Genomic DNA, 72,089 nt, shown 5'->3' with positions numbered 1-72,089 from the left:
ATTGCTGTTTTCCCGCCAAACTAGCGAGTTTTTCTAAAATTGATAGGACTAAAGATTCTTATATTAAGCTGTTTAACATCATCATCATCTAAAATTTCCTCGACTATCAGATAGCAGTTACTCAGCTAAAGGCACCAAAGGGAAATGAAGATATGCGCAGGAAAGCGAGATTAAAAATGCGCCACCTACCCGCGATCTCAATATATGGTTATATGGTTGATAAGACTAATAAATTTCAGTTACTAATAAATTTCAGTTTTTATCTGTTGCAATTGGAGTCGATAATGGGAGGGACTCTATCGATATGTTAGGTCGATGGGGCGATAGCTGTAGCAGCGGGATGAATCTGGCGGGCGATTAATCCGGGTTCGCTCTTAGATTACATTAAATGGCACTCATGTGTCCAATGACCCAATTTTGGGAGAGGCCATGTAATATGGCGGGGGAGGAACGATGATGATCAGCAGATATTAGTATAGTCGCAGCCATATTGTCCAACCAGGCAGATGCAGCTGGAAGTTCTAAAATAAAATTTTTGTGCTTAAAACTAAATAAAAGTGAGTGATAGGAAAGTTTACATGTTAGGTCGTTATTTATTAATAATAATTTATAAAGGCAGCCGGGGTCCCAACACAAAAGGACCCCGGAATATTTACTTTGCAATTTCACGGATTTCTGCGCGATTTCGCCATACATACCAGCCACGACTTGGGCTGCCAGCAACCGGTGTCCATTCGACCCGCATAGAGGTCCAGCCATAATCGCCTTTCCCAGTCGGAGCCGACGACATCCAGCATTTCGCAGTGAGTCCGTTCCGGAATACCACGTCCACCTCGTCTCGGGAACTTCCAGCCGTCGCATCGCGGCGTTGAGAAGTACCGACATACTGTCGGGCGGCCGAACCTTGGACTGCACTTACGCAACTCACAGTAGTGCGCCAGCTTTCTTTTGTTGAGACCCGTATCGCTGCTGGCCCCGGAGAGAGGTCCTCAGCCCGGGCTATTATCGACCTCCAGGCCCGGCCCAGTAGCGGCTGAAATTTAGGAAAAATTAAATATGTCGGATCTTAAATTATGGTAGTCAGTGTAAAAGCATTAAATCAAATGCATGTACCAAGTGGCAATTCTCGTCTCTGCACTCTAACGGTTGTTTGTTAGTACGCTTTGTTCCGTCTATTCGCCAGATGGTCAGTATAGTTCGATGCGAACATGAGAAAGAAAGTTGTGTGAGGTTAGAGGTTTGAGAGAGAGATGCGCACTACGATTGTTGTGCGTGTATTCTTGAGCCACTGCGAGAGACAGAGATACAGGTATGCTCGTTGCAGCATTTTCGGGAGAGCATTTTCCGGTATGCAAGAAGGCTGGCGCGCATTCTCAAATCGGCTGTGGTGTGCTCAAGGATATTCGCCGTATACAATCTGCGCAAAAATATGCAAAAAATCATATCCGTAACCCGACATCAGAAGTGGGATCGGTGCCAACTCCTGCATTTTCTGAAGATCAGTGGCGTACTATTATGGAACTGCAGAATCGCAATTTTGTTGAAATGTGTAAAGCTATGCAAGCGTCTGTGCGTCCACAAAATCAAGTGGTTTTGCCAAAATTTAACCCAGATTTAACTGAAGCCGATGCGACTCAATGGTGTGCAACGGCAAGCATTATTATGGACGAACAGCAGATTGATGGCAGCGCACTTATAATGATGTTGAGTAGTTGCATGCAGGGCAGTGCTTCAGCGTGACTTGCACAGATCTGCTATCCCGGCATTAATTGGGAGCAGCTTAAAGAACTAATTATTCAGCGTTTCGAGATTAAGGAAACGCCGGCAGCTATGTTCCTGAATCTGCTGAACAGCCGTCCAGCCGACAACGAGTGCCCTGCAGTGTACGCAAGCCGTATGGTGACGTCATTGACCACAAAATGGCGCAATATGAACGCCGAGGAAATAGCTGTATCCACGGTACTTGCGCATATGGCCAATTTTGACAACCGTTTGCAGCGTATGGTGTTTTCGTCAAATGTACAAGCTAGAAGTCAACTCCAGATGGAACTGAGAGCATTTACATTTGACAAAAAGCGGAGTGCTGGAAGTACTGATGGTAATAGCGGCGACTGCAAGCGAGCCAAAATCGTGTGCCACTTATGCAAGAAACCAGGACATAAAATGGTGGAATGTAAATTAAAGCGGTCTGGATCGGAGAATAAACAGCATCGTGACTTGCAGAATGTGTCATGTTACCGGTGTGGACAACTTGGGCATCTTGCGAATCGGTGCACGAACAATGCAGCTAAATCTGGAGCAGTTACTGAGAAGAAATGTAATCAATGTTTTGTGGCTGAGCCAAAAGGAGTTATGACACACCAGGGTGAGATCTTTCCTATTTGCTTTGACTCTGAAGCAGAATGCTCGCTTATGCGAAGTAGTGTTGCCGATAAATTTAATGGCAAACTTATTAATAATATTGTCATAATATGAGGTATTGGCGACGCTGGCATTTCCAGTAAGCTACAAAAACTATCTAAATGCATTATTAATGGAAATATTGTAGAAATACTGTTTCATGTCATAGCAGATAAGCATCTCACAAATGATATTGTAATTGGTAGGGAAATCCTTAGTCAAGGATACTGTTCGTAACCAAAGTACTCAGCTCAGTCTAGCAAGGTTGCGCAGCACGGGTCAAACGCACGCAACCCCCAACACGACGGAGTTGTAAGTTGTCAGCAAGCAGTGCAGACGACCAATGTAACTTATACGGAACAGCGACCAGGCGCACAGTAGCAGCACAATATAGTGCCGACGCTGCAGTATGGGTCAAGCAGCAAGCAGCATACTGCTGACTTTGCAGCGTAGACAACCAGCTACAGTAGGTCAACACGCTTACAGCTCCAACCCGATGCTTACCTAGCCCAACTCTTCCGGGTCATGATAGTATTTAAGCGCTAACCAACAGTTCAATAAAGTCAGTTACAAATCTAGACACTCACAAGTCTTGTTACTTCTCTCACGTAAAGACTCTTGTCAACTCACCCTAACACAGCTCATCGATCGCCTGTGGTCCGGCACCATACTACCCTAGCTATCTGTGTCGCGACACGAATTGTCCTGTGTTCTCTCTAGTGTCCCCGTGCTAGCGACAGGTGTGTCAGTATCCTCCTTGTCCCGCGGCGTGACCTCAACACACTGTTGAACCCCGGTTACACGAGTATCCGGTACCTCTACTCACACAGTCCATATCGCCCGTGGTCCGGCACCGTGATACCCATAATCACCCGTGTCGCGACGCGATCCGACTGCAATAAAACAGCGTCCCCGTGCCAGCGACGAGCGTCTATACCCCTCCTCGTCCCGCGGAGTGACCCGACCTTGTCCATCGAACTTAGGCAAGAACAGATACGAAATCATCTTGACACCTGATAAATTTGAATTTGTTAAGTCTAAGTCTGTAAGCGTCTGTAAAGTATCTGAGCCATCTGCTTTGTTACTTAATGTTGATACTGAAATGATTGGTAATGACAAGGAAAACTTAATTAAATTACTCAAAGACTATTCAGCTGCATTTATTGATGGAATCCCTTGCACAAAGGTTAATACGGGTGAGATGACTATTAGATTAATTGATTCAAACAAAACTGTGCAGCGGCGTCCATCCATATCGTCTGAGTCCAAGTGAAAAAGAAATTGTACGTGAAAGGATAACAGAATTGTTAAACTGTAACATTATTCGACCTAGTTGCTCTCCCTATGCTAGCCCTACACTCTTGGTTAAAAAGAAGAACGGATCCGATCGACTTTGCGTTGACTATCGTGAACTGAACAGCAATACTGTTTCTGACAGATATCCTGTTCTTGCCTAAGTTCGATGGACAAGGTCGGGTCACTCCGCGGGACGAGGAGGGGTATAGACGCTTGTCGCTGGCACGGGGACGCTGTTTTATTGCAGTCGGATCGCGTCGCGACACGGGTGATTATGGGTATCACGGTGCCGGACCACAGGCGATATGGACTGTGTGAGTAGAGGTACCGGATACTCGTGTAACCGGGAATCAACAGTTTGTTGAGGTCACGCCGCGGGACAAGGAGGATACTGACACACCTGTCGCTAACACGGGGACACTAGAGAGAACACAGGACGATTCGCGTCGCGACACAGATAGCTAGGGTAGTATGGTGCCGGACCACAGGCGATCGCTGAGCTGTGTTAGGGTGAGTTGACAAGAGTCTTTACGTGAGAGAAGTAATAAGACTTGTGAGTGCTTAGATTTGTAACTGACTTTATTGAACTGTTGGTTAGCGCTTAAATACTATTATGACCCGAAAGAGTTGGGCATGCGTTATCTGCTAGGTAAGCATCGGGTTGGAGCTGCAAGCGTGTTGACCTATTTTAGCTGGTTGTCTACGCTGCAATGTCAGCAGCATGCTGCTTGCTGCTTGACCCATACTGCAGCGTCGGCACTATATTGTGCTGCTACTGTGCGCCTGGTCGCTGTTCCGTATAAGTTGCATTGGTCGTCTGTACTGCTTGCTGACAACTTACAACTCCGTCGTGTTGGGGGTTGCGTGCGTTTGGCCCGTGCTGCGCAACCTTGCTAGACGGAGCTGAGTACTTTGGTTACGAACATATCCCTTACCACTTATCAACGACCAGATTGCTAGACTGGCGGGTGCAAAATATTTTACTTGTCTGGATATGGCTAGTGGATACCATCAGATACCCATTCATCCCGATTCTGTTGAATATACCGCGTTTGTTACACCTGATGGGCACTATGAGTATCTGACAATGCCATTTGGCCTCAAGAACGCCCCGTCTGTTTTCCAGCGAGCCATTATAAACGCATTGGGAAATCTTGCATATTCTTATGTAATAGTCTATATGGACGACATAATGTTGGTGTCATCTACCATAGAATTAGGTATGGAAAGATTGAGGATTGTGTTGGATGTATTGACTGCAGCGGGATTCTCTTTTAACATAGCAAAATGTGGATTCTTAAAAACTACTGTACAATACTTGGGGTATGAGGTACGAGCTGGAGAGTTAGGGCCTAATCCGCGAAAAATTCTTGCGTTAAATTCCTTGCCACCACCGCAAACAGTTCGTAGCGTAAGACAGTTTATAGGATTGGCGTCTTATTTTCGAAAATTCGTGCATCGGTTCTCACAGATTATGAAACCGATATATTCCTTAAAAAGTGTGTTTAATTGGAATAACGAGTTGGAAGATATTAGAAAAAATATTATTGCTATCCTTATAAATGAGCCTGTACTTGTTATTTTTGATCCACAACATCCAATAGAGTTACACACAGATGCAAGCTCTTACGGTTATGGTGCAATGTTAATGCATCGAATCAATGGTAGATCTCATGTAATAGAGTATTTTAGTAAAACTACTTCCCCTGCAGAGTCTAGATACCATTCATACTAATTAGAAACCTTGGCAGTGGTAGAATCCGTTAAACAGTTCCGTCATTATTTAGTTGGTCGTACGTTTGTAGTGTATACTGACTGTAATTCTCTTAAATCATCGCGGACAAAGATTGATCTGACACCAAGAGTGCATCGTTGGTGGGCGTATCTGCAGTCGTTTGATTTCAAAATCGAATATAGAGAAGGAAAGCGCATGGCGCATGTGGATTTTTTATCGAGAAATCACATTCAGGAAGCCACAAAAGTTGAAAAGTCTTTAGTTCCTGAAAAGCGTGTAAACTTGGCAGAAATCTCAAGTGACTGGCTTGCTGCTGAACAGCGCCAGGATTCTGAAATTACTGATATCATTAACAAACTTAACTCTAAAGAGTTGACAGATGATGTTGCACAGACTTATGAGTTGAGAAAAGGTGTCTTGTTTCGTAAAGTCCAGAGAAATGGAAGAACCCGTTGTTTGCCAGAAGTGCCCCATGCATTTCGATGGTCAGTAATAAATCAAGTGCACGAGTCCATCATGCATTTGGGATGGAAAAAGACTCTTGACAAAACTTACCAATATTATTGGTTTGCTAAGATGAATAAATATGTTAGGAAGTTTGTCGATAGCTGCATTACATGTAAAACTGTTAAGGGTTCATCATACAAGCCGAGTTACATCCAATTCCAAAAGTGAATGTGCCATGGCACACGGTGCATATCGACATCACTGGAAAATTAAGTGGGAAGAATGATCTTAAGGAATACGTGATAGTACAAATTGATGCCTTAACAAAATTTGTTTATTTGTTTCATACTTTAAGATTAGATTCTGACAGTTGTATTCAGGCAATGAAATCATCTATTTCTTTGTTTGGAATACCGCAGGGTATAATAGCTGATTAGGGTAGATGTTTTACTAGTGGGAAATTTTCAGAATTTTGTACATCACAGAAGATTAAGCTTCATCTTATAGCTACAGGAGGAAGCCGTGCAAACGGTCAAGTTGAACGTGTGATGAGTACCCTTAAGAGTCTACTGTATGCGGTTGAATCGAGTCACCGATCTTGGCAAGATGCTTTAGGTGAGGTACAACTTGCCTTGAATTGCACAGTTAGTAGTACAACCAAAGCAAGTCCCCTAGAGTTACTTGTCGGCAAGAAGGCTCGTCCTTTAGGTTTGATTCCACCTTATGATACGGAGATGGAGGTAGATAAAGTTAATGCTAGTGAAATATGATTGTTAGTAGTTTGTATTTGTATTTTTATTTAGTTTTATTTTTGGGTTTATTTGGAGCAGCAATGGTGCCGCTCCAACGATCGAAGAGTCTCTGATTTTTACAATATTCTTTAAGTCTAATTAAGGCTAAGTCTCGTAGCTGCGCTGCTCGCAGGCGGCGGCAGAGAGACGGCTATGTACCTATATACTTATGTATAAAGGAATGTACTTATATATATTGCTATGCGCTCTCGAGTGGAGGCGCGAGGGGTATGCATATGCTGTCCGTTCGTTGCAATTATGCCGACGCTAGCACTTTCTGTGTGCGGGCTAAGCCATAGCGATCGGTTCATATTTCGGCCACTTAGGGTTTATGATCGGGACTTTAAAATATGTAAACACTGCAACAAAGTGTTACAGTGCTTACCCTTTAAGTACTTTCGGTACAGTGGGTATTCAATGTATGTGCATACTACATCTCCCTCCTTTTGAAAAATAACGTAATATAATGCAGTTATTTTTATAGTAAAAATTTTTAATTAATACACTTTTTTTTTTATTATTTTTTTTTTGTATTTTGTTATTAGAATCAAAGAAAATGAAATTATTAAGAGAATATGTGTATTTATTTATCTATGTATGTGTGTCTTTGTATGGCCATACTAAGTGCAATTTATGAAATAAAGATTTTTAATCTATCCTTATGAACTGTTTGTTTCTTTTGTTTATTATTTGTTATTACTATGTTATCTCTATCTCCTATTTCCGTTACTATATACGGACTTGTATATTTAGGATCTAACTTATGACCTGTCTCGTTTTTTAATAAAACTTGGTCACCTACTGATTAATCTATATCCCTTGCTTTATGATCGTATAGTAGTTTATTTCTATTCTTATTTGCTTCTAACATAACTCTAGCTCTTTTATAGGCTACTTCTAATCTATACTTACTCTCCTTAGCATAGTCATCTATATTATATAGTGCTTTTACACTATCTATGCTATTAAAATGTTTTGGTAAATTACTTGTTTTACTGAATACTAGCTCATATGGACAATAAGTATGTGCCATAGAGGGGGTCGTGTTGAAACAAAAGACAAAATATTGAAGCCATACGTCCCAATCAGTTTTATCAACCGATATGTAAGATCGAATGTACTCATTGAAAGTTCTATGACTTCTTTCTATTGTTCCAACTGTCTGGTGGTGGTGTGCTGTGGATGTAATATTTTCAATATTTAAATATTTGCACAAATCGTCTATAATTGAATTCTTATATTCTGTTCCCATGTCCGTAATGAACGTCTTCATTGGACCGTACTTCAGGATAAAAGATTCAAATATTAGCGACAGTATTAGCATTTTTATTCGGAACAGGTATGGCAACTAAATACTTAGTTAAATCACATATTAAAGTGACTGCATACTCATTGCCATTTTCTGATTTTGGTAGTGGACCAATAGTGTCCACTATCACTCTGTCGAAAGCATTTATTGGTGTGTCAGTAATTGTTAAAGGGGTCTTTGTGTGTTTAGTTATTTTGGCTTTCTGGCATTTTTGACATTTTCTTACGTACTCAGTTATATCTTTAGACATATTTTTCCAGTAATAGTGTCTTTTTACTTTGGCTAAAGTTTTTGATATGCCAGTATGACCTCCTTGAATTGGATCGTCATGAAATGTAGACAAAATTGCTTCTTTTTCTTTTAAATTTGTTATTTGGGTCACCGGGTTGAGTAGCGCTACTCTTAATGTTTTCAAGATTTTTTTGCCCATTAATTTGAAATTATCTATTGAAGTATGTTCGAAGATATTTTCCCACGGTGCCACTTTGAGTTGGCTGATTTTATGTATACCGGCTTGCATTTCAAGCCTTTGGAAAAATTGATCTAAGTCAATAACTCCATTAGTATATAAATCGCTGACATCATATCTTGCAGTAATTTTTTTGCCTTGTTTAAATAAACATAACGTATTTTTTATCTGCAAGGTCACTACTTTACGTACTTCATCATTGTTTATGACGTCGTATACGTTGGGCTTAGAAGCTTTATTTAAGGATTGCATAGGCAATTCTTGTTCTTGATTTTCCGCGCGGAATTTTTGTCTATTTTGATATCTAGTAGTGACTTTCAATATATTTCCAGTTATATTTTGTAGATCTTTGATGGTTATCCTTGATAACGCATTGGCTACATAATTATCTTTTCCCTTTAAATATTTGACTGTAAAGTCGTATTCTTCTAGTTCGAGCCTCATACGTGTCAGTTTAGAACTGGGATTGATCATTGAGAAAAGGTATGTTAAAGGTCTATGGTCTGTTTTTATTAAGAAATGTTTTCCATATATATATGGTCTAAAATGTAATATCGCCCAATGAATTGCAGCTAATTCCTGCTCAGTAGTACATTTGTTACTTTCACCTTTTGTAAATGCTCTTGATGCGTATGCAATGGGAAGTTGGAGACCATTGTGGTTTTGAGTTAAAACCGCTCCACATGCTTGCTTACTTGCATCTGTTATTATACAGAATTCTTTAGTGAAATCTGGATATTGTAGCAATGTAGGTTCCATAAGTTTTGTTTTTAAATATTGAAATGCATTTTCACACTCATCCGTCCATTTAAAAGGAACATTCTTTTTACATAATCTTGTTATGTGCCGTGAATAGTCGGCGAAATTTTTTATAAAACGTCTATAATAGTTACAGAATGCTACGAAACGTCTAGCACTGTCCGCGTCGTGCGGAACTGGGTAGTTCATAATGACATCGTATTTCTTGTCATCTGGAAGTATTCCTTTATCAGTGCATTTATGACCTAGAAAAGTCACTTCATGCATAAAAAATTAACATTTTTCTGGATGTAACTTTAGGTTGTATTTCCTACATATCTCAAAAACATCTGTTAAGTTCTTAAGCATATGTTTTTCGGAACAACCAATTACAATTAAGTCATCCATATAAAGGAATGCTTGAGAAGGTTCTCTGAAACGAATTAGGAGCTATTTTTAATCCGAAGGGTAATCGCGTGAAGCGATATGAGCCGTTGCTCGTTGAAAAAGACGTTATATCTCTTGAACCTTTTTCTAGTTCAATTTGATGGAATCCTGACATTAAGTCAAGACATGAAAAGTATTTAGCTCGACCTAGTTGATCTAAAATATCATCAATTCTAGGTAATGGGAATTTATCAGAAAGTAATTTTTTATTAATTTGGCGGTAGTCAATTACTAATCGCCATTTCTTTACATTTGACCCGGGGGATGATTTCTTAGGAACAAGTAACAATGGGCTATTATATTCGGATACTGACGGTTCGACAATCTCGTCCGAGATTAATTTTCCTACTTGCTTTTGTATTTCGTTCACCTGACTATGTGGGCTTCGATAGTTCTTTATATAGACTGGTTCATAATCTTTTAATCTCAGTCTTTGTTTATAAAAATTATTTGTGGTTATTGATTCGGTTTCCAATCCGAATATATCGCTATACTGGGTGCATAAGCTAGAAAGCTGTGACTTGAACTGCGTAGGGAAGTTTTTTGAAAGTTGTGATAGTACGGATTTTTTTCTATTGTCTGGATTTGTGTTGACTACATCGTAGTTCGAAAGTGGTTCATATGTTAGGTTATCTGTACTGACTACTTGGTCGGTATTTGTTGTGTTTATTAGCATTATGAAGGCATTATTGGATGTTGCTATGGTATTTGCAACGTAAATACCATACTGAATTTCCTGATTTGGAATTAATACACTGTCTTCTTTTGAATTAAGTTCAATTTTCCGAATAACTTGGGATCTTGCTGGCAGAAGTATTGAATTATTGCCAGCACTATGAGCTATTGGTACATTAATTGGAAATTTTAAATTATTGGGTCTAATTATAAGCCAATCTTCAGATGGCTTGAAGTCTAATTGACAGTTGTATTTTTAATAAAGTCGATGCCTAATATTCCATCGCATGGAATAGGGAAATGTGAATTTACGATATGAAAATCGTGTGGAATTATGTATTTAGTTGTCTGTATCTCTATAGAAACTAAACCTTGGGATTTGGTTATTTCGTTACTTATGCCTTTTATGTCTATGATGTAATCATCTTGGATGTTTTGGAAGTTATCCGAAGTTTCTTTTAAAATGGAAATGTCTGCACCTGTGTCTATTAAAAAGATAAGTTCTTTTCCAGTAGCTACATTGAAAAATGAAACGAATATATTTTGGCTGAGATTAATAGTGTGAACTCTGACTTCTTTTATTGTTGAGTATTTAAAGGGCTTTGGGAGTTTTCCGATGTGTTTTGGTTAGTATTTTGGGTAATTCTGACATTGCTTTGGTTATTGCCATTGTGGCCTCGGTTCGAGTTACTACCACCTCTATAGTTTCCTCTATATTGGCCTCGTCCTCCATTGTTATTTTGGTAATTGTTGTTATAGTTATTGTTGTTGTAGTTATTGTTGTTGTAGTTATTGTGATTACCACGAAATTTACCTCTATAGTTTCCACGGCCGCGATTTGAGCCGCGCTGTGGATAGTTCTTGAAATATAGGACGGTGTTTGACTGTCCAGTTGCTTCAGTGCAACTATTGACAAATTTGGAAACGGCATCGTTCATAGTACTAAAGGTGCCAGTGCAATTTTTAGTCATTGCTTTGACTGCATGCTGCGTGGAATAACTTCTGGCTAGCTCTAAAGATAAACCATCTGTTATATATGCACCTTCTAAGGCTTTCGTCATCTGCTCAATTTCTTGTGTGTATTGGTTAGCAGTTTTATTGCGCTGCTGTAGGTTCATCAGCTTCGCTGATAATACTTCAACAGTTTCGCCTTTGACGTTGCCTCTTAGTCTGGAAATCACTTCAGTAATTGTTGTTTCATTACCGATTAGATTTCTGGCGACACCTTTTAGCTTTGTTTTAATTATGGAAACAGCTAATTCTTCGTGCTCGCCTTTTATTGATTCTATTATTTGTAAAGCATCAATGAAACTTGTTAAATTTTCAGCCTTACCATCAAAAACTGGTATAAGCTTGGATGCTGTATTAATAAAGTCAATATTTGATTGTGCCATTGTGATAGAGTTACTTATTTTGTTTTCTATTACACTTGAAGTATCTGAATCTGTTGAATTGTCCAGATCAGTGTATACCGCCGGAATAGTAAGATTATTTAAATCTTCATCTTCTATTTTGAGGTTTACTTCGGGAAGCTCTTTTGACTCCGATTCGTTCGTTTCTGTTGATTCCGGGTCAGGTGCAGTGTCAACTTCTATTGGAGTGTTTAGAACGGTTGGTACCGATAATTCTAAACTGAACTTTTGTTTAACAAATATTAAATTAGATCGTAGTCGTATCAAAAGTTTCGATACCTGTGACCAATGATTTTGAGTTAATCTTTCCCTGTGATCATGTATTAGCATTCGCGCTTCATTAAAGCACTCTACTAATATTTCAGCATGCTTCCTAACCGTGTTCTTTTGGATAGGTCTATTCTGGGTTAGTGACTTGTGTGATCTGTCAAAATTAGTTTTAATGTTTGCTAATTCCTCGTACAATTTGTTCCATTCCATGCCTTTAGTTTAGCCATACTTTGTAAGAAGAATATATTGAAATATTTTTATATTTTTTTTTTTTTTCATTTTCTTAGATTTGAGGTGTTAACATTTATGTGTAATCACTGTTGTTTGTGCTGTTTTTTTTTTTTTATTTATTTGTTTTGCTGCTTATATTTTATCCAGGTCATTTCCCTGGCTCATATACCTTTTTCTCAGACATTTATTAGCAGCATGTAAATTTTGTAAAAGAAAGTGGTGCACATGATAACAACAATGATTATCAAGAGTATATGTACCCAATATAGATTGATGTTGCTAGATTCTACCTTATTGATGACATTGGCAGTGGAATCCACTGTTTTTATGTCCAAAGTCATTTTGGTGGGTTTTGCATATACTTGTATTTTATGTGTATAAAGTGTTTTATTAAAATTATTATGATCTTCTATTGAAAATTTACTTATCGCATTACTGCGCATTTAAATTAACAAACTTCCTACCTAGTTTTTTGCGCATTTAAATTAACAAACTTCCTACCTAGATTTTTGCATAGCTTTACGGGCTACACGTCTAATCGGGCAGAAAAAGTTCCGCTCAATTTTACAAAATATTATATTATATAAAAAAAATATGCATCTTAGTGCAATCAAAAAATTATGCAACGCAGTGCATGGGTAAAAAAAAATTTGTTTTCAGCTTAGTTGGATTCTTTTTCTTCCTTCTACGTCAGCTGGTCGTCGCCAGTTTGGCTACGCTGACGTTCCTTCGAAGGCGCAGGTGGCGTTCGTGCCTCCCACGCTTAATAACTGCTGCAGCTGTCCTGGGCCTATTGGCTCAGGCGGTACAGGCGCTGGTCTTCGCACTGGTCTTCGGCTTCATGCATGCGGAATTGCATGCCGCAGAGTTGAGAGGTCCGGGGCAGTCGGTCGGGCAGACTTGTGGTTGTTTCGGCAGTGGCTTGGGAATATTTGGTTTCGATATTTGTTTTTTATTTATAACTTGTATTTGATTATCTGAGTGAGTTGTGACTTGTGGTACTCTATTTTGGAGGGTTTCCTTTAAAAATTCAAGCTCGTTGTAAAGTTTTTGCGCTGTCCTCCATGCGGGCGGTGTTGGTTGAGCAAATAGCAGTCATTTTAGGCGGGCTATTCTTTTGTTAATTTTATTCTTCTGACCTCCACGTACCATCACGCACACTCTACTCACTCAGACGGGTTATTTTTTAGTATATCCTCCATGTATAGTAGTATATCCTCCATGTATTATCTTCCTGATCCGCTGCTCCTTGTGACTCTAGTCACGGTCGCCATGAAATATGATTGTTAGTAGTTTGTATTTGTATTTTTATTTAGTTTTATTTTTGGGTTTATTTGGAGCAGCAATGATGCCGCTCCAACGATCGAAGAGTCTCTGATTTTTACAATATTCTTTAAGTCTAATTAAGGCTAAGTCTCGTAGCTGCGCTGCTCGCAGGCGGCGGCAGAGAGACGGCTATGTACCTATATACTTATGTATAAAGGAATGTACTTATATATATTGCTATGCGCTCTCGAGTGGAGGCGCGAGGGGTATGCATATGCTGTCCGTTCGTTGCACTTTCTGTGTGCGGGCTAAGCCATAGCGATCGGTTCATATTTCGGCCACTTAGGGTTTATGATCGGGACTTTAAAATATGTAAACACTGCAACAAAGTGTTACAGTGCTTACCCTTTAAGTACGTTCGGTACAGTGGGTATTCAATGTATGTGCATACTACACTAGAGATAGGGCAATTGAAAATATGAACAATCAAGCTAGTCACGACAAAGTAAGATTCGATAAAAATAAAGCAGCATAAAATTGGAGATTTTGTTTTACTGAAAAATGAAGAACGGAATCAAACTAAATTGGATGTAAAGTTCAAAGAACCATTTTTGGTTAGTGAAGTTCTAGAAGGAGATAGATATATCTTGAAGTCATTGCATAATAAGAGAACTTATAAATATTGTCATGAAGATTTGAGAAAGATGCCAGATGGTTATGTTCCGAGTGAATTGGAGTGCCCGCCCGAGACTTGTTGAAATGGTTATAATATATCCGTGTGAGAGGATATGTACTGTGAAAACAAAATGTTCATATAGAGTATGGAATGGTTGAAATGAAGTTGCAATAGACTTAGATAAGAACATGTTTGTGAATGGCGGATGTGTTTGAGAATTCGAATGGAAATAACCTGGCGGATGCAAAGTTTATGTATGGTTGATATATGACAATATTTGATTGAAATGTATGAGTCAAAGGTATGGTTTTGAGATTTAAGCTATCTGCGTCATTGAGCAAGCACAAGTGAAAGACAAAAGTTGGAACATTTCGTGTGGCGTTCTTGACGGGACTAAGCTCTTAATCAAAAGGAAATCATAGTGACGATAACTAGAGTCGAATTTTGAAATGCTGAGAAGTAAATGGAATGAATTAAATGCTAAAATGAATTTGATTATACATTGAGAATAAGAATTGAAATTGGTTTATAACGTTGTGTAGAATGTAAAATAATGAAAGATTATGAAATAAGAGAAAAATGTTAAGTGTAAGATAATATATCGAATAAATAAATGATGTTCGAAATTGATGAGTAAAAGAAAACACAAGCTATAATCACGGATTTATAAGTCATATTTAAAATATTAAGATTACAGTACACGAGGACGTGTAATTGTCAGAATGGCCGCGTTGGATCTTAAATTATGGTAGTCAGTGTAAAAGCATTAAATCAAATGCATGTACCAAGTGGCAATTCTCGTTTCTGCACTCTAACGGTTGTTTGTTAATACGCTTTGTTCCGTCTATTCGCCAGATGGTCAGTATAGTTCGATGCGAACATGAGAAAGAAAGTTGTGTGAGGTTAGAGGTTTGAGAGAGATGCGCACTACGATTGTTGTGCGTGTATCCTTGAGCCACTGCGAGAGACAGAGATACAGGTATGCTCGTTGCAGCATTTTCGGGAGAGCATTTTCCGGTATGCAAGAAGGCTGGCGCGCATTCTCAAATCGGTTGTGGTGTGCTCAAGGATATTCGCCGTATACAATCTGCGCAAAAATATGGAAAATCATATCCGTAACCCGACAAATACATGTGAACCTTGATTATTGATATTGATATCTACTTCCCTGTTTAATTGTGAATTTATCCAGATTTATACCAAAGAGCCTTATTTGTCCTTGTCGGTTGCCTAGAAAGGTCGCGAGCATTAGTTAAATGGTCTAGTTTACAATGCAGTTACGTACCTTTTGGCCTGTCCCTTCTTTTCCCCAGGAGTTCCTCAGGATTAGGTGACCCGACACGCACGCATCGCGTGTTTTCCTTTTGAGGGCCGTGTTTCCATGCGAGCTCTACAAATAAGTGACCGGTAGAGCACTACTTTTCGCGGCACCTGTAACCTTTTTCCAACAAAACAAATCCTCTGCTTTGACCGCGTAAATATTGAAGGCGGTGGTTAAGTTTCGGTCTTAAAGGCTGAGGAAGGATAGATCGGTTAAAAGGAGCATGAATATAAATGATTGTACTTACCATATTCTTTAAACATTTGTAAAGCCCACAATGTGGGAATAAGATTTCCCAGTTGGGAAGATGGAACCGTCGTAGTCGCGAGAAGGGGGCGCCTGCCGACCGAGAATGGGTGGTGCTCTGCAGCATCTTGAGGGCATCAATGGTTGGGTGGGAGCGCTTGGCTAGGTCATCGATAGCCACCAAATTTAATTCATTTTTCCGTCAATATTTGTGGGCGTTTTCCTTTGCTTACGTTTTTTTTCTTAGTGATGACCGATAGTTTAGTATTGTGAACCAGCGGAGTTGTCGATACTTATGTTGCGAGCTGTGGCATTAGGGGTACTCTGCCCTGGGTTAAGACTGAGCTAGCGGCACTGCCACCGAAAAATAAGCAGTTCTTAACATATTGGCGACCAATTTAAACAAAAAAAATTGTCAAGGCGATGACGTCTCGCCCATTTATGACCCTGACGCCCCCGTCATCCTGAACTGTGGCTTGCAACATACAGGGTGGCTATTGAATTTTGCTTCATTAAGAACCTCAAATAATTTTTTTTTCAGTGTATGGAATTCATTTTTCTTTTATTCATGTTAAAGCTCACTTAATTTTATTAAATATAGCTTATATAGTTTTAAAAATAATGGAATTTAAATGCCCCCCCCCCCCCCCCTCGTTGATGCGTGTGCGGCATCTTACCAAAAAGTTGTTCATAACTGCTTGGAGAGTTGAGACAGGAATAGCCGCAATTGTTTCTCGAATGGATTTCCTTAGTTCATTCAAATTTGTTGGTTTTGCTTTGTAGACTTCCTGTTTGCAATAACCCCACAAGAAAAAGTCAGGTGCAATAAGGTCAGGCGACCTGGGTAGCCAACGGAATCTGGAGTTTCTGGATATCAGCTTATTGGGAAATTTTTGTCGCAATTCTGTCATAACAGGTTGGGCTATGTGAGAGCTGCACCATCTTGCTGAAACCACACAGAGTTGAATGAAATTCTCATTCGGCGTAATTCTGGATAGAAAAACTCTCTCAACATGCTCAAGTAACGGTCTCCAGTAACCGTAACGGTGTGACCGTTTTCTTCGAAGAAGTAGGGCCCGACAATGCAGCGTGATTAAACTGCACACCACACTGTGACACGAAGTGGATGCAATTCCGTCTCATGGAGTATCTGTGGGTTGGAAGTACTCCATATTCGACAATTTTGTTTGTTTATGTTGCCGTTTAAATCGAAGTGGGCCTCGTCAGACATGAAAAGACAGTACAACATGTTTCCATCCTCTTCCACCGTTTGAAGTATCTTCTGGCAAAATTCCAAGCGAATCGGCAAGTTTGCAGCGTTCAGTTTGTTGGCCATTTGAATTTTATATGAGAATAAATCCAAATCTTTGTGCATAATTGACTGTAATGACTGTCTGCTTACACCCATTTGAGCAGATAAGCTTATTGTCGAAACACGTGGATTGTTTTGTATGGCAGCAGCTACAGCAGCGATTGTTTCCTCCGTCCATCTGCTCGAAGGATTGCCGCCAAACGTGCGCCTATACTCTCTTTGAACCGAAACTACGGACTCCAGTGCGTGATAGTGGCGGACAATCCAAATTCTTGTTTCAGTGTCCCAGTTATCCATTTTTGTTAAATGTAAAAGTCAATCTGCAAAATAAAAAAAAGTTAGCCAGATTCATTAAATAGAAAAAAAGTTATTGTTGTTTTGTTTGTTGTTTGTATTTTGTTGTTTGTTTGTTGAATTTTGTTGTTTATTAATTTAAAATGTTTTTTGTTAGGATGTTGGGTTCCTGGGTTTTTCTCCCCGTCCTGGATTTCTAATTTTATGTCAGTTATATAATTAATTGCGTAACCGTGACCCTTGGCAAACCTGCGCTGCACGGTTACCTCGACTGAAAATAATAAAAAGAGGACGGGAAAGAAAAGGCAACAGGAGTCAAACCAGCCGCTGTCCTTAACTGGCGGCTATCACCACGAGTGATAGCTAGTTCACTTTGTCGAACGGCTAGGCGGTGACGGGAGAATAGGGGTTTTGAAAAAAGCGCAGGACGAGTTAGGTCGGAAGCCCACCGGCGAGGGTCAGTTCCATTTCCCCAGGTCCAGAGCTGTGAGGAGAAGAAAAAAAATAGGAGAATTTTAGAGGTGTTTGAAAGTTAGGAGGATTTGTTTTATTGTTATTTATTTTTGATATTAGTTATCATCGTATTTATTTATTTATTTGGTTATTTATCATATTATTTATTATCGTATTAGTAGTTATTAAGAATTTATTTAAAAATTCAGAGGGTTAGGACGTCAGGGACGGCCACCAGCAAAGGTCGATGGGTCCTCCTGGCGACGAAAAGGACGATATCTGGTCCACGGACGTAGAGGGTGCTGCTGAGTTGCCGCGGATATCGCTGGCTGGGGGTTTACCCAGAACGGTGGATCGGATTAGGGATAAACCGGCGGATCTGTTACACCATCGGTCGCCCAGGGTCCTTGATTTCAAGGCGATCAGGCGCAGGAGCAACTTCTGGGTACGGAGCCGAAGAGTCATCAAAAGCTGAACCTGGAACGGGATACACCGGCGGAGTCGGCGTTGAACGCAGCTCTGGCACAAGCGGCCCAAGCCTATCGCGCATCGCAGGAGTTGGGAGTTAGCCGGGCGTTGAGGGAGGAGATCAAGAACGGCTTCATGGACATGATAAAGTTGCTGAACGACGTCCTTGGGCCAACCGAGATCAAACCGCAGCCGCTCCAGGAGGGCGCGAGTTACCAAGCATCGATGGTGCCCACTTCGTCCAGAAGGCTGTGCAAGTGGCCCAGCTGAAATTCATCAGCGGCAGGAGACAGAAGGATGCTACCGAAGGCCGCCGGAATTGCTGCCCAGGCAGCGACATCGATCGCCGGTGAATGACTCTCCGGGGATCGACAGTAGCCTGAGCCAGGAACCGGAGTACCAGTCGACAAGCAGGAGTGATCGCCGTGGCGCATCGAGGACCGAAGGACGGCGGATTTCCGAGACGAGCCGCGGTTGTACGCCAACTCTATATCTATATCAATCTAATAGACATAAGTATTTGTTAAGATACCTACCGGAGGATGAAAGGCTTCGTCGTTATATGGAGGCACGGAACGGGATCTTTGCGGAACATCAGCTGAGCGGCATGCGTATAGTCTCACGGAGAGTCCAGAAAACAAGGGAGCGCTCCAGGATAAGGAGATCCAGACGACGAGAGGTGGTGGCAGCCGTAAAACGCATAGAGGCCCTTCGCCGACGTTGAGACCTTGGGCAAGCAGCTCACAGGCTTGTTGGACACGGGCGCCAGTGTAAGTGTGCTGGGCAAAGGCTGTCGAGAGGTAAGGGAGGAACCCGAATCCTAGAGCTGTTCTGCGGAGGAAAAGTTGGCATTAGACAAGGTCAAAAAGGAGTTCCTTACCTTTGAATTGAATGGCCTCGGAGTCACTAGCATGGAGAGGCATTCCATTGAGCTAATGGAAGGAGCTCGGGTGTTCAAGGATCGTCCGTATCCGATGTCTTCGGCGAAGCGAAAGCTGGTCGAAGATGAAATCGATAAGATGCTGGAGCTGGGTGTCATCGAAGAGAGCAAAAGCCCGCAATCGCACAACAGTAGTATCGAAGCCACGGAAAGACAGGTTCTGTCTGGATGCCCGAAAGTTGAACGCATTGACCATTAAGGATGCATACCCTCTGCCCAGTACTGAAGGAATCCTCTCCAGGATAGATCAGACGCATTACATCTCCAGCGTAGCAGATTGAACTGGATGAGAGAAGCAAGGAGTACACGGCGTTCACGGTTCCAGGCAGGCTGTTGTACCAGTTTCGAATGATGACATTCGGGCTGTGCAATGCGGCACAACGCTTGGTTGGCTCATGGATCGGGTGATACCAGCGGAGCCTCCAACGTCTTCGATAACCTGCTAATCCTCGCTACAGATTTTCAGACGCACTTGAAATACATAGGGTTAAAGAAGTCGAGGTCGCTACGCTAGCCGCACCACTCTCCGAGTCCTTGAAGAAGGCTGGAAGCACAAAGTTTTCCTTAAGTCCCAGCGCCTCACAGGCAGTGAATGACCTGAAGCTGGCCTTGACGAGCGCGCCGGTCCTGGTTCATGCGGATTTCAAGAAACACTTCTACATCCAGTGCGACGCATCCCACGTTGGCGTAGGCGCGGTATTGTTTTAGCGGAACCAGGACGGAGACGATCAGCCTATCGCGTTCTTCTCGGCCAAGATGAACAAACACCATGTTAATTACTTGGTCACGGAAAAGGAGTGTCTGGCGGGCCTCCTAGCCATTCGGAAGTTTAGACCGTATGTGGAAGGGATGCCGTTCACATGCATTACTGATCACGCCAGCCTAAAGTGGTTGATGACGATGAAGGATCTGTCCGGACGACTAGCAAGGTGGTCTCTCCAGCTGCAGGGCTACGATTTCAGCATTGAACATCGCAAAGGCAGCGAGAACGTAATCGCCGACACTCTGTCCCGCATCATCGAGGAAGTCCGGATAGATCCAACGGAGTTACTGGGATTCGAGACGACAGAATTTGCTGCGGAGGATTATACGGAGTTAGTGCAAGACGTGGAGTCCAACAGGGAGCACTTAATTGACCTCAAGGTGGACGGCGGACTAATCTTCAAGCGCATGGGTAATCCGAAATGGATTATGAAATGGAAGGATCCGAATGGAAGCTGTGGATCCCGCAAGGCCTGACGCACAGCTTGATAGAGCGTGCTCATTCGGACCCCAAGGCTGGCCATGGTGGGATGACGAAGGCCTTGGAGACCCTGCGACGACAGTTCTATTGGCCAGGGATGACTATCCAGGTGCGTGAATACGTCCGGGGTTGCGAGGTGTGCAAGGAGTCCAAAGCGCCAAACTTCAGAATGCAGGTCGGAATCGGAAGAAGGGTAGAGACGGAGAGGCCATTCCAGAAACTCTACATCGATTTTCTGGGCAAGTATCCGAGGTCCAAGAGTAGACACGCCTGGATATTCATCGTGGTGGACCACTTCTCCAAGTACACCTTCTTAAAGGCGATGAAGGAGGCGACGGCGTCGAACGTAGTGATGAATTTCCTTGTTAACGGGGTATTTCACAAGCTCGGGGTGCCTGAGACAATACACAACGGCAAACAGCTTGTATCGAAGGCGCTTGAGGATATGGTTGAGGGCTTCAGTATACAACACATGAAGACTCCAGTATATTCACCACAGAGCAATGCCGCTGAGAGGGTAAACAGGAATGTCTTGGCCGCAATCCTCAGCTTCTTGGACGAAGATCACCGGGAATGGGATGCACATCTGCCGCAGATTGAGGTGGCCATCCGAAACACTGTCCACTCAGCCACAGGAGAAGCGCCGTTCTTCACCGTATTCGGCCATCACATGTTCCTCAACGGTTCCAGTTACGAGCTAGCCAGACGACCATGAAATGGCCGGAATGCAGACCAAGGACAAGCTTCGGATAATCCACGCCATGGTGCAAAAGCAACTGGAGGGAGCATACGAGATGAGCCGGCAACGCTTTGATAAGCGAGCCCGTACGTCGCTCGCCAAGCCACGCCAAGAAGTCTTCAGCCGCATCTTCGTGCTGAGTGATTTCAGCAAATCTTTTAACGCCAAGTTTGCTCGCAGTCTGGGATTGTATCACGTCAAGGACATCCAGTTGTGATCTGAAAGAAGGACAAAGAAAGTAAACGAGCATCGCGATCACATCTGCTATACTTCCCGTCATGCGTGGGCCCCGCGTTAGGCGCCGATAGAACTTCAGGATGGTATCAGTGCCGTGTTGAGTCCCATCGTATCTCCAAAGCTACCAGTTATTTTGTCGCTCTGCTGAAACTCCGGATAGCACCTCTCGAAATCTTTGGTTGATGTTGCTATCGATATTTTAGGTCGATAGGGCGATAGCTGCAGCAGCGGGATGAATCTGGCGGGCGATTAATCCCGGTTCGCTCTGAGATTACCTTAAATGGCACTTATGTGTCCAATGACCCAATTTTGGGAGAGGCCATGTAATATGGCGGGGGAGGAACGATAATGATCAGCAGATGTTAGTATAGTCGCAGCTATATTGTCCAGCCAGGCAGATGCAGCTGGAAGTTCTAAGATAAAATTCTTGTGCTTAAAATTAAATAAAAGTGAGTGATAAGAAAGTTTACATGTTAGTTCGTTATTTATAATTAATCATTTATAAAGGCAGCCGGGGACCCAACACAAAGGGACCCGCGATATTTTGTAACGGTGCCTGTAGCGACTGGCGAACCTAGGTTCAGCCTGAAAGCCTACTATATAGGGCCCGCTTAAACCAAAGCTTGACCTAGTGTGGCCACCTGTTTCGGCTATTCGATAGTTCGATATTTTTGTACAGCTGAGCCAGGGTGGTCTTGGAAAGTTCTAGTTTTGACACCTGTCGGTCGTCATATGATATATATTTCCGCCAAAAGCCTCGCTGGTGTAATAGTAATTTAGACAGTTTATTTGTTGTTCTTTGTTGTTTTAAATCAATTTATTTCCTGGCTCTTCACATGCGTGTGTTCTTGGCACAGTTCCGACGAAAAAGTGTTTTTTATCTCATTCGCGTTTCAAGATTGCCACACATTTTTACGTTCTGCGTTGCCAGATCGCATACATAAATTTAGTATTTTATATACTGTACATAGTTTTACAATAAGTACTTAATCTATCTTGTTTATATGTTTATCTTATAATCTAATTTTAAATATTGGTTGTTGTTTAAGATATTAACATAGAATTATCTTACAGTTCGGCCATCCTGACATTTAATCGACTCGATTATATCTCTATCTAAATTTTCCGTTTTCTTAAATTGTATCTTGGATAATTCTTTTGTGTCCTGTTATTTTCAACATTTCTGCAATATTTATTATTGTTTTCAACCTCTGACCTCGTTTCATTGTGTCCTTTTACTTTAATTTGGTTTTGCATTTCAACTTCCTTTCCTTTCTTTTCAATATCATCGTCTAAGTCTTGTTTTTCAATTTCATCGTCTAAGTCTTGCTTTTCAATTTCATCGTCTAAGTCTTGCTTTTCAATTTCATCGTCTAAGTCTTGCTTTTCAATTTCATCGTCTAAGTCTTGCTTTTCAATTTCATCGTCTAAATCTGTCGTTTCGCTTTCTTCTTCTAAATCTTTCGTTTCACTTTCTATCCATAACTTCATATTCGCCGCTTCTCATATTCCTTTATAAGGTATTTGTGATAATTGAAATCCTTCGACATCTGATACTGCATATCTATCGTTTTCTAAAGCCTCATCCACTTTGTACGGACCTTTATATTTCGGTATTACTTTCTTGCATGCCCCTGGTACACTAACAAAATTTTTCAAAACAACGTAGTCACCTTTTTTAAATTTTTTAATAATTCTACCCTTATTTTTAATTTGTTCATTGTATTTTTGACTATTTATTATTTTATTGCTTGCATTGTTTCTTATTTCAATAAGATTTCTTTCTTGATTCCATTCGTCCAACTCTTCTTTTAAGAAGTCGATTACTACTCCTCTTTGACTTACACCAAATAGTAACTCGCTTGCTGTTGTTCCAGTACTTTTATGTGACGTGTTGTTTAAAGCAAACTCTATTTCTGGTAGTACATTGTTTAAAGTTTTCTCTGTTCCTGCACTCGTTAATTTGGCTAACATTGGTCCGAGACACCTATTTATGCGTTCCACTTGCCCATTTGCTTGGGGTGAACCGGTGGCTACTTTTATATGCTTTATATTATGGGTTTTCAGAAATTCTTCAAAGTCTTTTGAAGTGAATGCGGTTCCCCGATCTGAAACTATAACCTTAGGACGACTATAAAAAGTAAAGAAATTTGATAAACATTTTGTTGCACTTTTAGAATCAGTTGATTTAGTTCCATAAAGTTTTACAAATTTTGAAAATCCATCAACCGCTAGTAAAACATGTTTGTTTTGTCCGTTTTTAATTTTTACGGGGCCGAAATGATCTATATGTACTATGTCAAATGGTTTGTCACCCTTTGGTGTACTGTGTAATAAACCTTCGCGTTTCCCACATTTAGATGAAAATGTTATACATTTTAAACAGTTATGTATGTGTTGTTTAATTTTATCAGATAATTTAGGAAACCAATAAGATCTTATTATAGCATTGTATACTTTTTCATAACCTCTGTGCCCCATGTTGTCATGATATAGCGCTAAAATATTTCTTTCCATGTTTGCTGGTACATAAAATAAAATATTACCTTTAAATTTTCGATAAACAAGACCATTTCTCATTTCAAACGCATTACTTTCTTCTTTCTCTAATCTTTGGCGTATTTCATGGATAGCACTGTCTTTGTTTTGGCAAATTGAAAGGTTTTGTTCTAACGTGTTTTCTTCTAATACCAATATATTCGAAATTCTACTCAATGCATCGACATGCTGCATTTTGGTACCATCACGGTGTTCAATATCGTAGTCGAAGTTTTCTAATTCGAGCGCCCATCTAGCAATTCTTGGGTTTATTTCTCTTTTATTTAATGTTAAAGACAATGAATTACAATCTGTAATTATTTTGAATTTCTTTCCCTGTAAGTATATTTTGAACCTTCTTAAAGCATATATTATAGCAAGCGTTTCGAGCTCAAAGCTATGATATCTTGATTCGTAATCTGTCGTTTGTTTTGAGAAGAAAAATATTGGATGCATTTTATTGTCCTCTTTTCTTTGCATTAATATTGCTCCAAACCCAATTGAACTGGCGTCGCAATGTAGTTCTGTTTCATGTTTTGGATCGTATATAGAAAGGATTGGAGCATTTATTAACATGTTCTTCAGGTTTTCGAAACACTGAATTTTATCTTCACCAAACTCGAACTTTGCATCCTTTTTAATGATATTATAAAGTGGTTTTGCTTTAATGGAGAATTCTTTTATAAACTTTCTAAAATAGGAACAGAGTCCTAAAAAGCTGTGAACTTCTTTTGCATTTTTTGGAATCGGGAAGTTTTTTATTGCTTCTATATTTTTGTTATCTGGCTGTATTCCTTTCTTTGATACAATATAGCCAAGATATTCACACTGTTCTTCCATAAACCTACACTTGTCAATCCTAAGTTCCAATTTATTCCTTGTTAATCTTTGAAAAACTTCCGTCAACGTAATTAAATGTTCCTCAACTGACTTTGATGCTATCATTATATCATCTAAGTAAATGGCAACCTTTCCAGCTCTAATCATATCATCAAACACCCTATTTACGAATCTTTGAAATGTGGCTGGCGCGTTTCTCAGACCGAATGGCATTTTAATATATTCGAATTGACCCATGGGCGTTACGAACGACGTATACTTTACAGAATCCTCGTGAACTTCGATTTGATGAAAAGCACTTTTTAAATCTAGCAGTGTAAATATTTCTTTGTTTGTAAGAGTATCTATCAGATCCTCGATCAACGGTAAAGGATAATTATCTTTGGGAGTGTTTTTATTTAATGTTCTGTAGTCAACACATAGTCTAATATTACCTGTCTTTTTTCTAACCAATACAATTGGAGAAGCAAACTCTGACTGACTTGGCCTAATTATTTCGTTCTTTATTAACTCATCTAATATTTCTTGGACTTTTTCTTTTTCTGCGTACGATAATCGGCGGGGCTTATAATGGAAAGGCTTTTCGTTATTAAGAATCAATTTTAAATAGCATTTAGTTTCCGGCTTCTTAGGGATTTCAGTATTTAAATAATATTGCTTAAAGATTTGTTGTAACTTAAAATGATATTTTAAATGTATATTAGTATTGTTAATAATTAATGTATTTTCCTCTTTATCTAAATCAATTCCCATTAGGTTTCGACATTCACGTTCTATTTGGGACAAATTTTCTTCATTTTCGTTCGAGTACAACTCGTTGTACTCACTTACATTTTTTTTGTTGGGTAATTTTTCTTCCTTGTCGTATAGTAGTCTAATTAATTCTTCCATATATTTTTTACTTTCGTCTTTACTTACTTTGCTTTCTAATCTTAATTTACTTTCTTTTATTAACACAAATCTTTCCTTTTCTAAAAAGTCGGTTCCCAATATTGCAGGATATTCCATTGTTTCATTAGGTACAACAAAAAAATCTTTATTAAATTCTTGGTTTTCAAATATGATTTTACATTTAACTATTCCAATGATAATCAGTTTACTTTTATTTATCCCATAGTAGTTTTTAAGAAAACTATAACACTCGATGAATTCGGTTGGTACATGTTCTTCACGTATAAGAGAAATGGGACTTCCCGTGTCGATTAGGGTTTCTAACGAGAGAATAAGATTGTTAATTTGTTTAGTAAATAAATACTCTATTTTTCTTACAAATGAATTTGAATTGTTTGTGCTCTCCAGTGGGTTGATATTCTTGCGTTTCGGACAGTTGATTGAAGTGTGCCCCATCTCAGCGCAGACGAAACAGGATCCAGGTTCCCTCTTGCTTTTGCGACATTCATTGGCCATGTGTCCCTTTGAATTGCAATTATAGCACTTAATTACAATTGCAGATTTATTGGTATCTGCCTGGAGCGTAACTTTGTTGTTGTTGTTGACAAAAATCTGCTTCAATTGAATTTTCTTAAAAGCATCCAATAACTCAGCTGTATTTAAAAATCGTTGCATTTTTGCCTGGTTGCGTAGCGCATAATCCGGTATTCCGTCAATCAAGTGCTCCAGTAGTTCTTCTTGACTTATATTTAATTTATTTGATAATATAAGTTTTTCGTAGAAATATTCTTGAAATGATTCATCACTTTGCCAAATTTTCTTTTCAAACTTACGTTTCATTACAAGTTGAGACTCACGATTATCAAAAATGTTTTCCATTTCATAAAGCAATTCATTTACTGGCATTGTCATCGACTCTGAGCAGCTCTGTAGCCATTTGGAAGCTTTTCCTTTTAAACGATTGGAAATTAATGCACGTACACTGTGATCATCAAGTTGATAAATATTTTGCACAGATATAATTTGCTTTTTAAATAGGTGAATGTCGGTATCACCATCCATAGGGTCAAATTCTGACACTAAATCCTTAAGATGAGTAAACGGGATATTTTTGTTGATTAGTGTATCGGCTGGTTTTTCCTTTTTGGTCATATTTAATATTTCGTTTTCCTTCGTTGAAATTCGTAGTTCCCTTTTTAAAAGTCCCACTTCTCGCATCATTAAATCCCATTTCATGTCTTCGTAGTCCTGCTTAATTTTGGTCAGATTTTGTTCATATGAAATTCCTTTATTTACTTTCGGCTTAGTTGCAGATGTAGTCATCGTAAGTACTTCTTGTACATATTCTTTGTTCTCACTTTCGTATGTCGTCTCGGCTATTAGTTGTTTAAATTTCTCTTGATTATTTCCTTCGTTTCCATTTCGTACATCTTTATTCTCAGTTTTCTTCTCGTTAACATTTATTTTCGCTGCTTCGTTGATCTCGTTTCTTTCGTTGTTCATATATCCATCTTTGTCTTGCATTTCATAACCTTGTTGCATTTCGTTGTCTGGCTTATCGTTGTCTTTCATTTCGTTGTAGTGATTTCCTTGTAATTCATTTTCTTTCGTCTCGCACTCCTTTCCTTTCTCTTTGTTCTCGTCATCCTTACAGCTTGGTGGCGCTAATGATATTACAGTTGCGTCAACTTCTCGAACTTTTCTTTCTTCTTCATTGTCTTTCATTTCATCTTCTTTTTGTTCCTCTATGTTCTCGTTGTCCTTATGGCTTGGTGGCGCTAATGATTTTACAGTTACATCAGCCTCTCGAACTTTTCGTAAACGTTGAATTAATTCTGGTTTATTACCAGTTAAAGGTTGATTATATGTCTTTAAAATACGCTTTAGGCCGTCAATTGTATACTTTTCATAATCACTTTCATCCATTTTGTTTAAAATCAAAGTTATTTATTATCAGATATATGTTTTTTATTTTATTTAGTAGGCACTTTGCTTTTTTAAGTTCTAAGCCACTTCTGATTATTGTAATAGTAATTTAGACAGTTTATTTGTTGTTCTTTGTTGTTTTAAATCAATTTATTTCCTGGCTCTTCACATGCGTGTGTTCTTGGCACAGTTCCGACGAAAAAGTGTTTTTTATCTCATTCGCGTTTCAAGATTGCCACACATTTTTACGTTCTGCGTTGCCAGATCGCATACATAAATTTAGTATTTTATATACTGTACATAGTTTTACAATAAGTACTTAATCTATCTTGTTTATATGTTTATCTTATAATCTAATTTTAAATATTGGTTGTTGTTTAAGATATTAACATAGAATTATCTTACACTGGTATCCAGCGGATTCCGGTTAAGTTCTTCTTATTTTAACCTGCGAGAGAAACGGACGTGCCAGCAAGTCAAAATTTCAATTAAAAGGCTAAAGGCCTGAAATACATATTTTTTGAGTGGCATCCAGTATTTTCGAGTGGCATCCAGCATTCTAAGTAGTGCTTTGCAATCGGTGTGGCTGCCAGCTATAAAAGCTAGCCAGCGAAAAAAGATTTAAAGTAAGTGCAAGTGCATTTGTCTAGAAATTGGTGCGTGTTTAACCTCCAACGAAATTTCACTGCAGGTATTTCTAAAATTCCGGGTGGAAACCCCAGTCATAACTAACGCGCTTTGAGAAACCGAATTTGAGAATTAATGTGAAACCAAAATCAACGAAATCACAGATATGTAAAACCATAAAGACCATACAATTTTCGTAAAGCCTCAAGTGGCAACGCCATGCTAAGCAAATTATAAGGAAATGACAAGTCGATCGTGTTAAAAGAAATAATGCACGCCGAGGAACTGTAATTTTAATTTAAGAAGAGCTACGTTTTTTTAGGTTTAAACGAAAAATTTGTTATTGTAAAGCATTCAAGGAAGTACGATAAATTCGGAACGAGTTACAAAGTTTTTTTTTTGTATGTTTTGGTTGCGAGTATACCATGGTGCCCCAGTGATAGTTCGCAGGATGTTCGATTGAACGCGCTGTAGCTGGGAGCCGTATGTCCAGATGGGCTTGAGAGTGGAGTTGTAGAGCAAAACCTTGTAGTCCAGACGCAGGGGCGAACGAGCGTTAAGAATCCAGTGGAAGCTGCTGGCCTTTAGTTTTAGATGTACTTTCTTGCGTTCGATGTGTCTTCTCCAGGTCTGTCAAGGTGAACGCCGAGATACGTTACATCGTTGACTTGGGGAATCTGCGTATTATTCAATAATAGTGGAGGGCATGTTTGCCTGTTGAGAGTAAACGTTATGTGTTTACATTTTTGTTCATTTATTTTAATCCGCCAATCAGATAGCCACCTCTCTACTACGAGGAGGTGGTTTGCTAGCTGTTTTGTGGCTCGGTCTGGGCACCTCGAGCAACTTAAAATTGCGGTGTCGTCAGCGAACGTAGATGTTGTTAGCTGCTCGTTCGTGGGAATATCCGCTGTGTATAGGAGAACTAGCGCGCTTCCTTGCGGGACTCCGGCTTTGATAATTTAGTCGTTGGATGTTGTTGTATTGCACCTTACTGCGAAGGTCCTGTTGTATAGATACGACTCAAGAAGCTTGTGAGTGTAATCAGGCAAGTGTGTTTTGATTTTGTGCATGAGGCCATCTAGCCATACTCGATCGAAGGCTTGAGATACATCGAGGAATATTGCGCTGCAGTATTCCCGATGCTCAAAGGCTGTGCGTATTTCTGATGTTATTCTGTTAACTTGTTCGATTGTTCCATGGTTTTGACGAACTCCAAATTGATGAGCAGTGATAACATTGTGTGCTCCTAGATATGGTGTTATGCGAGTTGGAAGGCATTTTTCGAACAGCTTAGACAGACACGATATTAAACTAATTGGTCTGTAGGATGACGGAATTGTGTGGTCTTTTCCGGGCTTCGGTATCATAATGATGATAGATTTTTTCCATTTTTTCGGATAGTACCCGAGTGTTATAATCCCATTGAAGAGCTTACAAATAAACTCAATGGCAGAGTTTGGAAGTTCAATTAACATTTTTGGGGTTATTTGGTCACCGCCAGGGGCCTTTTTCGGTTTCAGTTCCCCAATGACTTTCGCGATCTCCTTTGGCTGAAACAATGGTGGTAGGGAAATAGATTCAGATTCGATTTGTGGTAGGAAAAATGAACCAGTGGCAGGGTTTGGCTGGAAGACGTTTCTGAGATGTAAAGCAAAAGTTTCGGCTCTATCTTCGTCGCTGCGGACCCAGATGCCAGATGAGTTTCTTATCGGAGTGACTGTTTCGATTGGAGAGCTCAGATTTGGGTGAGCCCTCCACAGAGGATGTTTTGTACTGGTTGGCGAAAGTTTTTTAATGTACTGCAGCTGTGCATTTTCTGTTTCTTGCTTTAGAGCTCGATTTAGTGTGCGAGTGGCTTCCTTAAGACGTTGTTTTGATGACGGCGATCTGTTGGTTTGCCAGGCACGTCGCAGGCGCCTCTTTTCTAGGACTAACCGTTCAATTTGCAGATTAGTTTTGAAGTGATTGGTTTGCACGTCCCTGCCTTGTGGTGTTGAGATAGTGGCTGCCTCCACGAATACTTCTTCAAGAGCATCGGTAGAGCAGTCGATGTCCGCTTCGATGTTGAAGTGAGGGGTTAATTTGATGTGTGAGCTTACATACTTTTTATATTTTAACCAGTTGGTTCTGTGCGACGTCAGCCTGAGGGGGTGATCTGTGGTTTTTGTGCTTTGAAGAAGAGTTATTATCACTGGCGAATGGTCTGACGACAGGTCCGAAAGCGCTTTGGTGCTTATTATATTGCGGGGAATGTTTTTGTCACCGCAAAGTCTATTAGGTCTGGAACTTTCCTGGGGTCTGTTGGCCAGTATGTGGGGCTGCCAGGGGAAACATAGTCAAATTTGTTGTTTGGTTTTATAATTGCATTGTATAATTGCCTTCCTTTGGGAGTCACAAGGCGTGATCCCCAGTGCGTGTGTTTGGCATTATAGTCCCCTGCAGCTATAAAGCGATCTCCAAGCAAGTTGTAGAAGTCCATGAATTGTCCTTCAGAAATTGTAAAGCGAGGAGGGCAGTAGACAGCGGCTATGGTGATGTTTCCGTTGCCTGACTGCACTTTGATAGACGTGGCTTGCAAGTAATTAGTTGAAAACCTTTGGTGAAAGTGGTGCTTGATGTGTTCCCTGATTAGGATGCCGGTTCCGCCGTGGGCTTTACCATCTGGATGGTCTGTGCGGTAGAAAGTGTAGCCTTTTATTTGGAAGTTGTATTTGTTTGTGAGGTGCGTCTCTACCAGTAGCATAATGTCGAAATGGTTTTCATTCAGGAACTGTGTTACTTCAAGGTTGTGCCCTGAAACGCCATTTCCGTTCCACATTGTTATTCGTAGATTTGCCATCTGATTATTTGGACTGCTTAGCTACAAGTAGCTGTATCACCATGTTCTGGTTTTGAACCAGTGTTTGCATGGTCGTTTTCATGAATGACATGAGTTCCATCATACTTTGTTGCATGGTGACCATCATAGTTTCCAGAGTGCTTTGCGACTGTACTTGGATCTGCTGAGCGTTTCCTAGATTAGACTGGAGTGGGTTTTCCGTCCCCGATCGAAGAGCGTCGGCGTATGAGAATCCCTTTTGGGTATTTAGTTGACCAAACGATGATCTTGCAGCCGTGCCGAAAAATACTTCCGGCGTCGTACGCGAGTAAGTGTACCCATTTTGGGTATTCTGATGGTGCGTTGCTATCACTTTTCGCATGCGGTCCTTCATCTCCTTGTAGATCGGACAGCCCCTGTAGTTTGCCGTGTGGTTACCTTGGCAATTAACGCATTTTTTCTTTTTGGGGTCTTCCTTGTTGGCAGGGCAGTTAGCCGAATTGTGGAAGTCTCCACAAGCTACACAGACTGTTCGAAGTGAACAGTATGCCCTGGTGTGTCCATACTCCTGACAATTTGTGCATTGCACTGGGCCGTTCCTTTTATGTGGCTCTTCCACGTTAATTCTTCGGTGCAATAAGTATTGCAGTTTATAAATGGGGTGCACTTCATTTTTCTTCAAGACTCTGCTGTCTGGCTCCAGCTCGACCCTGAAGAGTGGTTGCGGCTCTTTTTTCCTGTTTATAATGTTACTGACGTTCTTTGCAGAAAACCCTTTTTCCTTGAGAGCATCAATAACTTCCTTGGCGGTTACGTCGGGCTCGATTCCTTTTAGTACCACTTGCAGGCCCTTGCTGCTTTTTAGTTGGTACGTGTAGTAGCTTTTCCTAGCTTCCTCCAGGTATTTGGATACTGCTCGGAAATGTTCTTCAGATTTGGTCTGAAGCTTGGTTTCATGAATATCCCTTTTTGTGACCGGAACAACATGAAAGTTTCCGTCCCCGGTCAGCATTGTTGACTCCACGCCGTCGGAGTAGGGGTAGCCGTAAGTAAGCATGGTGAGTAAGATCGTGCTCTTTGGCTATCGACCGACAGTAGGGTCGTTTCTTGCACTTCGCTATCACGCGTTGAGACATACGAAAAGTAACCGTCTCTTCGGCTCGCGGATCTTAGTCGCTCTTTATTTTGTTCGAAGCTCATTGAGCTTTTATTAGCGTGGCACTTAATAATTATTATAAGATAAAATAATTATGTGCTAGTTTAAGTCGTTACACCGAATTTGTGAGTTGAAACCTACATTTCTTTGGGTTTTTAGCGTTTTTTCGCTTATTTGATATTAACCAGTTTAGTTTTTTGTGTCTTGTTTGCATTTAATTTATCAACTTTCTTGCACTTTTCACGGAGCTCGCACAAGACACGTCCGCTCTCTTCAGTGGTCGCGAATACTTCAAAGATTTTTTAAATCGTTCGCGCATCTAAGAGTAATCAGAGAAAAGTTTATTTTTCTTTTAATTTCCATATAGCGAGAAATATCGCTACAATTTAAATTTACAGCCAACCCATCCCGTCCGGAGATCGATCTTCAATGTTGGAGGAAATGCCGTGAGTCACACTAACTAATTATACATATTTTTTACTTTATTCACATTTCTCGTCGATCCGCCGATTATTTAAACATAACCCCCGATCTAAAACAATTAATTAATTAAAATACTATGAGTTATTTGCATTCTCTATGAATTATTTTGCAATTTTCAAATGAAATTAAATATAAAATACAATCGCCTATCGTTAACTCTTAAGATCTCTAATTGCCTGATAAAATTAAAGAAAGTCCCTTGAAGAAGTTTTTTGAGCAACATTAATACAAGAAACCTAGAACTAACAAAAACTATTTCTTTAAGGTAAAATTTATATTTATTAAATACACATTGTCATAACATGAATATATCTTCCTTATCTTCCTATGCCTTATTGTCTAAATTCACTAAGTTCTTTTTATAAATATTAAATATGACTTGTATCGCTATCTTCGGAAAATTAATTAGCTTTTCGAACAGAAATAAAACCATGGATCTTTAAGTAATATTGAACTGAACTAAGCTGATGATTTCTCGGTCGTAGGGTATCAAAGGGGTCACCGAAGCAATGCTTTAAGGTGGTGATCATAGGTTGGGAGGGCCATACGCGACCACAATACCATCCGTGGATTCGCATAGCTAACTTTTTCTAAAACTTTTCTGTCTCTGTAATACTTATTCCCAAATTTAATTATCGTTCTCTTCCGGTTTTAGTTAACTATCCTCTCTTGTCGCTAGCACGCTTATTTCTGATCTTAGCGATAATAATGTGTAGCCAGTGCGTGAATCTGTAGGCGCAAGACCTCCACCCCCAAAGCCGACGACCGAGACCGGACCCTATAGCGTGCCCCGCAACTGCAGATTCCCGATTTCATCCACAGCATCCAATCGTTACACGCAAGAGAGATAATTCATTATTATTAATAAGAGAAGTGGCGCCCAACGTGTGGGGCCTTAGTGAGTACAGTAGTCACTCATTAAGACTCACCGGTAATTAAGTTCGAATTCTTTTCTGTACTTTTTTAATTTCAACTTTCAATTTATTCACTTCTAAAAAATACCTTTCTTGGATCGTTAATTCTTTTGGAGAACAGAGACAAAGAACATTAATTTTCTTTCTGGCCAAAATTAATAATCAGAGTTAGGATTTTCCTTTACTTAGTTAGTGGTGCTTAGAAAACTCAGTCCGAGGAAAATGCAGAAAGTATCAAACTACAGTAGATCTTCTGACCCTTTCTGATTTTCTACATCATTACCTTAACCACACTCTGTTAATTAAAAGGTTTCTATAGTCTCAAGCGTTTTGGAAAGTAGGTACAACTACAAGTGGTACACTATCCACGAAAGACCTATAAAAATTTTAATTTCGTTTAGCCTTAGAGCGATTACATTTTTTTATTAGTGAAGCAGGAAAACAACAGTATTAGTTCTCGAACTATACTCTGTCCGCAATACACTTTAGAAAATTTAACCATCTCCCTACATGGATTTAGTTTTACTTGAGAAAACGAGAAGTCCTCTTAATCTGTCTCTTATTATTTTCCCGAGAAAGTTTAGCAGTTAAAAAATAATAATTTAGTTATCCTACGATACGGGGAACATCAAGCAAAAGTTCAGTTTTATTAATTTTTATTGGTTTACATGTCGAGAAAATTTTAGTTTTATATCTACTACGGTTGATATTCTTTGGTTTTTGTATTTCTTAAAACTTAATTATTTCTAAACTATTCTAAAAATGGGGTTAGACCGATCCCCAGGAAAAGGCTCTCAGGAGGCAACCAAGCAAGTCTGTCTGATATGCAAGTCCGAAATTAAATCGTCTTCCGAACTTTTCGAAAACATATGCCATCACGAGTTTCATAAGAAGTGCATTGATGCGCATTTCAAGAAAAACGACTTGTGTCCAGTATGCAAAGCGAAGGCTATTCTCGCTTCTTTCAGAGAAAATTACCGATTTAATCCAGACTTCAGTAGAAGAAAGTGTACAGACACTGATCAGAACTCCGCCAAATTCCGCTGTAAGTGGCGAGGAAAGATCAGCAACTCCTCCTCCAATAGACGAGGAAAATAGCGAGCCAGTTGTTGTCGAACAAATTCAAAACAGACATCGGGTCATGCCTAATTTAGGTTCGCCTGGGTCTCACCGAAGTAACATGTCCGATCTACTAACTAGACCCGACAAGGTCGTTCATATTTTAAACGGATGGAAAATTAAATTTTCCGGATCAGGTGTTTCTGTAGACAACTTCATTTGGGGAGTTGAGGCGCTGACTCATCAAAGGTTAGATGGAAATTTCTCAGTCCTTTGTAGGAACGCCAGCGTTCTCTTTGAGAGCAAGGCCAACGAATTTTATTGGCGTTACCATAAATCGGTAACTGAAGTCCGCTGGGATAGATTATGTTCTGCTTTACGAATGCAATTTCGTCAGAAAACGGATGATATTGACATCGAGGAGTTGATCCGAAACAGGAAGCAGAAGCCTAGTGAAACCTTCGATAGCTTTTACGATGCGTAAACATTTTAGTCGATCAACTAGAGATACCATGGAGCTCGAGAAAACTTGTCCGAGTTCTCAAGAATAATCTGAGGCCTGAAATACGACATGAGCTATTGAATGTCGATATTTCAACAGTTCCAGAGTTAAGAGAAGCCTGTCGTCGACGCGAAGCTTTTCTCGACGACGTCAAACGCACTCACGGTTATAGTAAAAGTAGCCCATTTAGAGGCGAAATATCAGAACTGATTCCAGAATCTGAATCTCAGAAAGGTTCTGAATCGGAAAACGAGCTAGAAGTAGGCGCGATTACCTTAAAATGCTGGAATTGCCGCAAAGATGGCCACATTTACCAGGATTGTCTAGCCGATAAAAGACTTTTTTGTTACGGCTGTGGAGCAGATAACACGTACAAGACGAATTGTGCGAAGTGTGCAAAAAACTCCAAGTCCGGCGCTTCGAAGTTGCCGTACAAACCGAAAACTCCGAGTGCCTTTCGCAACCAGTCAACGATGACCGATTAAATGTGGATGTACCGTTCGTTGCACCACAAATTATCCCTGACGTTCCAGTAAGCAATGCCAGTTCTTTGCTGCATTGTAAGGTTAAAAATTTACCTGAGTTTCCAAATCCAAAATTTTGTCACAACCCTCTCTTGGAAAGCTTTAAATCTCGGAGTTCTAAAAGAATCAAATCCTTTTGGCAAAACATTAGAACCTATCGGCTAGGATTGAAATATATTTGTTCTGTTCCGATAGAAACATGAGATCCTCGACCGTTTTTGCCGGTTTGGTTATTAGATCGTACCGTGTACGGTTTACTTGACTCCGGGGCATCAATAAGTTGCTTTGGGGGTGATTTAGCCAGTGAACTCATGAAAAAAATAACGATTACAAGTCGTTAAACGTTAGTGCTACCACAGCAGATGGAAGCCCACAACGAATAGTAGGCAAGATGAAAGTTAACATAGAATATGGGAACATTCTAAAGATTACAAACATTTATATCGTACCAACACTAAAGCAAGATCTATACTTGGGTAAAGATTTTTGGAGGTTATATGATTTTCTTCCTAAAAATCTGCAAATATCCGAGCTAGAATCTAAAAAGTCTAGTGTTCACGCTTGCCTCTTTATTTAAGTTAAAATTGTATGCTAAAAGATTACCCTCTATTGTAAAGCATTATGATCCACAATGAAAACGGTAAACCATAAGCTTTCTTGTCATGCACAGCCCAACCAAATGTACAACCAAAAGCAGAATACAGTCTCACACAGTACTTCGTGAAGTAAATATCATTGACTCCGTCGTTTTAATTTTTGGATCAAGCTCCGCCATCTGCACAGGGGCACAGTGACAGTCCTAAACCTTAACAACTCGGCTGCGAGGGATCACAAGGGATTCAGTAGCAGCTACAATTCAAGCGGATCAGTTGAAAAGTTATCTCAACTTGGACTTTTACGGCATCACACCATTACGTCACCAGTACACCTGAGACACTTACTGGAGCACGTAAGCCTTTAAATCGGCAGATTTAACCCAGTTCACTTGTTATTTGATCTTTCGGACGTAAATACTACAAATAAAACAAGAAAGGAAGTTAGCTTCGGCAAGCCGAAGCTTATATACCCTTGCAGCTATAATTATTAAATTTAAAAACACAAAAAATGATATTCCCAATAGTATAAGATAATATGTCAAAAAACACCGAAGCTATAATTTGTTTCATATTATTTTCCTACCAATTTCCCGATCGTTCCTATGGCAGCTATATGATATAGTCGTCCGATTTTGATAAAATTAAATTCGAAACTCAGAACTAATTAAAAAATGTTTTTTCCAAGCGTAGGAGGTTATATGTTAAAAAACACCGAAGCTATAATTTGTTTCATATTATTTTCCTACCAATTTTGCGATCGTTCCTATGGCAGCTATATGACATAGTCGTCCGATTTTGATAAAATTTAATTCGAAATTCAGAATGAATTAAAAAATGTTATTTCCAAGCGTTGGAGGTTATATGTTGAAAAACACCGAAGATATAATTTTTTTCATATTATTTTTCCACAAATTTTCCGATCGTTCCTATGGCAGCTATATGATATAGTCGTCCGATTTCGATAAAATTTAATTCAAAATTCAAAATTATTTAAAAATTGTTATTTCCAAGCTTAGGAGTTTATATGCTAAGAAACACCAAAGATATAATTTTTTTTCATTTTTTTGTCCGATTATTCCTATGGGAGCTATAAGATATAGTTGTCCGATCCGGCTGGTTCCGACTTATATACTACCTGCAAAAGATATAAGACTTTTGGGAAAGTTTCAGCCGGATAGCTTTAAAACTGAGAGACTAGTTTGCGTAGAAACGGACGGACAGACGGACAGACGGACAGACGGACAGACGGACAGACGGACAGACGGACAGACGGACAGACGGACAGACGGACATGGCTAGATCGACACGTCTAGTCATGCTGATCAAGAATATATATACTTTATGGGGTCGGAAACGTCTCCTTCACTGCGTTGCAAACTTCTGACTGAAATCAATATACCCTCTGCAAGGGTATAAAAAGGGAAAAGTCTGGTTATATCTAGATATAAAGGTGTGATTTATTTAACCTATGTCGTAAAGGCTTCTCAGAACACGCAGGCTTGCTGTACCCCAGTTTTGCATCAAAAGGTTTTGCAGTTACTCTAAAACTGTTGTAGGGTTTCAAAACTTGTCAAAGCTTCTCAAACGCATTTTCCTTACAGTTAGCTGATCGTTCTCCTTGCAAACATGACCAAACAATCTGTAGAAGAACAGCTAGCTGCACTTAGGCGCAAAAGAACTCTGCTGCAACGAAACATGCAACGAACTTCGAATCGAGCGGTTGCAGACACAGCAATGGATGCTGCATCGGCAGAGTGTCACTTGGCCCTTTTGGAATCACACTTTAGGCAATTGTGTCAAGTTCAACAGCAAATTGAAGAAATAGACTTCGAAGAAGATTCTCGCGATCAGCTTGAGGCAGATTTTATAGCAACAAAATCTGCTCTTTTAAAACGTGCAAATGTTAGCAAGCGCAATGGCCCTGAGGGCTCCGTCTTGATAAATTCCACCTGCTTTGGGGCCAGTTCCCAAAATCGATTACCTTCTCTAAAACTACCAAAATTTGACGGAAGATATGGCGAGTACAGCCGTTTTATTGCAGCCTTCAATCATATGGTTCATGATGATGTCTTACTTTCTGATATTGACAAGTTTTCGTATCTACTCGGATGTCTTTCTGGTCCTGCATTGAGTGTAGTGGCTGCATTTCAAGTATCAGAAGAAAATTACAAAAAGGCACTGGAGCGCCTTAAGGAACGATATGATAAAAAAGTGTTGATCTTACTCGAACATGTATCTAGCCTTTTTGCCATTTCTCAAATGAGAAAATCTGATTCTTCATCCATTCGAGAAATTTTAGACACAGTGGCAGCTTTGCGTGGTTCACTACTCTCTCTTGGCACCGAACAAAATGCATTTGAAGCCATTTTAATTCAGCTCGTTTTGCAAAAGGTTGATTCAGATTCAAAGCATGCTTATGATCGACGTCAGAACTATGAGCAGTTTCCAACTTGGGACAATTTCTACAACATATTAGGTAGGCATTGTCAGTTACTAGAATGCAGCGCAAAGCCAGGCCAGGAGTTCAAGCAGTATGATAAGCATTCAGAAAAACTAAATCACCCCCACAAAAAGGCATTCCTGACGGCTAGAGGCAGTTGTATAAAATGCGATTCTACAGATCACAATCTAGGATCGTGCCCTTCGTTCGTTGCACTTCCACATCAGAAGCGACATGCTTGGGTCAAACAGGCAGAGCTATGTTTAAACTGTCTGTATAAGGGCCACATCGCAGCTGACTGTCCTTCAAAATTTCGCTGTCGGACTTGTCGCGGGTTGCATCATTCTTCGTTACATCGCAGGAGTGAAACACAAGAAACTTCTCAATCAAATGTAGAACAGACAAACGAGCAACCTCGTTGCTACACACAGGTAGTCGCATGTCTGTCTCGTAGATCAAATCGAGCTCTTATCCCAACCGCTATAGTTCTTATCCAGGATAAATACGGAATGTTCCACCCGGCAAGGGCCTTGCTTGATTCTGGCTCGGAAATTAACTTTATCACAGATACTTTGGCCAACAAATTACAACTTCAGCGAAAGCGTCAACATTTTGAAGTTTCTGGTATAGGAGATGTTAGAGCAAAACTTCAGTTCTCGGTCTCGACGACCATACGCTCACGTTTGTCTGCTGACGAATGGTCATTGCAATTTGCTGTTACCAAGACAATAGCATTGACTCAACCTGCCACTCGAATAGAATCATCAACGTGGTCAATCCCTGACGGAATAGATTTGGCTGACCCATTGTTTTTTAAACCACAAAAAATTGAAATTTTACTAAGCACCCAGGAATTCTTCGAATTGCTCACTGGCGGAAAACTATCACTGGGGCCTGGGCTACAATGCCTACTTAACACTACACTCGGATAGATTATTGGTGGACAAGTTGTTGACAATCCGCAATCTAGGGCGAAGGCTAATGTTCTTATGTGCAAAATCTCGCAGTCCGAACAGCTGAATGAAAATCTAAAAAGGTTTTGGGAAATCGAATCATTTCCAGAATCATCTCAAAACCAGTACACAACTGAAGAGGAAGAATGTGATCGCCACTTCTGCAAAAACTCTGCTTTTCTCGAGAATGGGCGAGTTCAAGTTCGGCTTCCCTTTTCGAAATCTACCCAACAATTGGGAAGTTCGGTGGATATTGCCAAGAAACGATTTTGGCAAATAGAGCGTCGTTTACAACGTTTACCCGATCAAAAAAAAATGTATTCTGATTTCATGCAAGAATATATTGATCTGGGGCACATGCAACCTGTAGATAGTTTTGACCCAAACCAACCTCACTATGTAATCCCGCTTCACGCTGTACTGCGTCCAGACAGCTCAACAACAAAGTTGCGTGTAGTTTTTGACGCATCTGCGAAGTCGTCGACAGGAGTATCATTAAATAACATTTTAATGGTTGGACCGACAGTTCAGCAAGACCTTATCTTAACCTTGCTTTCATTTAGGTTGCATAGAGCTAGTGGGATGGCTCTGAGGGCGCCGAGCTGAAGGCTACCGAACGGGTCGCAGGTTGCGGATAGCGAGCGCCCTGGTTCTCCAGGGTAGCTACGAATAAGCGTGGAAGTTGGACACGGCCCGGCTACCGCCAAGCCCCCAACATGAAGCGCAAATAAGTAGCCCCGGACAGTCAGCGGGTATCTGCGCCGTAGCAGTACCGACGTCGCGCTTGTGCTGCCGCCTCCGACAAATAGCTCACACACACCCCCCTTCCCACACTCTTTGAACCTACCTCTTCCCTACCCACACAACTCATCTCACCCCGGGCTGGACTAAGGTGTCACTCGTACCGTGCCGAGAGTCAATCTGGCTGGGAGCCCGAGTCATCAAATAACTCAGTCTCAAACGGTGAGCTCAGGCAAGTGGCGACCGCCTGTTCTAAGTCAGCCTTACCCGGGTACGGCGGATCTCTGCCCGGGTGGACCTGTCCTTTCTCCGCAGCTCGTGGGATTTAACATGGAGAACTCAAATAACAATAAACAATCAGACTGCACAAAACGAGAGCCCGACACTCTTATAAAGTCGGAAGTCGTAACCAACGACGAAAGAAAGAGCAAGATCACGGCTCTGACTACCCCAGTCCACGTGACGTCTACCCCTGCCAAGGCCAGCGAACCACGCAGCCGGCTAAGCCCAACTCGCCATAGCGACAAGCCCAAGCCTCCCACCAGCGTAGGTGTGGCTAACCAGTCGCTCCAACCTGAGGGGAGCGCCAAAGCCGGTCTCGTGGTGAGTACCAGGGCAAAGGAGTTCAAGAGAGTTCCACCTAACCAGGCTGGACCTCTTGAAAGAAAGAAGGCTTCCAGGATCCTCAAACGGCTGGCCACCAATCCGATACGTGAGGATCAGACTTCGAAATTGGATTACCAGAAAATCCAAGAGGACATAGCCTGGGCGAAGGCAGTTATCCCAGACTTCGACATCGCTATGACTACCAGCAACAAGCGTGAGAGGTCGATGGAGTCAGCTCAACCAGCGAGCAAGAAGGCCAAAGTAACCAACCGCGGCACATGGTCGAGATCCTTTGCGGAAGTGGTAAAGGATCGGAAGATCATTGGAGTCATCGACCAGAGCGATGAAGGCGGAAGGATCCCAAGAAACCATTGGGGTCTGGTTAGACGGGCCCTTGCGACAGTGGCCTTGAAAGTGCTGGACGAAAACCCAGGACCGCCACCCGATTGCACTGATGCAGGGTGGTACCAGGGCAACGTAAAGTTGATCGCCTGCGAAGACGAGAGATCGGCAGCACTGTACAAGGCTGCAATTGACAAAGTCGGCGAGGTCTACCCCGGGGCCAAGCTGGCAGTTTGTGAGGCTGCAGACATCCCGTCTCGACCGAGAGCGAGGGTGTGGCTGCCGTCTGAACCATCGGAACCAGAGGCTATACTCAGCCTGCTGACCAGGTTCAACCCAAAACTTCCAACAGACGGTTGGAAGGTGGTCAAGGTGGAGAAGACCGAGCGAGTCACCATGAGCGTGGTCATCCTCCTGAACCAGGCATGCTTGGAACCCCTCGCAGCCCAGCAGCACCGAGTGAACTACGGGTTCGATAAGGTGCAGCTTCGTATTTACGACACAGACAAGATAGCGGCAGACAACCTGGCTGCCTGTGCGTCGTACGAACCCCCGAGCGACGACGAACCAGATCACGAGGAGGCCACCCTCACCGGCTACGTGTCAACCGACTCGGAGCTGACGGAGAGCCTGAAACAGCTGTGCACCCAGGACACAGCCCGACCAGGGCGCTCTGTCCTCCAGGACATAGCGGAGGAAGCGGAGGGAACCCAGCCCGATCCCAGTCCCAAAGATGGTGCAGTTTCTGCAAATTAATCTGCACCACAGCAAGGCAGCATCCGCTGCCCTCCTCACCCGCCTGGCAACAGGCAACATAGACGTAGTCCTCATTCAAGAGCCATGGATTGTTGGTAACAACATCTGTGGCTTATCAACCCCCCTATACAAGCTTTTTTACACCAAGGACAAGGGTAAAACCAGAACCTGCATTCTCACAAAAACACACTTTAACACATTTCTTATTCCACAGTTTAGCGAAGGCGACCTTACCACGGTCAGGCTGGAGCTAAGCGAACACACCCATCACACCATAGCATCATTCTATCTGGCTCACGACCACGAAGGGCCACTACCAAACACCACTACACAACAACTCATACACACTCACTCATCTAAGGAACTCATCCTGGGTGGGGACGCTAACTCTCACCACACACAATGGGGAAGTACAAACACCAACGAAAGGGGTGAGTTACTCTACGATTATCTCCTTCAATCAAATCTATTCATCTGCAACAAAGGTAATGACCCAACTTTCATCACTAGAAATAGGAGGGAAGTACTAGACATTACTCTAATATCTGATCCCCTACTTAACCAACTTGAAACGTGGAAGGTGGGGACCGAACACTCATTCTCAGACCACCGGTACATAGAATTTACAATAAGTCTAGACCATCCTCCAGCCGAGAACATCACTAATCTAAGATTAACCAACTGGGGATACTACAAAAATCTCCTCAGCAGGAACCTACTCGCTCCCCCGACACGCATACACAACCGTCAAGAATTAGATAACCTAGTCAACACTTTTACCGATATCTGCGGGGAGGCCTTAAAAAGGGCTTGCCCAAGTAGAACAGGCAAAACAAAGCACAAACCCCCATGGTGGAACCCAACCCTGGCGAACCTTAAAAGAGAGTGTAGAACTTACTTCAATAAAGCTAAATATAACAATAGCGAATCCTCCTGGAATCTATATCATTCAAAACTAAGCCTATACAAAAAGGAAATAAGAATATCAAAACGAAGAGCCTGGGCTAATTTCTGCAGTAGCATAGAATCTACTGCGGAGGCATCCAGACTCAGAAGAATTCTAGCTAAAGCTCCAGCTACCATTGGCTATCTTAAAACCAATGATGATGGCTGGACGGAAAACAGTCAGGAAACCCTTGAACTGCTGTTAGACACACACTTCCCTAACAATACCCAGGTAGTGGAGGACCTCCACATAGAGGAGAATCTAGACGACCAGAGTATTGCCAACATTTCAAACCCTGACCGCATTCAGTGGGCTGTTAACTCTTTTAAGCCCTTCAAATCACCTGGCCCAGATGGGTTCTTCCCGGCCCAGCTACAACGGACATTAGATATGTCCCTTCCCTGGCTGACAGCCATCTTCCACGGCTGCCTTGCTCTAAACCATATTCCAACAAGGTGGCTGGACGTTAAGGTAATTTTTATACCGAAAGCCGGCAAGCCCTCCCACACCAACCCAAAGGACTTCCGCCCGATCAGTCTCTCTTCCTTCTTGTTGAAGACCCTGGAAAGGCTAATTGACACCCATATCAGACTAACCATCGACCATAGCCTACTCTCTGACGCACAGCATGCGTACCGTAAGGGTAGATCAACCGATACCGCCCTCCACTCTCTAGTGTACAGTATAGAACGAGGCTTCCACAATAAGGAATACTCTCTTGCAGCTTTTCTAGACATAGAAGGCGCCTTCAACAACGTCACCCCAACGGCGATCACTGGTGCTCTGACTGAACTGGGCATTGAGCGGCCCATAGTGGGACTCATACACACCATGCTAACCAGCAGGGTAGTGCACTCCACTATGGGATCGGCCCTCTCGACCAGGAATGTCAGTAGAGGAACCCCACAAGGGGGAGTACTCTCACCTCTTCTATGGGTTTTGGTGGTCAACAAACTGCTATCACTTCTAGAAGAGGCGGGCACAAAAGTGGTAGCCTACGCGGATGACGTGGTTATCCTACTGCAGGGCAAATTCCCGCAAACCCTTTGTAATCTGATGGAGACAGCCCTATCCACCCTTTCCCGGTGGACGGCTGGCTGTGGACTGGGAGTTAACCCGGAAAAGACCGAACTAGTCCTCTTTACAAGGAAGTACAAGATACCAATTCTAGTTCCCCCAAAACTACACCAAACGCGCCTAACCTTCAGCAACCAAGCAAAGTACCTAGGTGTCATTCTTGACAAAAAGCTCCTCTGGACTGACAACATCCTAGATCGCACACGCAAAGCGGCCATAGCCCTCTTCGCTTGTAAAAAAGCCATAGGGAGGAAGTGGGGTTTCTCCCCCATGATAGTTCACTGGCTATATACTGCAATAGTCAGGCCCATTCTCCTCTACGGAAACATCGTTTGGTGGCCTTCTCTAGATAAGAACTGCAACCTCCGGATCCTTCACAAGATCCAAAGGAGCGCAGAACTCTGCATCAGTGGGGCGCTGCGCACTACCGCCACTGAGGCTCTAAACACAATTCTCGATCTCCAACCCCTGGACCTACTTGCCAAAAGCTGGGCATCTGCAACAGCGCTGAGGCTCCGTGAAGCAGCGGCATGGACAACGGGCTCCACGGGTCACTCCATTATCCTATCAAAACATTCACCCCTACCACGTTATACAGACTACGTCCCACCCATAGTCAACTTCGAAAGAAGATACAAAATTCATATACCCACCCGTTCAGACTGGGACAACCTCCCACATCAATTCGTAAACGCCGTCAACATATACACGGACGGCTCCAAGTTTAACTCCCAAACAGGTGGGGGAGTCTTCTCCCCCGAATTAGACATAAAAGTCTCATTCCGCCTACCAGACCACTGTAGTGTTTTCCAAGCGGAAGTGATGGCAATTCAGGAAGCCACTACCCACCTGAACACGTCTGTACATAAGGACAGTGATATCTTCATATTCTCGGATAGTCAAGCTGCCCTCCGGGCCCTCGACTCCTACACAACGAGCTCAAAAACAATCTCTGAATGCCGCAAATCTCTTAACGAGATGGCCACTCATCTGAGAATCAGCCTCATCTGGGTGCCTGGGCACCGCAACATTGAGGGCAACTGCATAGCAGACGAGCTGGCAAGACAGGGGACAACCGCCGATATCCTTCGTGATAAGGACACGGTAGGGATGCCCATGGCTACCTGCAAGCTCCATCTCAGGCAGAGATTGTATACTCTTTCCAATAACCGTTGGAACTCAATCTCAACATGCCACAATTCTAGACTCACATGGCCAAACTATAACACGAAAAGAACAAGAACTCTCCTACAATGTAGTAGGGAGGACATCTCCACTCTCCTAAATGCCCTCACGGGCCACTGTCTTATAGGGACTCATGCGATAAGGCTGGGTTTAAGTAACCACGACTTCTGCCGCAGCTGCAAGGAGATAGACGAAGAGGAGAGCATCGAACACCTCCTATGCTTCTGCCCAGCGCATAACCTAAAGCGCTTTCAAACCCTAGGTAGCTACACACTTCCGAACCTTGCGGCCATTCAGGACGTAAGCATTCAAAAATTACTATGCTTCTTAAGAAGAACAGAATACTTCGAGAAGGCAGAAAACCCATGAGCTAGGGAAACGGATCTTTCAGAGATCATGTGGTATCACAAGGGGCCCATTGTGGCCTAAGTGAGGGGACTAATAGTTAGTCTCCAACCACTCCTACCTAACCTAACCTAACCTAGGTTGCATAGGCATGCTCTAACAGCTGATATAACAAAAATGTATCGGCAATTCATTGTAGATCCCCATGACCGCAAGTTTCAGTTGATTTGGTGGAGGCACAACATTTCTGACCCGTTGAAATTATATCAGTTGAATACTGTCACGTATGGGCTTGCTTGTGCACCGTTTCTCGCCATCAGAAGTTTGCATTTCATAGCAGAGAAATATAGGAAAGAATTTTCGATAGGAGCTAAAAAATATATCTAAAGAGATGTATGTCGATGACCTCCTTACAGGAGCTGACTGCATTAAGGATTTAAAATTGAAGACTGATCAAGTTACTGGAATCTTATCTTGTGCCGGATTGGAGGTAGCCAAATGGAATTTTAGCAAGTTGGATGATAATATCAAAGAACATCGATTCAAGTTAGACAGCAAAGATATCACAAAAACCTTAGGAATGTCGTGAAGGCCCCAGGTGGACGAATTTTGCTTTCGGTTCGATTTGCCAAAAACTAACGCTATGACGAAAAGGAACATTCTCTCAATTATTGCACGCTTATATGACATACTTGGCTTGTTAGGACCAGTGGTTATAAGATGCAAAATTTTTGTGCAGGAGCTGTGGATGAGTCATTTGGATTGGGACGAAATACTGCCTCAACAATTAATAGATCGTTGGAAATCTATTTATCCTGTCTTGCACAATTTAAACCAAATCGCCATACCCCGATATGTAGGACTTTCCCCGAAACATGACTGCGAAATACATGGATTCGCAGATGCTTCACGGCCTGCATATGGCTGTTGTATATATCTGCGCTCAATTCAAAATGGATCAGTAGAATCGCATTTACTCATAGCAAAGTCAAAGGTTGCCCCAATTAAAGTCCTTTCTCTTCCACGATTAGAGCTCTGTGCTGCATCAATTCTTTATGATAGGTGGAACAAATTAAAATATAATTTCAGCAACATACAAAAGGTTGTTTTCTGGACAGACTCCAAAATCGTATTACATAGGCACACTATGCACTCTTCCCAATTAAATTGCTTTGTAGCCAATCGGATCTCAGAAATTCAAACTCAATCATCGAACATTTCTTGGCGTCATGTGCCAGGAAAAGAAAATCCGGCTGACATCATATCTCGTGGATGCAAGGTCAGCGAACTTCAAAATACAAGTTGGTTTACAGGGCCAACCTTTCTTAAGTTGGAAGAACATCTTTGGCCGCAGTCGTTTGTAAGGACCTTTTTCATAGGCTGGGATAAAACTCAGTCCGGCCAGGGTCCTCTACAGTTAAATTTGTAGAAAAATATTGGAACGAAACTGGACGGGGAGTTGCCGCGGGGATTTGTGGGGAAAAGAGGCCAGAGTATCCGCGTTGCACCGAGTAAGCAGCTCTAGCGCAACACGGCACCCGAAAGGTATAGTGGAGGGCGGGGCTGCTCCTGGCGAAAATACTAACGAAACGAGCGGCGTGGCCGATCCCTGAGAAAATACCAGCAAAACTGGACGGCGTGGCCGTTCCCCCTGGATGTGGGACTCACAAGCTACTGGGGTAGGGGGTAGGGAACCGAGGGGAGGATGGCCGGAGGCGACCCTTCCCTGTGCTCCCTGTGGTCGATCGAGTGGTCGTTTGCACTGAGTAATCGTCTCTGGCGCAACACGATTCCCGACCGGCACAGATCACTGCACGTGGCTCGCGACTACCTAAACCGTATTTGGGGCGGGGTTCCCAGGAGAGGGTGGCCAGAGGCGATCCTTTCCTATGCTCCTTGTGGGCGATCGGGTGGTCGTTTGCATCGAGCAAGCTTCTCTAATGCAACACGATTCCCGACCGGCACAAATCACTGCAGGTGGGTTCCCGAAAAATGCACAAATTCACACGGACACATACTTCTTCATTCTCTCTTGTCTTTATTATTCGCTAGTTTCACAAGTTATTTTCCTAGTCCCCTACTCGCACTCAGTCTGATCTCTATTGTCTGTCCCACTTACTCCTTGGATCCGGCGTGCCGACGCTCGTGCCGCTGTACCACTCCGGGTTGAAGTCCGCTCCTAGGTCTGGTCGCCTTTTCTGCCATTCGGGAAAGGAGACCGAGCTTCCGCCCTTGCGGCCGCATGTAAGCCCGGTTTGCCGGGTTTTTTCCGTTTCCCAACACAGTTTCTTATCGATCCCCCGCCTATCGCTATCGGCACTATCAGCTGTTGGCCCTCGGTTGACCAACACTGGGTGGTTTTCCAGCCCTGGTGCGCGCGATATTTAAATCTGATAAGCTTAGCTTCTAGTTTGAACTTAAATAAATTGCCTTCGTGGCGTAACGACTTATATTATAATTATATTATATATTAAAACTTATAAATAAATGGCCTTCGTGGCGTAATCTCCAATTGTATGCCTTCGTGGCGGAAAGAATAGAAGTGGCGAAATGTGGAGGGTGTGTTTCACGCATCCTCACACCCCCCCCCCCCCCCCCCCCCTTTCTTCGGCGTGATTATGGCGGAGGGAAACGATCACCTCCCGCCCGGCGGTGATGGTGACTCGGAACCGATGACCCTCGATCTGGCGCAGGTAGCGCACCCTCCGTCGATCCTGCTCCTGGATGGATGCGACTAGGGCTGTAGGCAGTCGTCGCTGGTGGGTGTCTACCCTCCAGCCGACTGGGGCGACGATCCACTGGGCCTCCTCCATGACTTGTCCTGCCTGAGTGCGAGGATCGACTTATATTCGTCGACTCCCTTATGTTGGGCACGCGCTCTCTCCGGTGGCTTCTTCCGGGTCCCCTAGTTGGTCGCTACGTTGGTGGTACTCCTTCAGGTCGCCTACTCCTGCTGTTCGCCTCTTCCTGTTTTCCATATGTTGTATCCTGACGATATTCGGGGAGAGGAACTTCAGCACCTTAAATGGCCCCGAGTACTTAGGAGCAAGCTTCGCGTGAAAGCCTTCGCTGGCCTTTGACAGGTGGTGAAGGCGGACCATTACGTGTGATCCGAGCTGGGGTCTCCACTCGCGACGTCGCAAATTGTAGTGGCGGCCTTGTTCCTGAGAAGCCATCTGGTTGGTTTCCAGCGCAGTGCGGAAAGCTTCCTGAAGTCGTTTAGCTCGCTCAGTGGGGTCCAACGGCGACGAGTGTAGACCAGGCGTGACCACATCAAAGAGGGCTCCTGGCAATCTGGGTTCCCTACCCTGCACCAGATAGGCGGGGCTGAAACCGGTGCTATCTGAGATGCTCGTGTTTATGGCCAGCGAGATCTCTGGCAGTAGCTGATCCCATGTCCTGTGATCCTGGTCCACGTACTGGGCTATCATTGTCTTGATGGTCCGGTTTGCCCGTTCGGAGGGGTTCTGCTGCGGGGAATAGGGAGCTGTGTATTCCAGTTTGATGCCGTTAGTGCGACAGAATGTCTTGAAACCGCGGCTGGTAAACTGCGTGCCGTTGTCGCAAATCAAAGTCCTGGGGGCTCCAAAGCGGGATATTATCCTTTCCCGAAATCCCAACTCCAGTTGGGCGGCTGTGGCCTTCTTTAGGGGTATGATCTCAAGCAGCTGGTGACGTACCGCATAACGTCTCGATGTAATCCCGGCCAGAAATATCGTTGGGCAATCCGTCTGCGAGTCTTCCGGATGCCCAGGTGACCAGCAGAAGGGTGGTCGTGGCATTCCTCCAGCACTCGTTGTCTCTGCTCCCGAGGCACGCAAAGCTTCCATGGGTTGCTGTTTCCCACGTCTGAGGTGTGTCCGATGTGTCGATACAGCTGTCCGTGATCCAGAGTGTAATCCGGAAACTTTTCGGGGCGCCTCTGGACTTCTTCTTGCATCCTCTGGATCCATTTGCACTGAGTTCCGTGTTCCGCGATCAGCTGAAGCATCCGTAGGGGTTGTCGGGAGAGGGCGTCGGCGACAACGTTGTATTTGCCCTTCCGATAGAGGACGGTAAACTGGTATTGTTGCAGCTCCAGAGCCCACCGGGCTATGCGGCCCGTGGGGTTGTCAATCGAGTTCAACCACTTGAGAGCGAGGTGATCAGTAATCACGTCGAACTGGTAGTCCTCCAAGTAGCAGCGTAGCTTCCGCGTGGCCCAAACTATGGCGAGTGGGAGTAGTTTTCCTCGGCTCGCTCGAGGCGTCGACTTACGTAGGCGATGACCTTTTCCTCTCCATCGATGCTCTGAGTGAGGACTGCTCCAAGTCCTGCATCACTTGCATCCGTCTGAAGCTGGAACTTGTATTCAAAAGCGCGACCACCGTTGTGGTGGCCAACATGGCGCTCGTGGAGGGGCGTCGAAACGGGTTCTTCCCCTTTGCCGTGGCGGCGTCCGCCTGCGGCTGTAGGCCGTAGCTGTTCTCCGTGGTGATGCAGGTTCCCGCGGTGTCACCTGACGGGTTCCTCGACAACGGGGGTCCCGAGGGGTCAGGACTTGTCTTCCGCACTGGCGTTTGACTTTATGTGAGTCCTCGGAGCAGGCTTTGGAACTGTTTTGGTTCCCCCCTCGGTGCCTTGCGATGATTGCGGCGTACCGGATGTGCTTGGGGATTGCGCGGTTGCGGCCGTAGGAGTCGCCCGCGTATCTAGGGTTGGTTCTACCTTCCGGGTGGCAGGTGGGGCTAGTTGCAAGCAGACTTGCCCGCAGACTTGCTTAGAGTTGCGCTGATGGCGCAAAGGAAGTCGATGCCCAAAATCACTTCGTCCAGGATCGTTGGCAGGACTAGTAGCGTCAGCCCGATCGGTCGGTCGTTTAAGCCGACTTGCGCCTGGAGGGCCTTGGTCACCTCTTTCTGGGATCCATCCGCCAGAGAGATGCGGGAGCGGACTTCTCTGCTGTTTCTTCCTGAGTCTAAGCGCTTGGCGATCGCTTCGCTAACAAAGCTTCGCGAGGCTCCTGTGTCAATTGTTGCCGAGAAAGGTTGTCCCTCGATGATAACATTGGCAATAATCCGCCCCCCTGCCAGGCGGAGTGGGGAATCTAGTGATGGGGGAGCACCGAGTGGGTCACCGCAGGCTCTCGACGTGGGCGGCGACCCTGGCCGTTTTCCGTCCGGCGGCAGCAGTCGATGGTACGGATGTTTCATTTCCCACAGTCCCAGCAGTGCATCAGCGGTGGGTTTCGGCATTCTCGTGCGAAGTGTCCAATTTCTCCGCAGCGGTGACAAGCTCGGCCGATGTCAACCGGTGGTTCCGCTGCCTGGGCGATCATCCCGTTGGATATCGCCGGCCTCCTGGGTCCAGAGGGCGTTGGAGCGAGAAAGTTCTGGGGTCTAGGTGCGGGTCTTCCGCTGCTCTCCCTGCCGGAATTCCAGCTTGCGGTTGGAATTAGGGCTGCATGTCGAACGGGGTCTCGATCCCGTGCGATTTCGAACGCAGTTGCCAGTTGGGTAAGCCCCTCTAGTGAGGAGAACTCATGTCGCCGTATGAAAAGCTGGTACTCCGGCATCAAATTCTCGTAGATCCGCTCGAGCTCCTGGTCTAGTGAGTACTTGGCGCGTTGCATCATCAGGCGTAATTCCACTACGTATATTTTGAAGGGCTCGGCCACTTGTTGTTGCCTGGTCCGGATGGCATCTTCTAGGCTCTGGTAGTACCGCGGAGGCAAGAAAAACTCCAGAAACTCTCTCCGGAAAGTTTCCCATGGCTCGGTGTGCATTTGGTATGCCCGGTAGCAGCCTTCGGCGCGGCCTGAGAGAAGTCCAATGACGGCCCTCGGTATGTCACTCGTTCTCACATTGTAGGCAGTGGCACCTTCCTCGATGCGTTCTATAAAATGAACGGGGTCTGACTGTCCGTCAAACAGTACGCCCCATCCTCGCAGTTTCTCGGCGAACACTGCCGCGGATATAGGGCTGTGCGGAAGATGGGCGGCTGGGTTGGCAGCCGGTATCTCCCGTCCAGGGCTTTTCCGTAGGTTCCCTGAGCAGGGCACGGGAAGCGTGTGATCCTCAATTCCGGGCATCGGTGAGGTGGCCCGACTGGTGGACGTCCTCTGGGTGGGTGCTTCCGGGTATATTGCCTCCAGTGCGGCAAAGCGCTCTCGTAGAGCCGGGCTGTGGTCTCCTCCGCCGATGAAGGATGCCAATCGTGGTCGTAGTTCGTCTACTTGGCCGTTCGGGTCAAGTCCAAACTCTTTTAGCAGAGCCTGCAGCTCGTCCTTCCGGCGGTAGGCGATCCACCTGACCCCCATGTTTGCGGTCGTGGAATCACCTCCGGATGCGGTGAAAAACCTGTCCTCTTCCAGTCCGGCAGCTGCCGGAACTGGCTTTGATTCTGCGTCCTCTGACGTTTTTTTTCCCGAGACACTGGGCATACGCGCGGTGGCGCTGCCGATGGCTCTGCTGGGGATCACTCGGTGAGCGCTCCTAGTGGCGTGACTGGGCGCTGGGCGCACGGCAGGTGCTGCTGACGTGCGGCACTGGCTGACCGATGTGGTTGCGGCTGGCGCTCCCGTTGGCGCTTGGTGAGTGCGGCTGGTGAGCGGCGGTGCTGATCGTTGGGCGCTCCTGGTGGCGCTCGTAGCGTGGCGGGTGACCACGTATCCGGCGCGGTTGGCGCTGTTAAGGGCGCGGCTGGGCGCTGCTGATGGGCGCTGTTGGTGGCGCTCGGTGGGCACTCGGTAGGCACTCGGTGGGTGCTGCTGGTGGTGCAAATGACGCCGCTGAGGGCGCGGGGCCGCTCGTTGCGTGCTCCTGGTGACGCTCGTTGTGTGGCTGGTGACCACGTGTCCGCGCTGTGCGTGCTCCTGGTGGGAGCGCTGGGTGGGTGCCGCTGGTGGTGCACTGACGCCGCTCACTGGGCGCTTGTTGGGCGCTTGTTGGGCGCTGCTGGGCCGCTCTGTGGGCGCTGCTCGGGACGCGGTATGCGCTTGACGGCTTCGTGGGAGGCCACGTGGCTATGTGGCGCTCCGGGAGTGGGTTGGCGTTGGCGGGCGCAGCGTTACGGGATCCCCTACTCTAACTATTCCTGCGGTCTCCTATTTTTCTCTAAATCTCGTCTACTGGACATGGGTCTTTAGGCCATGCGGTTGGTGGTAAAAACCCAACTCTCCTGAAGGATATCTAGTCGTCCTTATTAGTCCCTGTTCGGGCGCCAAACTGTAAGGACCTTTTTCATGGGCTGGGATAAAACTCAGTCCGGCCAGGGTCCTCTACAGTTAAATTTGTAGAAAAATATTGGAACGAAACTGGACGGGGAGTTGCCGCGGGGATTTGTGGGGAAAAGAGGCCAGAGTATCCGCGTTGCACCGAGTAAGCAGCTCTAGCGCAACACGGCACCCGAAAGGTATAGTGGAGGGCGGGGCTGCTCCTGGCGAAAATACTAACGAAACGAGCGGCGTGGCCGATCCCTGAGAAAATACCAGCAAAACTGGACGGCGTGGCCGTTCCCCCTGGATGTGGGACTCACAAGCTACTGGGGTAGGGGGTAGGGAACCGAGGGGAGGATGGCCGGAGGCGACCCTTCCCTGTGCTCCCTGTGGTCGATCGAGTGGTCGTTTGCACTGAGTAATCGTCTCTGGCGCAACACGATTCCCGACCGGCACAGATCACTGCACGTGGCTCGCGACTACCTAAACCGTATTTGGGGCGGGGTTCCCAGGAGAGGGTGGCCAGAGGCGATCCTTTCCTATGCTCCTTGTGGGCGATCGGGTGGTCGTTTGCATCGAGCAAGCTTCTCTAATGCAACACGATTCCCGACCGGCACAAATCACTGCAGGTGGGTTCCCGAAAAATGCACAAATTCACACGGACACATACTTCTTCATTCTCTCTTGTCTTTATTATTCGCTAGTTTCACAAGTTATTTTCCTAGTCCCCTACTCGCACTCAGTCTGATCTCTATTGTCTGTCCCACTTACTCCTTGGATCCGGCGTGCCGACGCTCGTGCCGCTGTACCACTCCGGGTTGAAGTCCGCTCCTAGGTCTGGTCGCCTTTTCTGCCATTCGGGAAAGGAGACCGAGCTTCCGCCCTTGCGGCCGCATGTAAGCCCGGTTTGCCGGGTTTTTCCGTTTCCCAACACAGTTTCTTATCGATCCCCCGCCTATCGCTATCGGCACTATCAGCTGTTGGCCCTCGGTTGACCAACACTGGGTGGTTTTCCAGCCCTGGTGCGCGCGATATTTAAATCTGATAAGCTTAGCTTCTAGTTTGAACTTAAATAAATTGCCTTCGTGGCGTAACGACTTATATTATAATTATATTATATATTAAAACTTATAAATAAATGGCCTTCGTGGCGTAATCTCCAATTGTATGCCTTCGTGGCGGAAAGAATAGAAGTGGCGAAATGTGGAGGGTGTGTTTCACGCATCCTCACCCCCCCCCCCCCCCCCCCCCCCCCCCCCCCCTTTCTTCGGCGTGATTATGGCGGAGGGAAACGATCACCTCCCGCCCGGCGGTGATGGTGACTCGGAACCGATGACCCTCGATCTGGCGCAGGTAGCGCACCCTCCGTCCATCCTGCTCCTGGATGGATGCGACTAGGGCTGTAGGCAGTCGTCGCTGGTGGGTGTCTACCCTCCAGCCGACTGGGGCGACGATCCACTGGGCCTCCTCCATGACTTGTCCTGCCTGAGTGCGAGGATCGACTTATATTCGTCGACTCCCTTATGTTGGGCACGCGCTCTCTCCGGTGGCTTCTTCCGGGTCCCCTAGTTGGTCGCTACGTTGGTGGTACTCCTTCAGGTCGCCTACTCCTGCTGTTCGCCTCTTCCTGTTTTCCATATGTTGTATCCTGACGATATTCGGGGAGAGGAACTTCAGCACCTTAAATGGCCCCGAGTACTTAGGAGCAAGCTTCGCGTGAAAGCCTTCGCTGGCCTTTGACAGGTGGTGAAGGCGGACCATTACGTGTGATCCGAGCTGGGGTCTCCACTCGCGACGTCGCAAATTGTAGTGGCGGCCTTGTTCCTGAGAAGCCATCTGGTTGGTTTCCAGCGCAGTGCGGAAAGCTTCCTGAAGTCGTTTAGCTCGCTCAGTGGGGTCCAACGGCGACGAGTGTAGACCAGGCGTGACCACATCAAAGAGGGCTCCTGGCAATCTGGGTTCCCTACCCTGCACCAGATAGGCGGGGCTGAAACCGGTGCTATCTGAGATGCTCGTGTTTATGGCCAGCGAGATCTCTGGCAGTAGCTGATCCCATGTCCTGTGATCCTGGTCCACGTACTGGGCTATCATTGTCTTGATGGTCCGGTTTGCCCGTTCGGTGGGGTTCTGCTGCGGGGAATAGGGAGCTGTGTATTCCAGTTTGATGCCGTTAGTGCGACAGAATGTCTTGAAACCGCGGCTGGTGAACTGCGTGCCGTTGTCGCAGATCAAAGTCCTGGGGGCTCCAAAGCGGGATATTATCCTTTCCCGAAATCCCAACTCCAGTTGGGCGGCTGTGGCCTTCTTTAGGGGTATGATCTCAAGCAGCTGGTGACGTACCGCATAACGTCTCGATGTAATCCCGGCCAGAAATATCGTTGGGCAATCCGTCTGCGAGTCTTCCGGATGCCCAGGTGACCAGCAGAAGGGTGGTCGTGGCATTCCTCCAGCACTCGTTGTCTCTGCTCCCGAGGCACGCAAAGCTTCCATGGGTTGCTGTTTCCCACGTCTGAGGTGTGTCCGATGTGTCGATACAGCTGTCCGTGATCCAGAGTGTAATCCGGAAACTTTTCGGGGCGCCTCTGGACTTCTTCTTGCATCCTCTGGATCCATTTGCACTGAGTTCCGTGTTCCGCGATCAGCTGAAGCATCCCTAGGGGTTGTCGGGAGAGGGCGTCGGCGACAACGTTGTATTTGCCCTTCCGATAGAGGACGGTAAACTGGTATTGTTGCAGCTCCAGAGCCCACCGGGCTATGCGGCCCGTGGGGTTGTCAATCGAGTTCAACCACTTGAGAGCGAGGTGATCAGTAATCACGTCGAACTGGTAGTCCTCCAAGTAGCAGCGTAGCTTCCGCGTGGCCCAAACTATGGCGAGTGGGAGTAGTTTTCCTCGGCTCGCTCGAGGCGTCGACTTACGTAGGCGATGACCTTTTCCTCTCCATCGATGCTCTGAGTGAGGACTGCTCCAAGTCCTGCATCACTTGCATCCGTCTGAAGCTGGAACTTGTATTCAAAAGCGCGACCACCGTTGTGGTGGCCAACATGGCGCTCGTGGAGGGGCGTCGAAACGGGTTCTTCCCCTTTGCCGTGGCGGCGTCCGCCTGCGGCTGTAGGCCGTAGCTGTTCTCCGTGGTGATGCAGGTTCCCGCGGTGTCACCTGACGGGTTCCTCGACAACGGGGGTCCCGAGGGGTCAGGACTTGTCTTCCGCACTGGCGTTTGACTTTATGTGAGTCCTCGGAGCAGGCTTTGGAACTGTTTTGGTTCCCCCCTCGGTGCCTTGCGATGATTGCGGCGTACCGGATGTGCTTGGGGATTGCGCGGTTGCGGCCGTAGGAGTCGCCCGCGTATCTAGGGTTGGTTCTACCTTCCGGGTGGCAGGTGGGGCTAGTTGCAAGCAGACTTGCCCGCAGACTTGCTTAGAGTTGCGCTGATGGCGCAAAGGAAGTCGATGCCCAAAATCACTTCGTCCAGGATCGTTGGCAGGACTAGTAGCGTCAGCCCGATCGGTCGGTCGTTTAAGCCGACTTGCGCCTGGAGGGCCTTGGTCACCTCTTTCTGGGATCCATCCGCCAGAGAGATGCGGGAGCGGACTTCTCTGCTGTTTCTTCCTGAGTCTAAGCGCTTGGCGATCGCTTCGCTAACAAAGCTTCGCGAGGCTCCTGTGTCAATTGTTGCCGAGAAAGGTTGTCCCTCGATGGTAACATTGGCAATAATCCGCCCCCCTGCCAGGCGGAGTGGGGAATCTAGTGATGGGGGAGCACCGAGTGGGTCACCGCAGGCTCTCGACGTGGGCGGCGACCCTGGCCGTTTTCCGTCCGGCGGCAGCAGTCGATGGTACGGATGTTTCATTTCCCACAGTCCCAGCAGTGCATCAGCGGTGGGTTTCGGCATTCTCGTGCGAAGTGTCCAATTTCTCCGCAGCGGTGACAAGCTCGGCCGATGTCAACCGGTGGTTCCGCTGCCTGGGCGATCATCCCGTTGGATATCGCCGGCCTCCTGGGTCCAGAGGGCGTTGGAGCGAGAAAGTTCTGGGGTCTAGGTGCGGGTCTTCCGCTGCTCTCCCTGCCGGAATTCCAGCTTGCGGTTGGAATTAGGGCTGCATGTCGAACGGGGTCTCGATCCCGTGCGATTTCGAACGCAGTTGCCAGTTGGGTAAGCCCCTCTAGTGAGGAGAACTCATGTCGCCGTATGAAAAGCTGGTACTCCGGCATCAAATTCTCGTAGATCCGCTCGAGCTCCTGGTCTAGTGAGTACTTGGCGCGTTGCATCATCAGGCGTAATTCCACTACGTATATTTTGAAGGGCTCGGCCACTTGTTGTTGCCTGGTCCGGATGGCATCTTCTAGGCTCTGGTAGTACCGCGGAGGCAAGAAAAACTCCAGAAACTCTCTCCGGAAAGTTTCCCATGGCTCGGTGTGCATTTGGTATGCCCGGTAGCAGCCTTCGGCGCGGCCTGAGAGAAGTCCAATGACGGCCCTCGGTATGTCACTCGTTCTCACATTGTAGGCAGTGGCACCTTCCTCGATGCGTTCTATAAAATGAACGGGGTCTGACTGTCCGTCAAACAGTACGCCCCATCCTCGCAGTTTCTCGGCGAACACTGCCGCGGATATAGGGCTGTGCGGAAGATGGGCGGCTGGGTTGGCAGCCGGTATCTCCCGTCCAGGGCTTTTCCGTAGGTTCCCTGAGCAGGGCACGGGAAGCGTGTGATCCTCAATTCCGGGCATCGGTGAGGTGGCCCGACTGGTGGACGTCCTCTGGGTGGGTGCTTCCGGGTATATTGCCTCCAGTGCGGCAAAGCGCTCTCGTAGAGCCGGGCTGTGGTCTCCTCCGCCGATGAAGGATGCCAATCGTGGTCGTAGTTCGTCTACTTGGCCGTTCGGGTCAAGTCCAAACTCTTTTAGCAGAGCCTGCAGCTCGTCCTTCCGGCGGTAGGCGATCCACCTGACCCCCATGTTTGCGGTCGTGGAATCACCTCCGGATGCGGTGAAAAACCTGTCCTCTTCCAGTCCGGCAGCTGCCGGAACTGGCTTTGATTCTGCGTCCTCTGACGTTTTTTTTTCCCGAGACACTGGGCATACGCGCGGTGGCGCTGCCGATGGCTCTGCTGGGGATCACTCGGTGAGCGCTCCTAGTGGCGTGACTGGGCGCTGGGCGCACGGCAGGTGCTGCTGACGTGCGGCACTGGCTGACCGATGTGGTTGCGGCTGGCGCTCCCGTTGGCGCTTGGTGAGTGCGGCTGGTGAGCGGCGGTGCTGATCGTTGGGCGCTCCTGGTGGCGCTCGTAGCGTGGCGGGTGACCACGTATCCGGCGCGGTTGGCGCTGTTAAGGGCGCGGCTGGGCGCTGCTGATGGGCGCTGTTGGTGGCGCTCGGTGGGCACTCGGTAGGCACTCGGTGGGTGCTGCTGGTGGTGCAAATGACGCCGCTGAGGGCGCGGGGCCGCTCGTTGCGTGCTCCTGGTGACGCTCGTTGTGTGGCTGGTGACCACGTGTCCGCGCTGTGCGTGCTCCTGGTGGGAGCGCTGGGTGGGTGCCGCTGGTGGTGCACTGACGCCGCTCACTGGGCGCTTGTTGGGCGCTTGTTGGGCGCTGCTGGGCCGCTCTGTGGGCGCTGCTCGGGACGCGGTATGCGCTTGACGGCTTCGTGGGAGGCCACGTGGCTATGTGGCGCTCCGGGAGTGGGTTGGCGTTGGCGGGCGCAGCGTTACGGGATCCCCTACTCTAACTATTCCTGCGGTCTCCTATTTTTCTCTAAATCTCGTCTACTGGACATGGGTCTTTAGGCCATGCGGTTGGTGGTAAAAACCCAACTCTCCTGAAGGATATCTAGTCGTCCTTATTAGTCCCTGTTCGGGCGCCAAACTGTAAGGACCTTTTTCATGGGCTGGGATAAAACTCAGTCCGGCCAGGGTCCTCTACAGTTAAATTTGTAGAAAAATATTGGAACGAAACTGGACGGGGAGTTGCCGCGGGGATTTGTGGGGAAAAGAGGCCAGAGTATCCGCGTTGCACCGAGTAAGCAGCTCTAGCGCAACACGGCACCCGAAAGGTATAGTGGAGGGCGGGGCTGCTCCTGGCGAAAATACTAACGAAACGAGCGGCGTGGCCGATCCCTGAGAAAATACCAGCAAAACTGGACGGCGTGGCCGTTCCCCCTGGATGTGGGACTCACAAGCTACTGGGGTAGGGGGTAGGGAACCGAGGGGAGGATGGCCGGAGGCGACCCTTCCCTGTGCTCCCTGTGGTCGATCGAGTGGTCGTTTGCACTGAGTAATCGTCTCTGGCGCAACACGATTCCCGACCGGCACAGATCACTGCACGTGGCTCGCGACTACCTAAACCGTATTTGGGGCGGGGTTCCCAGGAGAGGGTGGCCAGAGGCGATCCTTTCCTATGCTCCTTGTGGGCGATCGGGTGGTCGTTTGCATCGAGCAAGCTTCTCTAATGCAACACGATTCCCGACCGGCACAAATCACTGCAGGTGGGTTCCCGAAAAATGCACAAATTCACACGGACACATACTTCTTCATTCTCTCTTGTCTTTATTATTCGCTAGTTTCACAAGTTATTTTCCTAGTCCCCTACTCGCACTCAGTCTGATCTCTATTGTCTGTCCCACTTACTCCTTGGATCCGGCGTGCCGACGCTCGTGCCGCTGTACCACTCCGGGTTGAAGTCCGCTCCTAGGTCTGGTCGCCTTTTCTGCCATTCGGGAAAGAAGACCGAGCTTCCGCCCTTGCGGCCGCATGTAAGCCCGGTTTGCCGGGTTTTTCCGTTTCCCAACACAGTTTCTTATCGATCCCCCGCCTATCGCTATCGGCACTATCAGCTGTTGGCCCTCGGTTGACCAACACTGGGTGGTTTTCCAGCCCTGGTGCGCGCGATATTTAAATCTGATAAGCTTAGCTTCTAGTTTGAACTTAAATAAATTGCCTTCGTGGCGTAACGACTTATTTTATAATTATATTATATATTAAAACTTATAAATAAATGGCCTTCGTGGCGTAATCTCCAATTGTATGCCTTCGTGGCGGAAAGAATAGAAGTGGCGAAATGTGGAGGGTGTGTTTCACGCATCCTCACACCCCCCCCCCCCCCCCCCCCCCCCCCCCTTTCTTCGGCGTGATTATGGCGGAGGGAAACGATCACCTCCCGCCCGGCGGTGATGGTGACTCGGAACCGATGACCCTCGATCTGGCGCAGGTAGCGCACCCTCCGTCGATCCTGCTCCTGGATGGATGCGACTAGGGCTGTAGGCAGTCGTCGCTGGTGGGTGTCTACCCTCCAGCCGACTGGGGCGACGATCCACTGGGCCTCCTCCATGACTTGTCCTGCCTGAGTGCGAGGATCGACTTATATTCGTCGACTCCCTTATGTTGGGCACGCGCTCTCTCCGGTGGCTTCTTCCGGGTCCCCTAGTTGGTCGCTACGTTGGTGGTACTCCTTCAGGTCGCCTACTCCTGCTGTTCGCCTCTTCCTGTTTTCCATATGTTGTATCCTGACGATATTCGGGGAGAGGAACTTCAGCACCTTAAATGGCCCCGAGTACTTAGGAGCAAGCTTCGCGTGAAAGCCTTCGCTGGCCTTTGACAGGTGGTGAAGGCGGACCATTACGTGTGATCCGAGCTGGGGTCTCCACTCGCGACGTCGCAAATTGTAGTGGCGGCCTTGTTCCTGAGAAGCCATCTGGTTGGTTTCCAGCGCAGTGCGGAAAGCTTCCTGAAGTCGTTTAGCTCGCTCAGTGGGGTCCAACGGCGACGAGTGTAGACCAGGCGTGACCACATCAAAGAGGGCTCCTGGCAATCTGGGTTCCCTACCCTGCACCAGATAGGCGGGGCTGAAACCGGTGCTATCTGAGATGCTCGTGTTTATGGCCAGCGAGATCTCTGGCAGTAGCTGATCCCATGTCCTGTGATCCTGGTCCACGTACTGGGCTATCATTGTCTTGATGGTCCGGTTTGCCCGTTCGGTGGGGTTCTGCTGCGGGGAATAGGGAGCTGTGTATTCCAGTTTGATGCCGTTAGTGCGACAGAATGTCTTGAAACCGCGGCTGGTGAACTGCGTGCCGTTGTCGCAGATCAAAGTCCTGGGGGCTCCAAAGCGGGATATTATCCTTTCCCGAAATCCAAACTCCAGTTGGGCGGCTGTGGCCTTCTTTAGGGGTATGATCTCAAGCAGCTGGTGACGTACCGCATAACGTCTCGATGTAATCCCGGCCAGAAATATCGTTGGGCAATCCGTCTGCGAGTCTTCCGGATGCCCAGGTGACCAGCAGAAGGGTGGTCGTGGCATTCCTCCAGCACTCGTTGTCTCTGCTCCCGAGGCACGCAAAGCTTCCATGGGTTGCTGTTTCCCACGTCTGAGGTGTGTCCGATGTGTCGATACAGCTGTCCGTGATCCAGAGTGTAATCCGGAAACTTTTCGGGGCGCCTCTGGACTTCTTCTTGCATCCTCTGGATCCATTTGCACTGAGTTCCGTGTTCCGCGATCAGCTGAAGCATCCCTAGGGGTTGTCGGGAGAGGGCGTCGGCGACAACGTTGTATTTGCCCTTCCGATAGAGGACGGTAAACTGGTATTGTTGCAGCTCCAGAGCCCACCGGGCTATGCGGCCCGTGGGGTTGTCAATCGAGTTCAACCACTTGAGAGCGAGGTGATCAGTAATCACGTCGAACTGGTAGTCCTCCAAGTAGCAGCGTAGCTTCCGCGTGGCCCAAACTATGGCGAGTGGGAGTAGTTTTCCTCGGCTCGCTCGAGGCGTCGACTTACGTAGGCGATGACCTTTTCCTCTCCATCGATGCTCTGAGTGAGGACTGCTCCAAGTCCTGCATCACTTGCATCCGTCTGAAGCTGGAACTTGTATTCAAAAGCGCGACCACCGTTGTGGTGGCCAACATGGCGCTCGTGGAGGGGCGTCGAAACGGGTTCTTCCCCTTTGCCGTGGCGGCGTCCGCCTGCGGCTGTAGGCCGTAGCTGTTCTCCGTGGTGATGCAGGTTCCCGCGGTGTCACCTGACGGGTTCCTCGACAACGGGGGTCCCGAGGGGTCAGGACTTGTCTTCCGCACTGGCGTTTGACTTTATGTGAGTCCTCGGAGCAGGCTTTGGAACTGTTTTGGTTCCCCCCTCGGTGCCTTGCGATGATTGCGGCGTACCGGATGTGCTTGGGGATTGCGCGGTTGCGGCCGTAGGAGTCGCCCGCGTATCTAGGGTTGGTTCTACCTTCCGGGTGGCAGGTGGGGCTAGTTGCAAGCAGACTTGCCCGCAGACTTGCTTAGAGTTGCGCTGATGGCGCAAAGGAAGTCGATGCCCAAAATCACTTCGTCCAGGATCGTTGGCAGGACTAGTAGCGTCAGCCCGATCGGTCGGTCGTTTAAGCCGACTTGCGCCTGGAGGGCCTTGGTCACCTCTTTCTGGGATCCATCCGCCAGAGAGATGCGGGAGCGGACTTCTCTGCTGTTTCTTCCTGAGTCTAAGCGCTTGGCGATCGCTTCGCTAACAAAGCTTCGCGAGGCTCCTGTGTCAATTGTTGCCGAGAAAGGTTGTCCCTCGATGGTAACATTGGCAATAATCCGCCCCCCTGCCAGGCGGAGTGGGGAATCTAGTGATGGGGGAGCACCGAGTGGGTCACCGCAGGCTCTCGACGTGGGCGGCGACCCTGGCCGTTTTCCGTCCGGCGGCAGCAGTCGATGGTACGGATGTTTCATTTCCCACAGTCCCAGCAGTGCATCAGCGGTGGGTTTCGGCATTCTCGTGCGAAGTGTCCAATTTCTCCGCAGCGGTGACAAGCTCGGCCGATGTCAACCGGTGGTTCCGCTGCCTGGGCGATCATCCCGTTGGATATCGCCGGCCTCCTGGGTCCAGAGGGCGTTGGAGCTAGAAAGTTCTGGGGTCTAGGTGCGGGTCTTCCGCTGCTCTCCCTGCCGGAATTCCAGCTTGCGGTTGGAATTAGGGCTGCATGTCGAACGGGGTCTCGATCCCGTGCGATTTCGAACGCAGTTGCCAGTTGGGTAAGCCCCTCTAGTGAGGAGAACTCATGTCGCCGTATGAAAAGCTGGTACTCCGGCATCAAATTCTCGTAGATCCGCTCGAGCTCCTGGTCTAGTGAGTACTTGGCGCGTTGCATCATCAGGCGTAATTCCACTACGTATATTTTGAAGGGCTCGGCCACTTGTTGTTGCCTGGTCCGGATGGCATCTTCTAGGCTCTGGTAGTACCGCGGAGGCAAGAAAAACTCCAGAAACTCTCTCCGGAAAGTTTCCCATGGCTCGGTGTGCATTTGGTATGCCCGGTAGCAGCCTTCGGCGCGGCCTGAGAGAAGTCCAATGACGGCCCTCGGTATGTCACTCGTTCTCACATTGTAGGCAGTGGCACCTTCCTCGATGCGTTCTATAAAATGAACGGGGTCTGACTGTCCGTCAAACAGTACGCCCCATCCTCGCAGTTTCTCGGCGAACACTGCCGCGGATATAGGGCTGTGCGGAAGATGGGCGGCTGGGTTGGCAGCCGGTATCTCCCGTCCAGGGCTTTTCCGTAGGTTCCCTGAGCAGGGCACGGGAAGCGTGTGATCCTCAATTCCGGGCATCGGTGAGGTGGCCCGACTGGTGGACGTCCTCTGGGTGGGTGCTTCCGGGTATATTGCCTCCAGTGCGGCAAAGCGCTCTCGTAGAGCCGGGCTGTGGTCTCCTCCGCCGATGAAGGATGCCAATCGTGGTCGTAGTTCGTCTACTTGGCCGTTCGGGTCAAGTCCAAACTCTTTTAGCAGAGCCTGCAGCTCGTCCTTCCGGCGGTAGGCGATCCACCTGACCCCCATGTTTGCGGTCGTGGAATCACCTCCGGATGCGGTGAAAAACCTGTCCTCTTCCAGTCCGGCAGCTGCCGGAACTGGCTTTGATTCTGCGTCCTCTGACGTTTTTTTTCCCGAGACACTGGGCATACGCGCGGTGGCGCTGCCGATGGCTCTGCTGGGGATCACTCGGTGAGCGCTCCTAGTGGCGTGACTGGGCGCTGGGCGCACGGCAGGTGCTGCTGACGTGCGGCACTGGCTGACCGATGTGGTTGCGGCTGGCGCTCCCGTTGGCGCTTGGTGAGTGCGGCTGGTGAGCGGCGGTGCTGATCGTTGGGCGCTCCTGGTGGCGCTCGTAGCGTGGCGGGTGACCACGTATCCGGCGCGGTTGGCGCTGTTAAGGGCGCGGCTGGGCGCTGCTGATGGGCGCTGTTGGTGGCGCTCGGTGGGCACTCGGTAGGCACTCGGTGGGTGCTGCTGGTGGTGCAAATGACGCCGCTGAGGGCGCGGGGCCGCTCGTTGCGTGCTCCTGGTGACGCTCGTTGTGTGGCTGGTGACCACGTGTCCGCGCTGTGCGTGCTCCTGGTGGGAGCGCTGGGTGGGTGCCGCTGGTGGTGCACTGACGCCGCTCACTGGGCGCTTGTTGGGCGCTTGTTGGGCGCTGCTGGGCCGCTCTGTGGGCGCTGCTCGGGACGCGGTATGCGCTTGACGGCTTCGTGGGAGGCCACGTGGCTATGTGGCGCTCCGGGAGTGGGTTGGCGTTGGCGGGCGCAGCGTTACGGGATCCCCTACTCTAACTATTCCTGCGGTCTCCTATTTTTCTCTAAATCTCGTCTACTGGACATGGGTCTTTAGGCCATGCGGTTGGTGGTAAAAACCCAACTCTCCTGAAGGATATCTAGTCGTCCTTATTAGTCCCTGTTCGGGCGCCAAACTGTAAGGACCTTTTTCATGGGCTGGGATAAAACTCAGTCCGGCCAGGGTCCTCTACAGTTAAATTTGTAGAAAAGTATTGGGACGAAACTGGACGGGGAGTTGCCGCGGGGATTTGTGGGGAAAGGAGGCCAGAGTATCCGCGTTGCACCGAGTAAGCAGCTCTAGCGCAACACGGCACCCGAAAGGTATAGTGGAGGGCGGGGCTGCTCCCGGCAAAAATACTAACGAAACGAGCGGCGTAGCCGATCCCTTGAGAAAATACCAACAAAACTGGACGGCGTGGCCGTTCCTCCTGGATGTGCGACTCACAAGCTACTGGGGTAGGGGGTAGGGGTTAGGCATCCGAGGGGAGGATGGCCGGCGGCGACCCTTCCCTGTGCTCCCTGTGGTCGATCGAGTGGTCGTTTGCACTAAGTAAGCTTCTCTGGCGCAACACGATTCCCGACCGGCACAGATCACTGCACGTGGCTCGCGACTACCTAAACCGTTTGGGGCGGGGTTCACAGCAGAGGGTGGCCAGAGGCGATCCTTTCCTATGCTCCTTGTGGGCGATCGGGTGGTCGTTTGCACTGAGTAAGCAGCTCAGGCTGATCGCTATTGTCTGTCCCACTTACTCCTTGGATCCGGCGTGCCGACGCTCGTGCCGCTGTACCACTCCGGGTTGAAGTCCGCTCCTAGGTCTGATCGCCTTGGCTGCCATTCGAGAATGAGAGCGAGCTTCCGCCCTTGCGGCCGCATGTAAGCCCGGGTTTCTTCGTTTCCCAACACAGTTTCTTATCGAACCTCCCGCCTATCGCTATCGGCATTATCAGCTGTTGGCCCTCGGTTGACCAACACTGGGTGGTTTTCCAGCCCTGGTGCGCGCAATATTTAAATCGGATAAGCTTAGCTTCTAGTTTGAACTTAAATAAATTGCCTTCGTGGCGTAACGACTTATATTATAATTATATTATATATTATAACTTATAAATAAATGGCCTTCGTGGCGTAATCTCCAATTGTATGCCTTCGTGGCGGAATGAATAGAAGTGGCGAAATGTGGAGGGTGTGTTTCACGCATCCTCACAGCCGGATCACGACTTTTACGAGTTGAGTGCAATTCGGTAAATTAAAGACTTACTTACTTATTGTAGGATGCGGGTTGTACAGAGACTGGGAGAGAGAGAGCGAATTTGAATGTTTGGGCTGCCCGCGGGGCGTCTAGTCTGGGAGTAATTCGGGTACGTACGGGATACATGGTCCGGGAGCAGCACTGTTCCGGGGAAAACCAGGAATAGTCCTGGTCCGGTTCGTGGAGTGGTCCTGGTCTGTTAGCTGCGGGCTCTCCGTTCGAATGGCACCTGGCGTCTCTGTTTGAAGAAAAAGGGAAACGGCTTGGTTTGCCTAAAGTTGGACAACGAGCAGGAGGGAAGGGTAAAAAGACTAGAAGAATCTAGCTGCGCACTAAATGCTGAACGAGTTCCCTCTAAAAAGGATTCCGCAGTTGACTCCCAGATGATGATGCTCATACCAATGAGTAAGCTTACCTCACCTGTTTGCTGTTGGCCGCAGAGTGTTTACACCCGTTACTCGTAGAGCAACAGAGTGTTCTAGATTCGTCGGAAAGTATGTAACAGGGAGAAGGAGGCTTTTCCTACCCTATAAAGTCTAAATATTCTTGATCAGGATCACTAGCCCAGTATATCTCGTCATTTCTGTTTTTATTATTATTATTATTTATTATTGATAATCATAACAACAGCCATTTTACTTAAAAAGTTATTGCTCGGCTGGTGTGTCCATTCTAAGGCGGCTAGTGTGCCAATTCTAATTAGGCTAGTGTGCTTCTTATAAATCGGGCATTGTGCCCATTCTAAATCGACAAGTAAGAGCGCGCGCACACTAAAAATTCAAACTCAAACACTTACTTATCAAATTTTACTACATACCTATTCAGCGGCATGGTAACTAACAGATACCTTTCGGCTGAGTCTGAAGATTGCCTTCCACGTAATGGCACCATTCGCCAAGAGAAATCGCTGCTGATGCCCCTTCCTCTGATCCTGAATGTTGCAAACGGCTTCGTGCGAGATCTGTGCGCCTACCGGAACCGTCCAACCGAAAGCGTTCTTTATCGTCTCTTCCTGAGTCTTTTCTCGTCAGTCGTCATCTAGCTTTCTTTGCGTTCAGACGAGCATAAAATTCTCGCTATGTTACTTCCCCGTTGTCCAGAGTGCAATACCGATGCTACATTGGCCCAGCTTCGTGCTTCGGATGCTGTTCGCTGTTCTTCTTTGTGCCATCGCGCCTATCATACTTCTTGCGTAGCCTCCGGTAGGGCCGGTAGGGCGATGTGCTCAAACTCTTATTAAATCCAAACATACTGTGGCAATGTGATAGCTGTGTGGTTGCGAATGATTCGCATTCTAAAATTGATGAATTCGATGATAAATTGAAAGCCCTGGAGGGCTTATATCAGGGCCTTCATAATAAATTCTTGGAGGCGTTCCCCCCTAAAGATTATGCATTGAATCAGAATTTAAATCCCAAACCTCGTCTACCGAGGCCTACCAACGTAGCTGCAGCTCCCCTGTCATATGCGGCTGCTGCTGCTACGGCTTCCGCGGTCGTTTACCCTTCTAATCATGCTCTGGATATTGAGAGAGCAAATTTCATACAAGTTCGAAATAAGAGGAGAAGGAACAACAACAAGCCCAAGAAACATGTTGTTGGAGTGGCTCCTAATGCCGAAGATCTTCATGTTTTGCCGATCAAGAAATTTTGACATGTCGGAAAGTTTGCAACTGATACAGAGCCGAATGCTGTTTTAAAATATGTGTCCACCAAGCTTAAGGTGGATGCTAGTTCTCTCACTTGTGTAAAACTTGTAAAAAAAGATGTTGACGTTACAACTTTAAAGTTTGTAAATTTCAAGCTTGGTATCCCCGATCAGCTTTACGATTCAGTCTTCAAAAACGATTTCTGGCCGAACTTAGTTAAGGTCAAAAGATTTATTCATAGAGAACGGGCCATTGTGGGAGGGCATGGAATCTTATCTAATTTGCCGGAGCCTGGACAAACTTCAACATCAAGTCATACATCGTTCGATGCCACTGGCGTCGATACTTTTGCGGGACATCTTCTGCAAGCCTTTCTTCATTTGTCGAAGGCGTTTTCGCAACAACGTCGGCAGCTGCTTGCCTTTCTCACTGCGCTCTCATCATCTTCTGACTCTCTCCTAGCGCACCATCGACAACAGCAGCCGGGGCTTTTGTTGTCCACTTTGTGCGACATTCGCAATAAGCCTGGCTCGAATATCGGCGCGCTCCTCGGAGTTGCGCTCTCATCATCTTGCGCCTCTCTCCCGAAGTACCTAGAAAGTCGGCTGGATTCTTACTCTTCATCGCCTAATAGTTATGCGCTCTCCGTCTCTACCCTTCTGACGTTCGACTTTCTACAATAACTTTTATCGACACATTTGGCTGGATGGCGGCCTCTCAGAGTGCTTTCTCTGAAGGTGCTCTCTGGAGATGCTCTCGCCATCAACAACAACAATGGACTGCGGCAGCTGTAGTACGTTCTCGCTCATTATTACCAGGAGTGGATTCACCTGCGTTATAGTTATATTTTGAATGCTAATATTGACTGCCCACCTAATATTTGGAGCGCCGATCACCAGCCTATTCGTATCCGTACCACTACTTTACTGAAGGTTCTTACAAATAATTTTATTAATTATGATAAGATCCCAGCGAGGCCTCTTACGTATTCGGGCCATGATGCTGGACCAGTTATGGATAGCATGACCGGATATGCGCTAACAATACAAATTTCAATATTTATTTTCAAAATATCGGTGGTATGCGTACGAAAGCTAAATCCCTTTTCCAGGCAACGTCTCATGGTGATCATGACGTCATCATTTTTGTTGAAACCTGGCTCAACATGGATTTCTTCGATAATGAATTTTTTGGTACAAATCTTTATCATGTGTTCCGTAAGGATCGAGATTCCGTTAAAACACGATGCTCCAGAGGTGGCGGAGTTTTAATTGCTGTGCGGCGTGAGCTGCGTTGCATTGCTATTCGTCTCCAGAACGAGGATTCTCTGCTCGACCAACTCTGTGTATCTCTCGCTGGTCCTACGGAGACAATTCTCCTGACAGTATCATACATACCCCCAAGCAGCAGTTTTGATTTATATAAAGCGCATGCAGACAACATTGCCCACCTATACCAGGAGCTGGAAGATGGCCAATATATATGTGTTTTGGGGGACTTCAACCTATCTTCGCTCGCGTGGGCTCATGATCTTGAGTCTTCAGCAATGGTTCCCAGTAATTTGCATCTTCCCCACGAAATCTTAGTCATCGATGAGCTTCTTAGTATGGGATTAGTCCAGATTAACCATGTATTTAATAACTTAAAAAGGCTTCTAGATCTAATTTTTGTACACCCTGATTTATGCCTTACTTTATGTTGCAGCGATAATCCTCTAGCCGCGTGTGATGCTCATCACAAGCCCCTATTAACCTTAATTACTTGTTATATTTTCTCACCAAATAATTCTCGCTTGCCTCTTACTTATATTAATTCTAGCAGTTTAGATTCTATCCGTAGTGATATTTCTAATATTAGATGGGCGGAAGTCCTCTCGCATGCGGATGTGAGTACAACCTATGAAGTTTTTATATCTTTTCTCTTTAATATTGTAGGCAGATACTCTAAAACTAGAGTTCAAAGTTCTTATAGACTAGCATGGTACACACAAGGACTAAAAAAATATAAAAATCTCTAGAAAGCGGTGATGCTGCTGACTTTGATCGGTACAAACAACATAAGCGTGAATTTGAGTTCCTCAATAAATTCTTATACAGCCAATATATTGCTGATATAGAGTGTAAACTAATTACCAATCCTAAATCATTCTGGCACTTTGTAAATTCTAAACGAACAACCTCCTACTTTCCTTCCAATATGTCATATGAAAGTCTTCCAGCTTCTTCAGTCATTGGGGTCGCTAATCTATTTGCTAAGTACTATGCATCTAACTTTGAACCGAGCTCTCTGTGGAATAATGATGATTCACTCAGTGCCATTGCCACGATGGTAAATATTGGATGCTTAGGTGTTACTGATTGTTTGCTCAGGAAGCAGGAGTAAATATGCAACTTCGCGAACCCACTGATTTTATTTAAACATTGCTTAGCCGTCATCTATGTAAATTGTGCGTTTATTTCAAGAGCTTTTCTATTCAACCAATGTTACCAACTCCCTTTTTTCAGATCTTTCCTATTACATTGGTATCTACAGTTAGTATTTTATGGTAATCTAGTATTATTTTTAGTCTAGTATTTTGTTGTATGATCGTTGCTTGCCGACCTGTAGGGGTTAATTTATTAGCGATTATCAGCTGTGCTACGCCCCTGCTCGCAGCTTTCGATAGTCGGCATCGCAACGACCATAGAAAACAAAACAAACAGTGAGATGACCAAACATCGCCCGCGTTGAAGCGCTGCAGGCCTTCAATAAATGGGAAGAGGTGCCAGATGATGTACTGATCGTTTGTATACGCCTTGCTTGGTTTTTACTAGAGCAACGCGCACCTTGCCATCCGATCCGTGCGTTACTTCGGTGCCTCTGCCGAGCAGCCACTTCTGGGGCGGTAAATTGTCCTCTTTGATGACGACGATGGTTCCTGGTAGAAGGTTCGCCGATTCCATTGTCCACTTAACTCTTTGCTGCAGCCCCGCTATGTAGTCACGGGACCAGTCTCGCCAAAACCGTCGCTTGATGGCTGATATAAGCTGCCAGCGTTGTAGATGAGTTAGGTCGTCGTCCGGATGAGGAGGTGCCGATCCTGGGGGTAGAGCAGCGAGCGTGGTGCCTACCAGAAAATGGGCTGGAGTAATAGCCTCTCCGTCGTTAGGGTTGCTGCTGTCAGCTACTAGCGTACGCGAGTTAAGCACTGCTTCCACTTCAACCAGGATCGTCTGGACTTCGTCCTCCTTCAGCAAGGCGTTTCCGACGGCCCTCAAAAGGAGGTGTTTGGCGGACTTGACGGGGGCCTCCCATAGGCCCCCGAAATGAGGCGACCGGGGCGGAATGAAGACGAACTCAACCTGGTGATGGACGCCGTACGTTCCCAGTGTGCTGCGGACATCGGAGGCCATCTCCTGAAGCAGCCGTGAGGAACCAACAAAATTGGTTGCATTGTCGCAGTACAGTCGATCGAGGGGGCCGCGCCGCCCAACAAATCTGCTGAGACAGAGGATAAATGAGTTAGAAGTGAGATCCTTCAATAGTTCTAGGTGAACCGCTTTCGTTGAAAAACATATGAATACTGCGACATACATTTTTAAAGCTGCCTTGCCACGCACTCCTAGCGACACTCGGATTGGACCGAAGAGATCGACTCCGCTTATTCTAAAGGGTCGACTGAATCTGACACGGTCAAGAGGCAGGTTTCCCATTATTTGCGACATTAACGGTGGCTTATACCGGAAACAGTGCGTGCATCGGCGCACAACAGCACTGCACTCGCGTCGTGCATTGATCAACCAAATTGTCTGCCGAAGCAGGCCGACTAGTGCTCGTGGTCCTGCATGGCAATTAGCATAGTGCAGGTGCTCGATGTACAATTTGACAAAACGATTCCCTTTAGGCATTAATATTGGGAATTTGGCACTGGGTTCTAGATCCGCGTGCGCTAGTCGACCGCCCACTCGCACCAATGTTAAAGTACGGGTTCCGAAAGTTTCGTTGCTGATAAATGGGCTAAGTTTTTGGTAAGAACTGGGTAATTGCAAATTTTTCTTTAATTTATTGAATTCGTCTGCAAACGATTCACGCTGAACAGCCTGCGCGATATAAGAGAATGAAAAACTAAGCTCGGTGGCTGATAGGACGTGGTCGTCCCACAATTTCCAGGCCCTGCCGTAAACAAAACGAAAGATAAATGTTGTAATTCTCACAACCTTCACATAGGAAGGAGAATTCTCAACTACTTGTAGCAGCGGATGATTTGAGACAACAGCAACCGTATGGGCGATTACTGGCGGTTTCATTTCGAGTTGGCTTTCGAGAGGCGTGTCAGCCAAGTGCTGATTAACTGGCCAATGAGTCGAGTCCATGGACAAAAACGTAGGTCCGCTGGATTGAAGTTAGTCGGGACGTGTCGCCAGACTGCAGTTGGAGCCAGTTCGTGAATAGCCGAAACCATATTTGCGACGAATGTTTTAAGTTTTGACAGATGAGTGCGCAACCAAAAGAGAACAACTTCAGAATCTTACCACATAGTAACCTGCTCGACGCGGTAAAGATTAAGCGTTTGCACATCACTCCATAACTTCGCTAAGAGGTGAGCCGCACAGAGTTCTAGTCGTGGAATACTAAGTCTATTGATCGGTGCTACCCTGGATTTGGCTGTTAGCAACCTAACTTTTATCCCCTCTGAGGTCAGTGACCTCACGTACAGACAACAACCGTAAGAATCTTCTGACGCGTCCGCAA

General features: G+C 46.0%; 1 protein-coding gene across 1 annotated transcript; it reads right to left on the bottom strand.

Annotated features, from left to right (window-relative positions):
- Positions 1–18,001: 18,001 nt before the first annotated feature.
- On the bottom strand, positions 18,002–65,337 carry LOC119562329 (mucin-1-like). Its single transcript, XM_037875487.1, has 11 exons — positions 65,214–65,337; positions 63,711–64,346; positions 63,307–63,602; positions 59,506–59,584; positions 57,963–58,493; positions 57,453–57,748; positions 53,650–53,728; positions 52,002–52,637; positions 51,598–51,893; positions 18,493–18,759; positions 18,002–18,265 (listed from the first exon to the last, which is right to left on the bottom strand). Exons 1-11 carry the CDS (start codon positions 65,335–65,337, stop codon positions 18,002–18,004), a joined length of 3,504 nt encoding a protein of 1,167 aa, XP_037731415.1.
- Positions 65,338–72,089: the final 6,752 nt, after the last annotated feature.

This window comes from Drosophila subpulchrella, unplaced genomic scaffold (assembly GCF_014743375.2).
Source record: "Drosophila subpulchrella strain 33 F10 #4 breed RU33 unplaced genomic scaffold, RU_Dsub_v1.1 Primary Assembly Seq420, whole genome shotgun sequence".
Lineage (NCBI taxonomy): Eukaryota > Metazoa > Arthropoda > Insecta > Diptera > Drosophilidae > Drosophila > Drosophila subpulchrella.
Note: the sequence above shows the minus strand (reverse complement) of the source record. Positions and strands in the feature narration are given on the sequence as shown.

What these genes read in the sequence shown, in the direction of transcription:
- LOC119562329 (XM_037875487.1), bottom strand. Translation starts at nt 65,337, where the DNA reads ATGCGGCCGCAAGGGCGGAAGCTCGCTCTCATTCTCGAATGGCAGCCA. An exon ending in CATCGGCAGCGCCACCGCGC is followed by an intron (nt 57,749 to 57,962) that starts GTATGCCCAGTG and finishes ACGGCCAAGTAG; the next exon opens with ACGAACTACGACCACGATTG. An exon ending in GTTTTTCACCGCATCCGGAG is followed by an intron (nt 51,894 to 52,001) that starts GTGATTCCACGA and finishes ACGGCCAAGTAG; the next exon opens with ACGAACTACGACCACGATTG.